Source organism: Dreissena polymorpha, chromosome 3, assembly GCF_020536995.1.
Source record: "Dreissena polymorpha isolate Duluth1 chromosome 3, UMN_Dpol_1.0, whole genome shotgun sequence".
Taxonomy (NCBI): domain Eukaryota; kingdom Metazoa; phylum Mollusca; class Bivalvia; order Myida; family Dreissenidae; genus Dreissena; species Dreissena polymorpha.
In genome coordinates this window covers 113209247-113281335 of record NC_068357.1, presented here as the reverse complement: position 1 = coordinate 113281335, position 72089 = coordinate 113209247, and the positions used below count along the sequence as shown (strand labels likewise).

At 36.4% G+C, this 72089-nt stretch overlaps 2 protein-coding genes across 5 annotated transcripts in view; both read left to right on the top strand.

Moving 5' to 3' along the window:
- LOC127871077 (solute carrier family 22 member 6-A-like) overlaps positions 1–6224 on the top strand; it is a 6958-nt gene extending 734 nt beyond the window's left edge. The window contains exons 2-8 of the mRNA XM_052413728.1: positions 412–833; positions 1176–1397; positions 2193–2327; positions 2698–2780; positions 3243–3360; positions 3840–3912; positions 5493–6224. Coding sequence (XP_052269688.1) covers positions 412–833; positions 1176–1397; positions 2193–2327; positions 2698–2780; positions 3243–3360; positions 3840–3912; positions 5493–5657 — 1218 coding nt within the window. The 3' untranslated portion in view covers positions 5658–6224. The remainder of the gene's footprint in view (positions 1–411; positions 834–1175; positions 1398–2192; positions 2328–2697; positions 2781–3242; positions 3361–3839; positions 3913–5492) is intronic.
- Positions 6225–14176: 7952 nt separating this feature from the next.
- LOC127871076 (lipase maturation factor 1-like) lies at positions 14177–34173 on the top strand. 4 transcript variants are annotated; one of them, XR_008045094.1, is made up of 11 exons: positions 15494–15726; positions 17265–17585; positions 18598–18746; positions 19479–19544; positions 21313–21486; positions 24193–24364; positions 25760–25913; positions 27471–27651; positions 29003–29115; positions 32055–32945; positions 33250–34173. XR_008045094.1 is itself a non-coding variant. In XM_052413726.1 (10 exons), the coding sequence occupies exons 1-10, from the start codon at positions 14237–14239 to the stop codon at positions 32251–32253; spliced, it is 1575 nt and encodes a 524-aa protein (XP_052269686.1). In that variant the 5' UTR covers positions 14177–14236; the 3' UTR covers positions 32254–34173. The 4 variants fall into 4 exon arrangements, 3 of the variants coding, with proteins under 3 accessions (XP_052269686.1, XP_052269685.1, XP_052269687.1); XM_052413726.1 differs by lacking the exon at positions 15494–15726 and adding an exon at positions 14177–14282 and having other exon boundaries at positions 32055–34173; XM_052413725.1 differs by having other exon boundaries at positions 32055–34173.
- The last annotated feature ends 37916 nt before the right edge of the window (positions 34174–72089 follow it).

The window sequence follows — 72089 nt, the reverse complement described above, 5'->3', positions numbered from 1 at the left end:
AAAATTATCAATTTAAATGACAGCTTTCATCCCGTATTGATATTGAATAAATGAACATTTAATGGATTAATTAAAGCCTTACAAATCCTATTACGATTTTTATATAATTTTTTATTTTTTAAACATGTTGCTGAAATGTGTTTAACATTCTGATATTTCGATTTTTATGAAAATGATCATGCTACCCGAACGGAATTCATATGTAATAATATTTGATAGTGTCTTACGAAATACTATGTTGTAGGTTATGAAATCACATACGTTAATATGTACTAATGTTGCTAGTGACCGTTTGTACTTACCGCACTTATTTGATATGTTTACATAATTCAAATGCACATACAAAAAGTGGATGTAAAGATGTACATATGTATATGCAAAATTATCAATATAATTGGATCCATGTTCTAGTTCGACCTTCTCTGTGACTTGAGCTGGGTACCCAGCACTATCATGTCCATCCAGCTTGGCGGCGTTCTGCTCGGGAATTTCGTCGGCGGTCTATTTGCCGACATGTTTGGAAGGAAACCCGTGCTGTTCGCGTCCATGTTCATACTGACCATATCCAACCTCGTAGGTTACTTGGCGGGGAGTTGGGTACTGATGGCGGCCTCCCGGATGTTCGTTGGTCTAGGCTGTGGTCTCTTCCTGAATACGCAGAATTCCTATCTCTGTGAGTTCACGCTAGCTCAGTACCGCCCTTTGGCCATTGGGTTTCCGTCTTGGCCCATCCAAAACTGCCTGTTCGCGCTGCTAGCCTGGCTTCTGAAAGACTGGCGTTACATTCAGCTCATGGTATCGCTTGCCTGTCTCCCGACGTTCCTTGCTTGGTGGTGAGTGCATTTGCATTTGCACATGGTATCGAAATCACAAAGTATTCATGCGTACGTATAAAAGGCGTAATTTTCTAGTACGTTCTATAGATACTTTGTCCGGCCCATATACCTTAACATTTTGTTTAAATGTCGGAATAAATCTATAACTAAGCCAGGGCTTTGATTGCAAAATGAAAAACAGAAAAAAACGAGGGATGATCCAAATGTTCACTTAACATTTTCCGAATAACTTGGGAGAAATGTACCAACTTTGTATCATCCCTCGTACGCTCGTAGACATGATAATTATGTTATGGCCTAATAGTGATCAACAGTTAAAGAAGTTATTGTGTGGTTTAGGTGGATACCAGAAAGCTTCCGGTGGTACATCGCTCACGACAAACAGCACCAAGCCATGGCTGTCGTGAAGCAGGTGTCAAAATTCAACAAGACGGCACCACGTGACCTGGATCTTCTCCTGACAGCGAGCAAGCAACTCAAACCACCGAATAAGAGCGCATTCTTAGATCTGTTTCGGTCCACGCAACTGCTTAGATTGACTGTTTTGCTGGCAAGTAACTGGTATGTTTTTACGATACTTGGCGGTTCGTGTTCTTCTTTTCATGTGATATAGATAAGAGAATATGATATAAGAGTCTTTGTGTTCTTAGCTTTATTCGAAGAGTTTCGGAATGGTTTCAACTGCGATGATCGCCGAGCCGTGTAGGCCTTTATTAAAACGATCGAAATTATATCTTTAAACTTGCATTAAATATCCAAGATAAGACAATCAAATAGCGTTAAAACTTTGTTGTTAAAAACCAATAGCCGAAACAGATTAAATTAACCCATTTATGCATATCGTCTAGAAAAAAAGCCTTGGCAAACAGCGTAGACCCAGATGAGACGCCGCATGATGCGGCGTCTCACCATGGTCTGCACTGTTTGCTTAAAGGAATTTCCGTAAGAAATATTTTAAATATATAAATAAATTTACTAGACATCCCTAGTTTTGGAAATAAATTGATCCATTTAGAAGGATGAGAGAGTCCACTAAGCATACATGGGTTAAGTGTATCTTAAGTGAATTGAGACATACATGAGGCACGTATAGAACATTTTAAAGTGTTTGTAAGTTTATTTCTGGAAACACATTATACTAGTGATCGTATGTAGTGTACGGGACAAACACTTCATGCAATCAATTTAGAGTTTGCATATAGTATATACATCTAATTACATTACACTACCACATATATCGTCTGTGTACTTGTAAAACAAGCCCATATAGTGTATCTCGTGTATCAACCATCTTGATTGCAACAACAATTTGATTGGATAGACGTGTCATTGTTTATATTGTGATTCTCTGTAAAGGTTCGCCCTAGGCCTGATACAGTATGGCATTAACTACGGTATCCAAGGCCTGTCTGGAAGCATCTACTTGAACATATTCCTCTTTAACCTCGCAACGGTCCCTACTAAATTTGTGACAGTTTGGCTCACCAACAGGTAGGCGTTTGACACTGTCTCATGTACGTACTTGTAGACAGTTATTCTTTCTACATATTTGTATTTTTCGAGTGGAGAAAATCTTTCACATTTAGTTTTGATGTTCTATGTTTATTGTAGTAAGGTAAATAGGTGCAGAATTACTTTGCAGTTTAGGTTCAATCTTATATTTTAACGTCCGTTGCAATGAATTATTTGTAACATATTCGAACCAGGTTAAAAACAACAACACATTTTTATATCAAGTTGTAGCGCCTCGCTTTGGAATACGTGTTTTGAATGGATAACTATGTGATAACGACCATCAATCGCTTATTCGTACTTGCAAACGAAGAAAGTTCCCTTCCAACATTTCATATCGTTCTTTCAGGCTCGGCCGCCGGCTGTCCACCATCGTCATCTTTGTGCTGATCTTCATAGCAGGCCTTGCCTGTGGTATCATACAGAGTATAGGTATTAACCCATTTATACCTAGTGGACTGTCCCATCCTTCTAAATTGGATCATTTTTTTTCAAAAAATTAGGGATGTCTAGTATATTCATTTGTATATTTAGAATATTTCTAACACAAATTCCTTTAAGCAAACAGCGCAGACCCTGATGAGACGCCGCACAATGCGGCGTTTCATCTGGGTCTTAGCTGTTTGCCAAGGTCTTTTTTCAAGACGCTAGGCATAAATGGGTTAACTAGAGGATCAGAAACGGTATTCAAACAGTTCACTATAATTTTTATGATAACAGATTAATATGGCGTTGAGTTCAGAGATAGGATTGCAAACGTGCAAATATAAAATATCTATTATCCAACCTTAGTGAATCACTTGAATATGCCCATACAACTATCTACATTATAATTGCTACAGAATATGTTTTCTTTTTCAGAAGCTCAATAATAGTAATAAAGTTTTTTTTCAGAAACGCCATATAAAGGCGGGTTGACCAACGGTTTTTCAATGGCCGTCTACTTCTGTATCGGGGCCGCATGGGGACCAATTCAAACAATGACCATTGAACTGTATCCCACTGTCATCAGGTGGGTAGAGCTACGCAAAATGGTCTTATATTAATTTGGAATACTTGGCATTTTACATTTACAATTTCTCATGATATCGAGAATTCCGCACGACTGTACACATGACCAGCCCGAGGATGATAACAATATTCATATGAGCCTTGTTCTGAGGAAACAGGGCGTAATGCATGTGTGTAAAGTGTTGTCTAAGGTAAGCCTGTGCAGTCCGCACAGGCTAATCAGGGACGACACTTTCCGCTTTTATGGTATTTTTAGTTTCAAGTAAGTCCCTCCATACCGGTAATCACGTTAAGGCGGAAAGTGTCGTCCCTGATTGGCCTGTGCGGACTGCACAGGCTTACCTGGGACAACACTTTACACACATGAATTAAGCCCTGTTTCTGAGAACAAGACTCATATTCATATGAACATCTTAGTACAAATTACTTTTTATTTAACTAATAACCGACATGCCATCAACATTGTATTATGTTTACTAGGACCAGTGGGTTTGGCTGTCTAAACGTGTTGTCCAGGGTTGGGGCGATGATTGGACCGCAGCTTGTGTTCTTGGTGAGGTCATAGATTGCTTCTTTAGTATACATTCATCTCCATGGTCAAGCCATAGTAATCCTTCGTGTCAGTGGATGTTTCATTAACGATCTATTGATCATGTTTGGATGCATTGCAGAATGCCATTTTATAATTTTAAAATTCATCCTCCAATTTGACATTTAGACTAACCATTAAATGTTAAAACGTCGATTTTCTGCAGAGCCTAATAGATTGGATATACATGTAGTTCGCTTGTCGTGTTTTTTTTCAACATCACGTCATCAAGTCAATACTGAATAATGAAGCTTGACAAAATATATTTTCTGTCTCTTTTTGTCCAATGTACTTTAAATGATACAATAAGATTAACATGAATTACTTTTGTCATCTGACATAATCTCCAGACTTCTTTATTATCTCCATGCTTCGACTCATAAATCTCTTTATATAAAAAGAGGTGTGTAAGTATTGATTATACAAGGGACTTCATGAGACTTCGTTAAAAAGTTTTGCATTTTTACGTTCATCAAACAATGCTCTAAATTGATAAATTTAAAAATCTAATGAGCTACAGTATAATACATAAACATATATATAGAATTTAAGAAAGAAAACAAAATACCAAAAGTTTCCGCCACTAGCGCTCGATCCACTGACTTTTTGATTAAAAGAGACACGCCTACAACCACTTGGCCATCTGGACTGTCACTTTACTATAAACATTGTATACCTTATGTATACGTATTGTCTTAAAATGTAACGAAAATAACAGAAGCACTCCAATTGATTAAATGTAACGCTGTATAATTAAATCAATTAATGAGCCGTTCTCTGTGAAAAGGGGATTTAATGCATGTGCGTAAAGTGTCGTCACAGATTAGCCTGTGCAGTCCGCAAAGGCAAAGCATAGACGACTCTTTCTCGACTAATTTCTAATAACGATTACTCTTAAACGAATATGTATTTTCATGACGAGTCTATTTCATTAGTCTTATTAGGCTCTCTCATATAAAGTGTCTTATTTTTTCAATATGTGACAATATTATATTATTTTGATTAATATATATAGAAGTCCATTAAACAGCAAAGCATGTGAAATTTAACTAAATGATGTTATATTAATTTTTAAGTTCATGATTGAGGATTGGCATCAAATAATACAAATAGCAGACATTACACTGTTACTTTCAACTTATATCTTTATCAGACTTTTCGTTTCCAGTTAATTGAATCGGCGTATGTATTTGTTTAAAGCTGTTTGAGAACTTATACCTGCATAGGTATAAACAATTTGCAATAAAAAGGAACTAAAACGTTTAAATGCGCATGTCATGATTATTGTACATCTTGTAGTTAATACACAATTAATAATAAATATGGTTAGAATGCACTCAATGTCTAAAATCGAATCTAACAAAAACTGATTTTGATACATAAATTTTGACAAACTCAATACAAAGTGCATACGAGGTCTTTGGAACTATACTTGATTTGTGTTAAATCTAGTTAAAAAAATCACTCACACAAAATATATTTTTTACAATTCATTACAATCTGGTGACCGTTTTTGCAAGAGCGTTTATGTGCTCTATATTCAGGATAAGTTTGCTCCGGGACTACTTTATTACTGGTGCGCAGGAATATCGGTCGTATGTGTGATATGTCAGCTATTCCTACCCGAGACTAAGAACGCTGCGTTAAACGACAACATGGACTATCTAAAGGAGAAGGGTGCTGGTAAAGCGAAGAACAATCCTATTTGAAGTTGGTGAAATGCGCATTTTCGAATGTCATACCAAATAAGTTCGTTGGTTGTGTTTGGATTATATTTTTATAAAACTATGTATATAATATACATTAAATATATTCCCTTTCTTATTGCTTCTACCCATCAAGAAATACTTTTGTTAATAATTGTTGTTTCGATGTCTCATGTAGTTACTGTTGAAACGTCAAATAAGTATATAAAAAAAACACACAATCCTGACTTCAGTATGCAACACCCAGATGGCACTGTGCCAGACAGGATTTTATGAAAATTTTATTTGGATTTACTTTCTAGCGTTTTAATATAATGGTTTTCGTTTTTAAGACATGTTCCTTGTTGTATTCGCTTTGTATTCATAGCATTGTTCATGCATTCTTTATGGATTGTTTTAAGTGTAATAATTGTTTGGTGTATACGGGTCCGGGTCAAGCAAAAATCAACCCGATTCAAGTTTTTGTTTCGGGGATAATTTGTATTGGAAGTATTATATCTAGACCAAACATGAAATTATGAACACTTGGTGTAGACTTGATCACATAAATCTACAAATGCGAGCATGTTTTTTTAGGCCAGCATTTTTTTTAATTTGTTTTACGGGAAATTTTTCAAAATAATTGAGTCGGGGGGGGGGGATAAATAAAAATTAAAATTAAAGCATGAAAAGTGAGCAGTCTACCAAAAAAAAACTGTCTGAACCAATTATTTATTTTATTTTAGAAAATTTAAAATTCAGCCAATTTAACCTTATGTATACTTGCATTAACCTTTAAAGGGATCTTTTCACGCTTTGGTAAATTGACAAAATTGAAAAAAGTTGTTTCAGATTCGTAAGTTTTCGTTTTAGTTATCATATTTGTGAGGAAACAGTAATATTGAACATTAACCATGCTCTAATATAGCCATTATATGCATCTTTTGACGATTTTAAAACCTAAAAATTATAAAGCGTTGCAACGCGAAACGATTGAATAATTTGGAGAGTTCTGTTTTTGTCGTTAAATTTTGTGAAACTACGAAGATTGCTTATATAAGGTATAAAATACGTCAAGAATGTGTACTTGGCGGAATAGCTCAGTAGGCTAAAGCGTTTTTACTTCAGGACTCTGGCAGGACTCCAGGGGTCACTGGTTCGAAACCTGCTCCGGGCAATGTTCTTTTCCTTTTTTTAAATTTTTTCTTGATTTTTTACTGGAGCTTTTACGATCCAATGTTTACATTTATCAATATAAAGCATTTAATGAATAAGTTAAAAAAAATGCCAAAATCTGTGAAAAGGCCCCTTTAAGTGTTTTATATATCTCATTACACTGTTGCAGAAGCTTTTTATAATAATAGTAAACATATTTTCATATATATTTATAGGTAAAAACACCTTTCGCATGTATTATACTTTATTGCCTCAATAGAGACTAATAAACACGCCAGGTGTGTAGTGTATTATAGTGATCGTTAAACTTTTGTTGAGTGTATATCATATGTATGTTTATAACAAATATAGCATGCATTTGACTTAAATAAAAAAGACTTGAAAACTCTTTACATTGTTTAATAGCTTTAACAACCAACTTTGTAACTTTCATCCATGGGCGGAATATGCACACTAAACAAACACTCTTTAATATATACAACAGACTTGCTTTATATCATGATAATTTGTATCAATCATGAGAAACAAATGAGCCACGTAACAGGAAAATGGACCTTAGGGCAATCGCAACAATTTTGGCTCCAAAAGAGCAGTCTGATCAGGATCCAAACTGTTCAACATTCAGTCAGTATTTATAAAGATGTTAAGCGAACACTTTGGATCCTGATCAGACTGCGCTTAAATTGATCTTGATCCAAACTTTGTGTAGTGAAAGTTCTAGTACATAAAATGTGAATATTTCATTTAAGAAACCGAGAGTTATAGACTTAAAAAACATGTGCTGCATTTCATTTTATATCCAGATAGAGTTATAGTGTTTATATATGTAAAGTGAACACAAGGGGCATGACTACAATATTTTGTGTGCAACATCGCTATGAGATTCTCTTTGAAGTTTGTTCAAATCATGCAGAAAATTTGCCCTCCCTAGGGGTTACTGTTTTGCTTATTCTCTGAAACCGCAAGGCCCATTGGTTTGTTACGTTGCATGCACAATCTTATTCTCTCATATCTTACAAAATGAAATTAATCATTTTCAAACAAATGGTAAAGTTTTTTTAGCCGGTGATTTGAACGCTCGAGTAGGAAATAAGCGAGACTTTATTGTATGTGATCGCACAGTTAATCTGTTAAATGACCAATCTTACATAAGTGATTCTCAACTTCCACGAAATTCAATGGATTCGCAAAGTAACTGTTTTGGTACGAAGCTTCTTGACATGTGCAAATCGCTCTCATTGAGAATAGCTAACGGTAGACTTAGCCATGATAGTTTCGGCGCTTTTACGTTCATGAATTCACGTGGTTCAAGTGTTATTGATTACTTGTTACTACGCGAAGAAAATTTTAAGCTTATAAAATATTTTAATGTTGAATCTCACTCAGAATGGTCAGATCATTGCCCGTTGGCATTCAATATCATGTGTAATACTTTAATATCGAGAGGTAATAATGAATCGACTACAACACGTCTTATCTGGTTAGATCAGCATCGAGACGAATTTCGACAAAAATTAATCGCAAATGCACATGCATTTAACAGTATTAGCGATGATCTTGATTGTAATAACGTTGACCGTATTGATAATTGCGTGGACAGATTTTCGAAAATATTAAGCGAAGCTGGTGAGGCTTTATTTTCTAAGACTTTAAAAAGTGAGAAATCTTACTCTAAAAATACATTATTTAAGAAAGCAGAGTGGTTCGATAACGACTGCCGTCTAGCAAAATCTGCATATTTCAAAGCTCTAATGGAATACAATAAAAGCAGATCAGATATCGATAGAGCGCTTATGATAAATAACAAATCATTGTACAAACGTACTGTTAAATCGAAACGTCAGCAACATAAAAGCAAAAAATTAAAAGAAATCGTTAGTCTTAGACACTCAAAGCCTAGAGATTTTTGGAAGCTTTTTAGTAAAAATAAAACTAGCATAAGTGATTCTTTGTCCATTGATGATTTTTATAATTATTTTTACTCTCTCCAGAACGATTTAAAACACGTAGTTCATATCGAAGCAGAACAATTTTGCAGTTCTTATAATTTTAACATTAATAGCGGCAGATTTGAAGAATTAGATGGTCCAATTACCACTGACGAAATCGATAAGGCAGTTAATCGGCTTAAACGTAATAAATCGTGTGGCTGTGACTATTTGTTAAACGAATATTTCATCGAAAGTTTAGATATATTATCACCACATCTATTAAAGATATTTAATGCTATACTGAATTCAGGTCATTTTCCTTCAGAATGGTCAAAGGGGTTCATTGTGCCTGTTTTTAAAAAGAATGACCATGACGATGTACGTAATTATAGGGGGATTACTCTGGTAAGCTGCATGTCCAAACTTTTTACGAGCATTCTAAACAGTCGTTTAAATAACTGGATTGAAAATAACAACATTTTAAGTGACGCTCAATTCGGCTTCCGAAAGGGCCGCTCGACTACTGACGCTATTTTTGTACTTAATGCTATTATTCAAAATGTCGTGAATTCTAACGGACGTTTGTACTGTTGTTTTATCGACATGAAACGTGCATTTGATTCGGTCTATTTAAATGGACTATGGTATAAGCTTTACAACGCAGGTATTAACGGTAAATTACTAACGCTCATCAAAGACATGTATCATCAAGTTAAATGCTGTGTAAAAAAGTGTAATTCATACTCGGATTTCTTTAATTGTGCGATTGGACTCAAACAGGGAGAGGTACTCTCGCCGGTGCTGTTTTCTCTATTCTTAGATGACATTGAACTATTTTTAGAAAAAGACGTCAATTCTGGACTTTCATATGATGACTTGATATTTATACTTATGCTTTTTGCTGATGATATGGTAATATTCGGCAAGTCTGTAACTGACCTCCAACAAAGTATTAACAACCTTAGCGAATATTGCGATCTTTGGGGTCTAGAAGTTAATATTAGCAAAACTAAGGTAATGGTATTTAGAAAAAGAGGACCGACTTTTAACAATGAAAAATGGTCATTTAAAAGTGAAAAGTTAGATATAGTTGATGACTTCAATTACTTAGGAACAGTTTTTAATTACACGGGTTCGTTTTTACTAAATGCTGAATCTCTTTCTGGGAAAGGACTTAAAGCCCTAAATGTTTTAATGATTAATTTAAAAAACCTTGATATCAAACCTAGTATTGCTTTTCAACTTTTTGACGCATTCGTGGGTGCGACTTTAAATTGGGGTTGCGAGATATGGGGATTTGATAAGTTTATCGAAATAGAACGTATACATCTTAAGTTTTGTAAAAGGCTCCTAGGTATCAAAGCATCTAGCAGCAGCATGGGAGTATATGGGGAACTAGGAAGGTATCCACTTTGCATTAACAGAAATGTTCGTATAATAAAATACTGGTGTAAACTTATCCATTCAAATAACATAATCATATCAAAATTGTATGAACGCTTCAAAAGTATGAAACTATGTAAAGGCAATTGGGCTTTAAATGTGAAGAAGTTATTGGATACCTACGGATTTTCATACGTATGGGACAATCCCTCTTCGGTCAATCTCGATACCTTCCATATTGTATTTAAGTCAACTGTTTTAGACGTTTTTAAGCAATCCTGGTACAATTCGATTAATAATAGCAACTCATTAATGACATATAAATTATTTAAATGCACCTTTGAGTTTGAACCATATCTTGATTATTTGCCAAACAAATTGCGTATATGTGTTTCCAAATTACGATTATCGTCGCTCAAACTAGCAATTGAAACAGGTAGACATAACAATATAGAGAGATCACAGCGAGTATGCGCAAAATGTCAAGTCAGAGATATTGAAGACGAGTACCATTTTATCATGATATGCCCAGCCTTCAATTCACTTAGAAAAGAACTAATCAAAGCCTACTATTATAAAAGACCAAGTATGTTTAAATTTGTTGAATTAATGGGTACTTCAAACAAAACACAAGTAAGGAACCTGAGCAAGTTCATATGTAAAGCCATAATGCAGCCCCACCCAGCTAACTAACCCTGGATATTCAAATATTAACTAATAAATTTCCCTTCATCTAGTAGTTGGGTAAATAAACTCGTCTTTTTAATGTTTGATGGTCGTACTATGTTCATCCTCAACATTCGTCTGTAAAAGTTCTTAGTACATTCACCTTATTCATCATCTGAATATGTTAGCCTAGCACAACTTAAATATTATTGTTGCATATTTTGTAAAATGTACAAAATTAATCAAATTTTGTACAATTACCTTTTGTTTTTAAATTATATATGTTGTACAGTTTAGTATATTTCAAATACTTCACTTATAGCCTTAACGCATGATCAAATTTTACTTATCTTGAACAAATTAGTTAAAATATTAACTAACTATTTTTTCTTCATTTTTTTCCGTATCAAGTTGTCTTGTATAACGTTTAAATAATTGAACTATATTTATGGTTTTCATCCTCCAATATTTCTATGAAAGTTAATAACAAATAATTGTTTTCATCATCTGTATATGTTAATCTAGAGAAACACGAATACTATTTTATTGTTTTTTTGTTTTTTTTTGTTTCTTATTAGTATTTAAAACAAATCTTTATTATATACAACTTATTAATTAAAATCATGTATGTATGAATATGCTCTTTACGCGATCAATATGATATTTAAATATTCTTATTTGTTATCACGTTGACATAATGCTTTGTATACATGTAACTATTTTGTAAATGACAAAAAACTGTAAAGTTTACGTCAATAAAACATTCTGTCTGTCTGTCTGTCTCAAAACGCATGGGTCAGGTGATAATTATTTTGTATGTGAGAAGGAGAAAATATAAAGCTATAGAGCTATATAAATATGAAGATAATAATAACCCTTGGAACAAATACATAGAGGCTATTGAGCACATTTATCAACAGAGCCTGAGGTGTGATAAATTTACTTGCATTCCTTGCAGTACAAATCCTGCAGAATGAAAACATTATGTACAGTTTATAGAACATCATATTTCGGCTAAATAATAACTCATTTTTGAAAAATACATTAAGATGTATTTCTGATTTACAAAACTGAAAAAAAAAATTAAGAAATAAATTCTATTTACTTTTTTATGACATTTTGAAAGTCAAAACTTTGGTTTCGTCTGTAGAAATTCAATAAAATGAACTGATCCAAACAGAGGACATAACTTGGTCAAAAGGTACCGGAAAAAATGGTTAAAATGTCGATATAAAAATAGTTATCCAGTTAAATATATGGAAAAAATGTTTTGTTTTAAGTTAATGAAGAATAATAAGCATGTTAATTTGCTACTGTGTCAAGAAAAATAATTAAAACTTTCTTGTGACTTTGACGGACATACAAACATCCGGACCCAATGTTATTTTCTTCAGAAGCTGTGTTGCATACTTTTTTTTCTAAATAAAGAATATATATGGGTGGGGAATGGGATTATTGATGTAAATACCCGTGGTTCAGTCCTCATGTTCATTATAAAGAAACGTAAAGTAGTACTTCTTGGACATTTTCGGGATGTTTATTTTTTGTCTATAATAATATTACAGGATCTACATTTTAATAAATACGCATATTTATTAAACCTACCCAAAACTTTTTAACGCATCGAAAGTTATCGATGGTGACACAGCTGCATCATCTGCAAAAGCTCTAATTATTTTTAATTTCGTATCCCATAATATGGGAATGATGTCAACAATGGTGTTCTGAAGATTAACTTTTCTTATTGAAATTGTTTCTGCTCCGTTTTTAATTAATTTGATTTTAAAGTATTCTACATTTGTCTCGTTGTTGTTTATGTCCGCCATTTCGGAAATGCAATATGAAAATCATTTGTTAAATACTCACCGATTGGCTAAAAGCGTGTGGTATTGGCTGCAATAGCCAATAACAATCGCTGACGCTTTACAAGTCGACTTGGCACAACGAAACAACCCGTATTATAAACAAAGTTTGAACAACACTTTCGGCAATCTGCGCATTTTTTTTTTCTAGTTTTGGATAAAATACCAGGTCGGCGGGTGAAATGTAAATAAAAAAAACGAAAGTGACTTTTATTTGTATTTGTATTTGTCGAAAAATAGGGTCGGGCGCTCCCGTGCAACAAATAATAAAAAATGCTGGCCTTATGTGTCCAGAACTTCGTTTGTAACGTGTTGACGTGTCCTAAGACATCCGGGGTACCGGTAGTTTTGAACAGCAACAGCATATTAATGACGACGCGCAATACAATATTGAAATCGGTTTTAAGGTGCACCCGTTCGTAGAGTTAATGCTAACAAAAAAAAACATTGAAATAATGATTGCCAGAGACCGGGTAATACAAATATACGATATTACTGACATATATTTACACAGGTCTGCAAATAAACGCGATATCTGTTTCCTCTGAATAACTTTAACTGATCCTTACTATAGCCCACAAGTTTGACTATAATTATTTTTTCTTGAATTAAATTAAGCATCGTTTGACTGTTTAGTAAAAGAGTTTGGGATAAGCTTTTGCGTTCTAAACAAGCATAATGATAATTATATAATTCATATAATTGCAGATCAAAATGATAATATCTTATTATATGATATTTTAGTGTAAGTGTTATAAATTTTATATGTAACAAGCTCAAAATTTTCATCTGACTTTAGTGTTTTCATTTAATTTAGACCGACTCGTAACGTTCAAATTTTTGAAATAATTATTTAACGATTGCTGTTGTGTTCATGTAAATATGTTACCACAACTGTATCTGCACAAATGAAAAATCATCAATGGCTACGATTAACACAAATATGTATAATGTTCACGTGCGTTACGACAAAAAAATGGGTTCTTTGAATACCAACATGATACTGGTTAAGAAATATGTAATTTGTTTTTTAAATTATTTTACCACAAACGATACTCCGCTTGTTTAAACTTGTTTTAATATGCATGCTTTTATTGTTTGGAAGTCCGACTTCGTCCAAACATTAATGATTCGGAATTGTGTAATTTGTTTTTAAATTATTTTACCACAAACGCTACTCCGCTTGTTTAAACGTGTTTAAATATGCATGCTTTTATTGTTTGGACAGTCCGACTTCGTCCAAACATTAATGATTCGGATCATTAAAATGTAATGATCATCTACAAATTGTGATTTTTTGTGGTTGAAGGGTCTGTATTTACGGCAGCGTTAATGATGCGGTGTTTAAAGCATGCGAATGTCGCGCAGGTATTAACTAATAATCTGATAGTAAGCTTGGACGAATAGCTCATTATGATTTTCTTTGGCTTGAAAAATTTAACAGACAAATATATGACTTCTTGGCCATTGGTGTTAGTTTTCTGTATTGTAATTTTGTTTTGAATCATTAAGGCGTATCAACAGTACTCGGCGCCCGTGGACGAGGTGTTCACTTGGTGCCCCCTCCCTCGAGTCACTGAAACATATGGAGAACAGTATTTGGTACCATTCAAATACAATAGCACATACCGGTAAGTCAACCCTCGATATAGCATAAAAGCGCCAAAAAGACCCCATAGAAAGACAATTCGGAGACACATACATTTATAAATCTACAGCGACCTCAAATTTATTATTTACAGATATTATATATCAACCCCAACCTAATGCGCACATTACAAAATAGTCGTTTAAAAGAAATTTAATAATAAGTGGCTTATCGGGTGAAAATATCCCTACTCACGAAAAACACGATAACGACGTCATCTTAGTTAGTTTGTTAGTTAATTTCCAACTAACCTCACGTAAACACAGTAAGCTCCAGTATACGCATGAGCCCACCCCCCCCCCCCCCCCCCCCCCTTGAATAGCTCATGACACTTCCTTTGGGTTGAACTATTTATCTGACAATATAATATGACCTTTTGGCTATTGTTGTTCGCTTTCTTTATCGTAATTTTGTTTTGACTCGTTAAGTTTTTTTTCGGATAAAACTTATTACAGACTAAGCAAATAAAGTGCTGAATCCGATAAGATGAAATGCGTATCAACAATACTCAGCGCCCGGGTTACGAGGTATGCATTGTGTGTCCCCTCCCTGTATCCATAAAACATAGGAGAACAGTATTTGGTAACTTTGAAAAATAATAGCACAGAAGTAAACCCTCTATGTGACATTATAACACACTCACAAAAAAGACACAGTACATAGGAAGTCAATATGGAGATACATACATGTTAAAATCTACCGCGACCTCAAATATATTATTAACAGATATACATGTATTATGCGCTCATTCCAAACAATCATCGTACTTACTACTAAATTGTTTTTTATGGCCGTTATGTCCGCAAATTTGTCAATGTAAGCATAAACAATCAAATTGTTTCCTTCTCCACGCTGAGAAGGACAAGATCACAGAGAGGAGTTTGCCCTATCGCTTCATAGAACTACACGTGCTCTTATTTTTTTTATATTTGAAACAAATGAATGTTTTTTATTGCCCATAAGTCTATATGCTCCGATTTGTAAATGTAATTTATGAAAAAACTAATTAAAAACGTGTTTAAACACAGCTGTTTAAAGCGATTATTATTGTAAAACGATTTTAGATAAAAGTTTGTATCTTGTATCTAGCTGTGTGGAGTAACCAATACTGCGATCTTAGTGTAGTGAAACCAAATCTTTAGTCGATTAAACGTCGCCTTCCAAACCGGTTTAATAATGGATCTGACAAACAAATTAACCATGTGTAAACATGGCAAACATGTCAAAAGAAGACGAATCTCTTGGTTTAAGAAAAAGACATGTGAATTCGGACGAAAACAAAAGCAAAGCGACTTCTAAACAGTCCAAAAATGAAATTGTTAAAAAATGTATTGGCACCGGACATATCTCTTCGCCTTGCCAGCTTGAGACTGGGTCTTACTGGCTTACAAGAATTGTTCTCATTAGATATGTTGGTTTTATTTACTGTAAGGAATCTAATATATACGATTGTTACTTCACTTTATGTAAAGAAAAAAACATTTTCTTGAAACTTGAGACTTAAATACATAATTATAGTTATTTTATCAGTGCAACAGATAAGATTTCATGTCAATTAGTTTTCACTGCAAGCTTTTTGAAATAATTAGTTTTTTCCCTCGAATCAATTCGTCAAAAAGTTTTTTTCCAGTTAATAAAAACTTACCTCTATTTCTGGATGAGATGAGCTCTTTAATATACGGCGGTGACAATTTGCAGCAATTTTTTATTGCAATAAATTAACTTAAGTCATTATGTATTTATATTGTCAATGTTTGCTTGCTTATATTAATAAATTCATTTAATTGTCTATTGACCAAGGAAATATGATAATGAGTCTGTTTTTACCCACTCCTGTGTTTCAGTCTCAGAGCACACCTTTTTTAGATTTAAAACAATCTTTACAACCTCTTTACCCGATGAATTGTTTCGCGTTACAAATTGAAACATATTAGGCATTCACACTGCTTATGAAATTTTCTTAGCATGTCCGCGTTTAGAACAAGATGCCGACATTTTTGCATATTTTTTTGACGAAAGAAAATTGTTATGTAGACACTATTCTGAACCTGTGTTCATATAAACTTTTCACTAATATTACAACCACACTGAAAGTTACAATATACTAATTCAAATCAAACACAGTATGGAGGGAATCGATTCGGTAAAATGAAACGACAAAGAATCGATTGCAATTCGTTTTCCAATTTTGTAATCGTTTATTGTATGATCGATTTTGTATTTCAATTCGTTTTCTGTACACTACAAATCGTAAAAACGATAAAACGATAAAACGATCCTTATCTGTTGCCCTGTTTTATATGTGGTCCTTATAATGTAGTCAAAAGGACTACAGAGCCTTTTAATGCCATTTTGGGAACATGATATTTACCTGTAAAATCTCTTTGAAGATTGAATTACACCAAAAAGGTGGACATCTCCACAATATCAGCCCCAGACAAATATTAAACAAAACACACACAATCAGATGCAACACAACATATAATGCATCAAAACACACTAACATTTTCAGCTCTCAAATTACTTTATAAAATTAAAGGCTGTTCCCGAGTAAAAAACTATTTCATGGCTCCTTTATCTTTTGACATCTGATGAGCAACAGATCATATTACATATCCAAGCACTTTAATGTCTTATTGGCCACCATGTATTGGCCTACTTCTCGAGATTATACCTTTGACTCAAAAGTAAAATTATCCCCTAAAAGGTCATAGGGGAAGGTCTACCAATGTTTGCAAGGGACCTGTCGATAAGCTATGAAATATAGATACATGTATTTTTTGCCTCATCAAGGTACATATATGTTTTTACTCACAGTCCCTATGCACATGTTTAAACTGCAGTCTTTTACTAATGCAGATCTTTGTTTTGAAAGACATTGTGCTGTTTATGTTTAGTTCTGTAACATTAATTAAATTGTACTTTTTATGACTCATGCAACAAAGACATGTTCTAATTATTATAGTTATCGCCTTCCTGGTGGCTCTGCAGCAGAACAAGGAGCTGCTCGGGTTGGCAGGACTTCTCCCAGCAAATCATTACCTTGACAACATCAAACAGCACTCTGGCGGGATCAACTGGTCCGCTTTCCTGTCAGCACCCTCCCTTGTATGGTTGATAGACTACCACGTGTACTTGGACTATTTCCTGGATTACGTTGCATATGCTGGACTGGGACTCTCTGGCTTTCTGATTATCAATGGTGGAGCTAATTGGATCATCATGTTTACACTATGGGTCCTCTACCACTCCCTTGTAAACATTGGTCAGCGCTGGTATGGCTTTGGTAATGCTCATGTTTAGTTTGTCTTGGTATTTAATATCTTGTAATTGTGTAATTGTGTAATTCTCCCTGAACCAAATTAAATTGTATTTTTTGTTCAGCCATCTAACGTGAAGATCGTTATAACAGTCGCAATGTTTGAGTGTATGTGACTGCATCTGGATTTAACTTGTCTTCTGTAGCTTTGTCAACCATAGTTCAATTTCACAATGATAATTAAGTTACCAAAAAATGTTCACTATCATAAGAAAACGTGTAACATTCGTCTCCCAACCTCTCTACCTATAAGGTAAAGGTCGCACTTGGAGGTCAAATATCAAATTTTGTCATAAAACAGCTTGTCTAGACTGGAACTTTGTTACTAAATATGAAATTATAACACAAATATCCACCAGCATGTTGTATGTAACCCTGTCTCTCTAGCGTAAAGTTAAAGGTAAAAGTTTAAATTTTGCCATAAACATGTCATTGTTTAGAGTGTAACTTCATTCATATTGCATTTAGAATTTTTTTTACAATTGTTGACCATGTGATGACTACCGTCTCCCTACACAAAGGTATAGGTTCACCATGTGGGATCAGCATCTTTCTTGCTCAAATTTTAAGGTTACATTTATTGGTAAAAGCTTAAATTTGAGTATCATACAGCCTGTTCAGACATGAACTTCGTAAATCATCTTGCAATTATTAAATAACTTACCACAAATATTCAAGTCGTGTTCTGAGAAAACTGAGCAAAATGCATGTGCGTAAAGTGTCGTCCCAGATTAGCCTGTGCAGTCCGCACAGGCTAATCAGGGACAAATTTTCCGCTTTTATGACACTTTTTGTTTAAATGAAGTCTCTTCTTAGCAAAAATCCAATTAAGGCGGAAAGTGTCGTCCCTGATTAGCCTGTAAGGACTGCACAGGCTAATCTGGGAAAACACTTTACGCACATTCATTAAGCCCAGATTTCTCAGAACAGGACTCATGTATGCAATGTGGAAGTACTGACGTGATGCTTTAAATGGCAGGTTGGGAGTCCCAGTTGTTGGAGACTGGTTTTCTTGCGGTGTTCCTTTGTCCGATGTTGAGTGTCTCTGCTGTGCCTAAGTCAACTCCTACGTCCCAGATTGTTATTTGGGCTAACAGATGGCTTATTTTCAGAATAATGCTTGGTGCAGTAAGTGGTTGTTTTTGTATTTTGCTGAATCTTAAATTTTTAAAATCTTAAGTTTTTATGCCCCCGGATCGAAAGATCGGGGGCATATTGTTTTTGGCCTGTCTGCCTGTCATTCATTCATTCATTGTGTGTGTCCCAAAACTTTAACCTTGGTTAAAGGCTTGCAATAACTTTTGCAATATTGAAGATAGCAACTTGATATTTGGCATGCATGTGTATCTCATGGAGCTGCTTATTTTGAGTGGTGAAAGGTCAAGGTCATCCTTCAAGGTCAAAGGTCAAATATATGGCTTCAAAGTGGCGCAATAGGGGGCATTGTGTTTCTGACAAACACATTTTTTGTTTTTAAATTCTTTCTCAGAAGTAGATTGTTATTTTTATTTTTTTAGTCTGGTTGTTTCTTCTGGAGAGGTCAAGACTTTGAAAATTAAAACAAATGTATGACATCATTGTTTTAATGCCAAAGTGCTGAAAAAATGGAGCATGCACACTCCTATGTTGCTTTACATACCGTCTGAGCCTTGTGTCTTGTAGTATGGTAGTCCGTGTTAAATGAAAGGTGCTACATGTATACTTGATATAAAAGGAAAGGTGCTACATGTATACTTGATACAAAAGGAAAGGTGCTACATGTATACTTGATATAAAAGGAAAGGTGCTACATGTATACTTGATACAAAAGGAAAGGTGCTACATGTATACTTGATACAAAAGTTATGTATATTTTTTCAGGGATTGATAAAGATTCGAGGAGACCAATGTTGGAGGGATCTTACCTGCATGAACTACCATTATGAGGTGAAATGTTTATAAATGAACTACAGGCTAGTTAAATGAGGTGCACTATGAATTATTTTCCCCACACTTTTCGGAGAAAAAGTGGGGATTATATGGTTATCTCCGCCATCTGTCCATCCATCCGTCCTGGCCACTATCTCCTCCTGCACTATTAGCACTAGAACCTGAAACTCACACACATGGTAGCAAAGAGCATATATGTGACGGCAACGGAATTTTGATCTGACCCCTGGGTCAAAAGTTATGGGGGTGGGGGTGGGGCCGGGTCAGAGATTTTCCTGCGACCGCAATTCGAAAAAGGCTCATAACTACTGTGTCCCTTCAGATATTGCTTTCATATTTGGTATCTGGACAACACCTTTCCATGATCATGAAATTTTTTATCTTGGGTTTCGCCTTCAGGTTTCCAAATCTGCGACCGCAATTCAAAAATAGCTCATAAAATCTGTGTCTGATATTGCTTTCATATTTGGTACGCATGTGTATCTGGACAAGACCTTTCCATGGGCATACATTTTTTTACCCCTGGGACCTTGAACTTGGGGTCCACATTTAGATTTTGAAATATATTGTGTGATTTTTTCCGCCATCTGTCCGTCTGTCAGTCCTGGCCACTATCTCCTCATACACTACACTACAGTGCACTATTAGGAATTTTCATTTGACCCCTGGGTCAAAACGTATAGGGGTTGGGGTGGGGCTCGGTCAGATATGTTCGCTCATTTTGTTTTGTTTATTTTACATTAACTTCTTCATTTCTACACCGATTGACTTCAAATTGAAACTAAACATCTTTTATGACAATACGGCCAATCTCAACTATGCATGGCCCCATTACCAACCCTGTGGTGCCCCCTGGGTCAAACATGCGGTGTGGGGATATGCGTCAGCCTCTGCTGCGCCATTTCTAGTTTCTTTTTGAAAAGGCAGAGGTCAAATTTTGGTCAATTTTGTCTATCTTGCATGTTAACCCGGATAACAAATATGCATGTATGTTTGTCTGAAGACAAAAATTGTTAAGGCCAAGGACTTTATTGTGTAACTACATTTTACAGAGTCCATAATTGGGACTCGCATGCACTTTCCCAATTATCTGATATGAAGACGATCATGTGTGAATTTAATTATCCTACAAAAAAATCTGCAACTGTTCAGTATCATGCCATTGTATCAATGTATATTAAGCTCATATTTGAATGCACATGCTAATTTTCAATAAAAATGACACTTGCCTTTTAATGATTGCCTTTGGGCGTTATAAATGTATTTTCAAAGATTAGCTTTATAAACAGATTGTTTGCATAATGACTGACATTTAAGAAAATGTTTAATTATTTTCTACAAACTATAAACGATTTGTATTTTTGTACAAAGGACAAAATTTATTTATGGGAATATTACACATTGTTAATGCTAACAATAATCAAAACGCAAACCAATTAAATTGACATTTTTAGATCACTATAGATAACTACATACATAAGTTTTTCCTGCAAGAAACAGTTTGATGTTAATGTTTTCTGCTTAAATGGTCAGGCCTGAAGAAAAATATGGGATGTGTCCCAGGGCCGTTTTTCACAATATTTAGAGGCTCATATTTAGAGGATAAAAAAAATCACATTTTAAAAACTTTGCAACTAATTTTTTTTGCTAATTTAAATAAGTTGGCAACTCATCATTTCTCAATCTTGAAAAGTTGTCTACTCATTATTTCACAAATTAAGAGGAAAAGAGCCCTCTGGTGTCCAAAAGTTGTGTTCCATTTCAGACTCAGCCAGTGCCCAACCCGATGTCGTACTTCATGCACCAGTCTCCAGAATGGTTCCACAAGTTTGAGACCCTCAGCAACCACTTTGTTGAGCTCATGGCACCTGCATTGCTGCTGCTGCCAGCACCGCGTAGGCTACGCTTCGTAGGGGGCGTCATTCAGATCCTCTTTCAGGTTATTACTTTGTATATATTATTTAGACTTATTTTGGGAAAACTGGGCTTTTTGCACTTGGATTAAGGATCCTCCCAGATTAGCCTGTGCAGTCTGCACAGTCTAATCAGGGACAACACTGGAGTTTTTCATTTAAATGAAGTTTCCTCTTAGCAAAGATCCACTTGAGACTGAAATTGATGTAACTGATTAGCCCGTGTACACTTATATGGGAGGATACTTTACCCTGTTTCCCAGAGATATTAATTTATATCCCCGCACAACAAATTTGCAGATGGGTATACTGGAATCAGGTTGTCTTTCTGGCTGTTCAGCTAACTGGTTTTGGGTCCAGGGTACCGTTTTACTAAGCTACTTACGCAATTCGTAGACTTACGCACATATTTTAGTTTAGCATAGTTCCTTCAAATTCTTGCTACATTGACATATGGTTTGTTTTAATGAAATTCATAATATAATGTTACATTGCAAGTAAAAATGAATTTGCATCAATCTGAAAAAAATGAAATTCAATTATTATCCCCCGCCAGAGGCGGAGGGATATTGTTTTGGGTTTGTTTGTCCGTCCGGCTGTCCGTTCGTCCGTCCGGCACTTTTGTGTCCGGAGCCATATCTTGGAAGTTCTTTGGTGGATTTTATTTAAACTTGGTATGATTATATATATGCATTAGAGGATGATGAACGTCAAATGGCATTGTACACCATCTGTTAAAAACAGACTTATGGCCCTTTGTATCTTGAAAAAATGCTTTTTAGTGTCCGGAGCCATATCTTGGAAGTTCTTTAGCGGATTTCATTGAAACTTGGTATGAGTATATATATGCATAAGAGGATGATGCACGCCAAATGGCATTGTACACCATCTGTTAAAAACAGACTTATGGCCCTTTGTATCTTGAAAAAATGCTTTTACTATAGGCACTTTTGTGTCTGGAGCCATATCTTGGAAGTGCTTTGGCGGATTTCATTTAAACTTGGTATGAGTATATATATGCATAAGAGGATGATGCACGCCAAATGGCATTGTACACCATCTGTTAAAAGCAGACTTATGGCCCTTTGTATCTTGAAAAAAAGCTTTTTACTATAGGCATTTTTGTGTCCGGAGCCATATCTTGGAAGCGCTTTGGCGGATTTCTTTGAAACTTGGTATGAATATATTCCTGCGCCAGAGGCGGAGGGATATTGTTTTGGCGTTGTCCGTCCGTCCGGCTGTCCGTCCGGCACTTTTGTGCTTAAGAACCTTCCTTTGTCTTAGTTTTGTGTTATTGTCCTCCGTCCGTCCATCTATCATTATGTTCATCCGTCCAATTTGCACCCTTCCTCAAACAAAGCATATGTTGCGGGGGATACCTTGGGCCTTTCAGGCCCTCTTGTTTGAAATATGTACGTAATTCTAGAACTTGGGTAAGTTGCTTAATAAAACGGTACCCTGGACATTACCCAGAAAATGATATAAACAACTGTATTAATAAACATAAAACAGGCCATAAGATAAGTAATATGGCAACATAAAACAGGCCATAAGATAAGTAATATGGCAACGCTTAAACAGGCCATAAGATAAGTAATATGGCAACATAAAACAGGCCATAAGATAAGTAATATGGCAACGCTTAAACAGGCCATAAGATAAGTAATATGGCAACATAAAACAGGCCATAAGATAAGTAATATGGCAAAGCTTAAACAGGCCATAAGATAAGTAATATGGCAACATAAAACAGGCCATAAGATAAGTAATATGGCAACGCTTAAACAGGCCATAAGATAAGTAATATGGCAACGCTTAAACAGGCCATAAGATAAGTAATATGGCAACGCTTAAACAGGCCATAAGATAAGTAATATGGCAACGCTTAAACAGGCCATAAGATAAGTAATATGGCAACGCTTAAACAGGCCATAAGATAAGTAATATGGCAACGCTTAAACAGGCCATAAGATAAGTAATATGGCAACGCTTAAACAGGCCATAAGATAAGTAATATGGCAACGCTTAAACAGGCCATAAGATAAGTAATATGGCAACGCTTAAACAGGCCATAAGATAAGTAATATGGCAACAACAGGCCATAAGATAAGTAATATGGCAACAACAGGCCATAAGATAAGTAATATGGCAACAACAGGCCATAAGATAAGTAATATGGCAACAACAGGCCATAAGATAAGTAATATGGCAACATAAAACAGGCCATAAGATAAGTAATATGGCAACAACAGGCCATAAGATAAGTAATATGGCAACAACAGGCCATAAGATAAGTAATATGGCAACAACAGGCCATAAGATAAGTAATATGGCAACATAAAACAGGCCATAAGATAAGTAATATGGCAACAACAGGCCATAAGATAAGTAATATGGCAACAACAGGCCATAAGATAAGTAATATGGCAACATAAAACAGGCCATAAGATAAGTAATATGGCAACAACAGGCCATAAGATAAGTAATATGGCAACGCTTTTGGAACAATACCTCACTTTATTTAGCCCAAATATGAATGTGTGAATGCAGTTACATTTGAAAACAGTAGTTTATTACAGATACTGATAAAACGTGAACAACACAAAGCAGTCTCTCCTGTAATCCTGCAATAAAGTGCTATATGTAGACAAAAATGACAATTTCAAGGTTAAGGAAAAGATGTCCATTAAGATATTTTCTGGCCTCTGACCCCAGGAGCTGACTGGTTACAGGTGGTACTGATCATCAGCGGCAACCTGAGTTTTCTCAACTGGCTCACGATAGTGCCCAGTCTGGCGTGTTTTGATGATCGTGGCTATGCGTGGATGTTCTCCAGATCTCGTATACAGCAGGTGGCTGCAGTTCAGGCAGAAGGGCGTGATGGAAAGACGTTGCTTACACCAAGTAAACATTTAAATTCTTGTTTGTTTGTTTGATCCACTCAGACTAAGTATTTAAACAAGTAGAACTTTGCTGATTTTTTTTGTGTATAAAGAAGTAAGACAATACAGATATGTACTATTACTGGCCAATTAAGGTCTATAGGCTAGCTGAAATCAATAGTCATAAGAAACGTGTGCTTTCATTCCTTTAAAAACATCATTCTATTAGAAATTCTAATTATATATTTATCAATACCAAAATAACAAATAGGGTAGCTGGCCCTTGAGTCAATTTCGCCCTTGAGTCGGACATTTTTATCTATGAAATTTTCAAAGATCAGTTTTGTTTAGCATGATTTGAGACATAATAACGAATATTTTACCCTTCATACTCAAAATAAATAAAATTTCGAAATAAAATGTTATCAAATATTATCTCACGATGACTTTGGATTTGTTACAGTATGAATAACTTCTTGTGACGAAAAATTCAGAATTTTCAATTATCGATTATCTTCATACCATTGGCATTTTGGTAAGATACGCTTCACATCATTCACAAATGACTTTATATTGAAAACATAACCTTATTTTATAAAAATGAAAGGTAATTGTCAGTTGTTCGCTCAGTTGTATAGGTTTTATAGTAAAAAATGAATTACAACTCAATTACAACTCAATTAGCACTTGAGGCTAACGCTATTCGCCCTTATGGCGAACATGCATTTATGTACTGGAAGAGGCATACGGATGAGAAATGAACCACAAATTCATTCAAATTACCATGACTCAATCTATAAAAAATCCCATGGCTCACAAACTACAAGGATCGCATAATGTTTGATCTTTGTATTCCTGTACTTTTCGCTGTAACCCCCAGTGCTACAAATGGTTCCGCTGTTGTAAAGGTCGGATAGACACTACAGTGACCATGTCGTTTTTAATCTTTTATAACTTATTTTCATCAACATGTTGACAAAAGAATAAACTTAAACAATCAACACAGGACTGTTACTGTGCAATTTACATTTTAATAAGTATATGGAATTGATAACCAAATAAATGCTTAATACAAATCTGTGTCCGTGTTAAGGGCGAATGTTTCCGACTCATGGGCGAATTCAGTGGGTATTGTTATTCAACTATTTTTCAATGAAAATAAGCTGGGAATCAAATAATTATTTATAAAATAGACTCCTATGATATTATAGTTAAAGCCTGCACAAGCTGAGTCCCGGCTTTGTTCACAAAGCTTTGTATTATAGACTTATACCGTTAACCCGTCCGACTCAAGGGCGAGTTACCCTATGACAATTCTTCTTTGTTGCAAGATAATTAAATATCATATTTCATGTTAATTTATTTGCTTTCATTCATTTTATGACTTGCTAAATCTCTGTCTTACTTTCTTTTGCAGGTAACTACATACGGCGTGTTTTCAACATTTCTCTAGGACTATTGATAGCATACTTGAGTGTTCCTGTTATCCAAAACTTAATGTCATCCAGGCAACAAATGAACACATCCTTTGACTCATTTCGTCTTGTCAATACGTATGGAGCTTTCGGAAGGTGTGTGGAAAAGTGGGCGTCTATGATATATTACTATACATCTATGTTGGGTAATGTTTATACGAAATTGAATTCCTGTTAAAGCTGGTGTATCTATAAGATATTTTGTCTCAACATTAACAAGTCAATGTGCAATAAATGTGCCCAGTTTTGTTTGTTAGTTTGTCAGCAAACAGTTTTAAGTGCAGGGCTGTGTATTGAAGCAGAATTATGACTGGATTCATCTAGTTTCACAAACAACTACAAATGCTGAACCTTGTGTCTTTTGAGCAAAATAGGTCATCAATCATGGTGTATCAATATGTATTGATTAAATAAGGCTTAAAAAGTATGTTTATGCCCCCCTTCGAAGAAGAGGAGGTATATTGTTTTTGGCCTGTCTGTCTGTCATAGTGTGTGTATGTCCCTAAACTTTAACCTTGGTCATAACTTTTTTTGCAATATTGAAGATAGCAACTTAATATTTGGCATGCATGTGTATCTCATGGAGCTGCACTTTTTGAGTGGTGAAAGGTCAAGGTCATCCTTCAAGGTCAAAGGTCAAATATATGAGTGGGGGGCATAGTGTTTCACAAACACATAACTTCAATTTGAAGAACCTGTCCCCAGAAGGGGTAATCATGTGATAGTCAAGATGGCGACGTCCGTACCGAGACGTTTTTTGCCGTTTTATACCCTTTATTACTTATGTTTATTAATGTCACTCACTTTCCAGCCATATTGGTAAAAAGGTAATAAGCGTTTATTTCATATTTGAATTCGCTTTATATCTAGACTTTACTCCCCGCAAATTTTCTAAGTGGAGCTCTAATTAGGTCATCACGCTAAGAAATTTCGCACTGAGTAAAGTCGAGATATAGAGCGAATATTACTATGGAATAAAAGCCAGTAACTTTCTTCTTAATATGGCTGGAAAGTGAGCGGTATACAAAGAAATAATACAAGTAATACAGGGTATAAAACGACGAAAAATACCTGCCTTGGCATGGATGTCACCACCTTGTTTGTCATGTGATAACCCCCTCTGGTCCCAACCCCACCAGTCAGTCAATGCTAAAAATTTTACTGCAAAGCAAAATGTCGAGCATGTGAACATTATATGTCGCCATCAATACATGTGTCTCTATGATATGTCGCCATCAATACATGTGTCTCTATGATATGTCGCCATCAATACATGTGTCTACTGAATTTCACACATCAAGGATGGGAAAGGCTTCCTTTTTCAACCCTTGAGATACTGATGAGCAGCAAACAACATATAACCTGAACAGATTGCGAGATACTGCCAGGCTGTTCTGGTTATATGCTGTTTGCACGTAGCCATTTTCACTTTGCTTTTGAATGGGAAAGGGTGAATGGCATTTTTGACACTGGCTTTGACATGTAAACAGTAGGCATCTAGTCAACAAGAAGCAAGCATATTTTTCACACCTTTATATTATTGTTAATAACATAAACATTTCTGTCTGTTTATATTTTTAACTATTAGCAAAAATGGGTTAATAGTATCCAGTTGATTTATTTTTAAATGCAACACATTATTTAAAATTTTAGCGTGACAAAGGAGCGCACAGAGGTGATTTACCAAGGCACGTATGGACATCCAAACCAGAAAGAAACAATATGGGAGGAGTATGAGTTTAAATGCAAACCTGGTAAAATAACACGCCGTCCCTGCATTATCTCACCGTATCATTATCGTCTAGACTGGTTACTGTGGTTTGCAGCTTTCCAGGTGAGATGCTGTAATGGCATTTAAGAGACACAGTCAAAATAAATTTTACAGTTATTTTTATTTTTTTTAAAGAAAGAGAACTGTTAAAGTTTAATATAAGTGCTCAGTTTTGCTTTCATCTCTAACAGACATGGGTTTTATACAGAAATTGGACACCGGTGTATAAGACTTCAATGTCAACATTTTATTTTCTCAAACTCAAATCGTAAATTTGAAAGATTTAAGTTAAATAAAATATATATATCTATTAATAATACTGTAGATGTTATTAAGTTTAATTACATTAATAACCACCCAGTTACTCTCACTGTTATTATTTTGTATTTTTGTGTGTCTGTCTGGTATATACAGATTTCCATATAATACCTAGTGGGGATTTGATACTGACCTGTTACAAATCAAATAATTGCCTATGTCTAAAATTGGAATATCTTTGATCTTTAAGTTCCATAGTTGATAATCTTTTACTCTGCATGTCATAACAAATGCTGCTTAATCATTTATATTCTTGATACAAAGTTAATTGAGAAATGTAAAAGTTAACAATATAAATGTTAAACTACGACACTCTAAATTTGTGGACACCACCATTTTTGGCCAAAATAATAATAAGTATTATTTTTCGGACATATCTCACTGTTTTGTGACTCAAACAGTTACACACACTTTACACTTAATTACCTCTAACGTGAGCAACTTGTGTATTAAGGTCGCTGTTAATCTGAATTTAATTGATCCAATTGCGTGTTATTGTAAAATTGAAGCGAATGCTAGAAAGCCCAGTTATAGAATGCTCCTAAAATGTTATTTTTATACAAAGTACAAATAAGTCATAAATCATTTTATTAGGGATAATATTTAAAATTTGTTGCATACTCTGATATAATTTGTGTTAAAGATTTCCCCAGTATTATCTCATTATAGCTACCCTCAACACACTATAATAATTTTTTTTAACAGTGGACAGCAATAATTATATCAGAGGCAATCATAATTTAACTCTTTCATTGCTGGAACCGAATTTTGAAGGCCTTTGGAAACAGTTTGGATCCAAATGAGACACCACAGAACATGGCGTCTCATCAGGATCCAAACTGTTTGCTATTCTGATAGTATTCTTTGAAAAAAAAAATGAAGAAAATGCTTATTTTAGAAATTCAGCAGACAACATTTTAGCAGACAACAAATTTCCCAGCATGCAAAGTGTTAAGGGAACCCTTGATTACCAGTAGTTCGCAATCGTTTGGCAATTGTGGGAATATGCAGCCAGTCAGCCTTTTCTGAGAAGTGACAGAATTTTCAATTAAACAAAATGTAAGTAAGAGTTACTATCGATATGCATGTGCTTCAGAACTATCAGCACAACCCCTGGATAGTTACCATGGCAGCCAAGTTGTTAACTAACGACAACAGCACACTCTCCCTGATTGCTCATAACCCTTTCGAGGGCAAGGATCCTCCGACGTAAGTCATATTGTTATTATTTTAGTGTTTGTTTTATTTGTGTCAATTTCATATTTAAATATGTTGGTAATCTTAATAAATAATTTAGCATTTTGTTGATGTTTTTGCACTAAGTTTAAATAAAATATATGATGAGTTATGAAAATTTGTGAATAACACGCAATAATAAGTTTCACTAAAATTATATACACCTTGATGTGCCCGATGCCCTATATACATATATCTTTGGTTATTTTTAACACATTCACGCATTAGTTTTGTGCAAAATGTTGCCCCTTGACTCTGACCTGGTCACTGTATCTGAGTGAACATGTTTAATTAGGGCATGAAGAAAATTATGAACAAGTGATCAATAATGGAAACCTAGAAAGTATTTCAGAACTAATCTATAAATGAGCTGTGTTGTGGGAAAATTGGGTTTTATGCATGTGCAAAAAGTGCAGTCCAGATTAGCCTGTGCTGTCCGCACAGACAATTCTGGAACATCACTTTCAGCTTTTATGGAATTTTGTGTTTAAAGGAAGTCTCTTAATCAAAATCATGTAAAGGCAGAAGTAAGTGTCCCTGATTAGCCTGCGCTGATTGTACAGGCTTATTTAAGACAACACTTAATGCAAAATAGTCAAGACCAGTTTTCCCAGAATGGACTCAGCTAGTCCTGCTCTTTCACTAGGTATGTCCGTGTGCAGCACTACAGCTAGTCCTGCTCTTTCACTAGGTATGTCCGTGTGCAGCACTACAGCTAGTCCTGCTGTTTCACTAGGTATATCCGTGTGCAGCACTAAGCTAGTCCTGCTCTTTCACTAGGTAAGTCCGTGTGCAGCACTACTAGTCCTGCTCTTTCACTAGGTATGTCCTTGTGCAGCACTACAGCTAGTCCTGCTCTTTCACTAGGTATGTCCGTGTGCAGCACTACAGCTAGTCCTGCTCTTTCACTAGGTAAGTCCGTGTGCAGCACTACTAGTCCTGCTCTTTCACTAGGTATGTCCGTGTGCAGCACTACAGCTAGTCCTGCTCTTTCACTAGGTATGTCCGTGTGCAGCACTACAGCTAGTCCTGCTCTTTCACTAGGTATGTCCGTGTGCAGCACTACAGCTAGTCCTGCTCTTTCACTAGGTATGTCCTTGTGCAGCACTACTACTCCTGCTCTTTCACTAGGTATGTCCGTGTGCAGCACTACAGCTAGTCCTGCTCTTTCACTAGGTATGTCCGTGTGCAGCACTACAGCTAGTCCTGCTCTTTCACTAGGTATGTCCGTGTGCAGCACTACAGCTAGTCCTGCTCTTTCACTAGGTATGTCCGTGTGCAGCACAACAGCTAGTCCTGCTCTTTCACTAGGTATGTCCGTGTGCAGCACTACAGCTAGTCCTGCTCTTTCACTAGGTATGTCCGTGTGCTGCTCTAAGCTAGTCCTGCTCTTTCACTAGGTATGTCCGTGTGCAGCACTACTAGTCCTGCTCTTTCACTAGGTATGTCCGTGTGCAGCACTACAGCTAGTCCTGCTCTTTCACTAGGTATGTCCGTGTGCAGCACTACAGCTAGTCCTGCTCTTTCACTAGGTATGTCCGTGTGCAGCACTGCAGCTAGTCCTGCTCTTTCACTAGGTATGTCCGTGTGCAGCACTACAGCTAGTCCTGCTCTTTCACTAGGTATGTCCGTGTGCAGCACTACTAGTCCTGCTCTTTCACTAGGTATGTCCGTGTGCAGCACTACAGCTGGTCCTGCTCTTTCACTAGGTATGTCCGTGTTCAGCACTACAGCTAGTCCTGCTCTTTCACTAGGTATGTCCGTGTGCAGCACTACTAGTCCTGCTCTTTCACTAGGTATGTCCGTGTGCAGCACTACAGCTAGTCCTGCTCTTTCACTAGGTATGTCCTTGTGCAGCACTACAGCTAGTCCTGCTCTTTCACTAGGTATGTCCGTGTGCAGCAATAAGCTAGTCCTGCTCTTTCACTAGGTATGTCTGTGTGCAGCACTACTAGTCCTGCTCTTTCACTAGGTATGTCCGTGTGCAGCACTACAGCTATTCCTGCCCTTTCACTAGGTATGTCCGTGTGCAGCACTACGGGCTCAGCTAGTCCTGCTCTTTCACCAGGTATGTCCGTGTGCAGCACTACGGGCTCAGCTAGTCCTGCTCTGTCACTAGGTATGTCCGTGTGCAGCACTACAGGCTCAGCTAGTCCTGCTCTGTCACTAGGTATGTCTGTGTGCAGCACTACAGGCTCAGCTAGACCTGCTCTTTCACTAGGTATGTCCGTGTGCAACACTACAGGCTCAGCTAGTCCTGCTCTTTCACTAGGTATGTCCGTGTGCAGCACTACAGCTAGTCCTGCTCTTTCACTAGGTATGTCCATGTGCAGCACTACTAGTCCTGCTCTTTCACTAGGTATGTCCGTGTGCAGCACTACAGCTAGTCCTGCTCTTTCACTAGGTATGTCCGTGTGCAGCACTAAGCTAGTCCTGCTCTTTCACTAGGTATGTCCGTGTGCAGCACTACAGGCTCAGCTAGACCTGCTCTTTCACTAGGTATGTCCGTGTGCAACACTACAGGCTCAGCTAGTCCTGCTCTTTCACTAGGTATGTCCTTGTGCAGCACTACAGCTAGTCCTGCTCTTTTACTAGGTATGTCCGTGTGCAGCAATAAGCTAGTCCTGCTCTTTCACTAGGTATGTCTGTGTGCAGCACTACTAGTCCTGCTCTTTCACTAGGTATGTCCGTGTGCAGCACTACAGGCTCAGCTAGTCCTGCTCTTTCACTAGGTATGTCAGTGTGCAGCACTACAGCTAGTCCTGCTCTTTCACTAGGTATGTCCGTGTGCAGCACTACAGCTAGTCCTGCTCTTTCACTAGGTATGTCTGTGTGCAGCAATACAGCAAGTCCTGCTCTTTCACTAGGTATGTCCATGTGCAGCACTACAGCTAGTCCTGCTCTTTCACTAGGTATGTCCGTGTGCAGCTCTACAGCTACAAGTACACTAAGGTAGGCAGCAACGATGCCATTGCAGGGCGCTGGTGGAAAAGACGATACATCAGGGAATATCTTCAACCTGTCAACCTGCAATCTCTCAAACCCTACCTGGATAGCATTAAATTTAATGTGGCCACAAAGCAGACAAAAAAGGCAAAGAAAAAACAGTGATGAATAATTTGTTTTAGTGCCAACTTTTATTGATGATTGTTAATGATTTTTATGCCTTCAAAGGATAACTTATTGTTCATGAATTATCCGTTTTAGGTAGAAGGATGGTTTTGCTTGCCACAATTCTGTTTGTTTTTTATGTTTGAGAGAATTTTATTTTTGCTGGGGATTATTGTCCCTAATGAACTGACAATTTGTCAGGTGCGACTCCCTTGTCCCTCATTGAGAGCTCAAGGTCACAAATCAAGGTCAAAGGTCACAAAGTGTCATTTCCACTCAATTTTCAATTAATTCTAGAGAGGATTCTAATCTTACAGATTCAAGGATTTTTTAACAAGTTCCTTGTGCAGTTTATATATTGACTTCGTGAGAATCTCATGGTTTGGGGGTTTATATCACATCCAGGGATAAGCCTTGTTTGTGTAATTTGTTTCTTGGTTAAAACATGCTTTTTATGTCCCCCACTATAGTAGTGGGGTACATATTTTGTTTTTGCCCTGTCTGTTGGTTGGTCTGTTTGTTGGTCTGTTGGTTGGTTGGTCTGTTGGTTGGTTGGTTTGCGCCAACTTTAACATGTTGCAATAACTTTTGCTATATTGAATATAGCAACTTGATATTTGGCATGCATGTGTATCTCATGGAGCTGCACATTTTGAGTGGTGAAAGGTCAAGGTCATCCTTCAAGGTCAGAGGTCAAATATATGTGGCCAAAATCCCTCATATTATGAATACTTTTGCAATATTGAAGATAGCAACTTGATATTTGGCATGCATGTGTATCTCATTGAGCTGCACATTTTGAGTGGTAAAAGGTCAAGGTCAAGGTCGTCCTTCAAGGTCAGAGGTCAAATATATGTGGCCCTAATCGCTTATTTTATGAATACTTTTGAAATATTGAAGATAGCAACTTGATATTTGGCATGCATGTGTATCTCATGGAGCTGCACAATTTGAGTGGTGAAAGGTCAAGGTCAAGGTCATCCTTCAAGGTCAGAGATCAAATATATGTGGCCCAAATTGCTTATTTTATGAATACTTTTGCAATATTGAAGATAGAAACTTGATATTTGGCATGCATGTGTATCTCATGAAGCTGCACATTTTGAGTGGTGAAAGGTCAAGGTCATCCTTCAAGGTCAAATATATGGGTCAAATTTGCTCATGTAATGTCACTTCTGCAATATTGAAGCTAGCAATTTTATATTTGAAATGCATGTGTATCTCATGGAGCTGCACATTTTGAGTGGTGAAGGGTCAAGGTCAAGGTCATCCTTCAAGGTCAAACGTCATATAGGGGGACATTGTGTTTCACAAACGCATCTTGTTAATATTAGGAATAAATGTGACTTATTAATGATTTAAGGCAATTCCTGATGATTGCCTATGAGCATTAAATTTAAAAACGAGCTTAAAACCGTTGAAAATTCATATTTTACATTGTATGCACAGCGATTTTGTTGTATTTCTTTATTGCTTGAATATATCATACCATTCCTGCATAGGCATTGTTTTATAAGCTTACCCTAGAACAGCATGAGCTTGGATGATAACCTTTTGTTCGCCGTTAACATATACCCCTCTCACACTTTAGAGGTCATATTTATTGCTCATTCTTACTGAAACTTTGTCACATTAATTGTCCCAACAATGGCCAGTCCAAAACTGGGCCATTTGAAGTTCAACAATTATTCAAATTGAGTGAAGAAAGAAAAAGATTCTCACTTTCGTTGCACAGTCCTCATGCAACAAGGGTAGGGCTTTAGTACCCTTGATATCCATGAATTTCCAGTGCAATTATTTTATATTGTGTTAATATGGTGTTGTTTTGTGATCTTTACTCGAATATTGTTAGCAATTTTTTTGCTTTATTTTGCAGAAGACTTTCATTTTTTATTGTAGAATAAATCAGTAGAAAGGAAATTAATGTGCATTTGATTGCTTTTTATAATATGGTTAATATAATTAAGCGTGATTAATCATTTATAATAGTTATTTATATGTGAGCAATTATCAGAATTTTCTTTGTTATTTTAAATGTTTTCTTAACAAAATTTCTTTTTCTTTTTTCCATTTTGGTTTATTCAGCAGTTTTTAACCAGGTTTTCCAAAGGAAAAAACTGGTTATTAGATTGGAGAATGTTGGCGGGCGGGCGGCTGGCGGGCGGAACAAGCTTGTCCGGGCCATAACTTTGTCGTTCATTGTGAGATTTTAAAATCATTTGGCACATTTGTTCACCATCATTAGACAGTGTGTCGCGCGAAAGAATTATGTCGATATATCCCATAGTCAAGGTCACAATTTGAGTTCAAAAGTCAAAAATGGCTATAAATGAGCTTGTCCGGGCTTCATTGTCAGATTTTAAAAACATTTGGCACATTTGTTCACCATCATTAGACGGTGTGTTGCGCGAAAGAATTACGTCGATATCTCCAAGGTCAAGGTCACACATTGAGTTCAAAGGTAAAAAATGGCCATAAATGAGCTTGTTCGGGCCATATCTATGTCATTCATTGTGAGATTTTAAAATCATTTGGCACATTTGTTCACCATCAATGTGCAATTATTATTGTCAGTATTTTTAGCAAACAATAGATCTTGCATGTTTATTTGTAAGAAGTAGAGACACGAACGTACGTTATGTTCCCAGACATTATCTTAAAAAAAAATGCAAACACCTGTTTCAATGAAACCAATTTTGAGTCTTATATTTTTCAGGATCTGTATAAACACGCAGGTAAGCATTATAATACGTCGATACATGACAACGACTTATAAGCACATTAGTGATACACAATTATTTCATACGGCTCATGTATTCTTATAAATGGAATACGTTGGCCTACTTTGTATTGCCAATATAGCTCCACGCCATCGTTAATCAGCAGATAAACGTAATGCACGTCATTGAAAACATGTAAGTCTTGCACTGGGAAAACAGGGCTTAAATAATGTTTTTCAATGTTCAGTTCTCACAGGTTAATTAGGGACGACACTTTCCGCTTTTATGTTGTATTTCGTTTGGAGGAAATATATTGTGAGCGAGAAACAAACTCATGCGGAAAGTGACGTCTCTGATTAGCCTGTGCGGACTGCCAGGTGAAAAAAATAATTAAGCCCCGTTTTTCCAGACCAAGACCAAAATTGTTGTTTTTTGCATTTTCCGAGAGCGGTTGTCTTGATCTGCTTATTTCTGTGAGTGTGACTTATTGTGTTTCATCTTGTGTGCACTTGAAGGTCAATGAGTTATCGTTATGGTTACGTCATCCTTTGTGCGGGATAACCAGTCAATTATCATCGGCAACCTGCAAAGCTAATCACGTTTATGGGCAACCTTACTCAGCCCTTGTCCTTTGTTATCTGGCAGTTATCTTTATATGAAATGAGATATTGCATTACTGGTAAGGAATGCTATTGTGCATTTCCTTCGGCATTTAATGCGGACAACATGATGATAAATGCGTTCTTCTTAATTTATACTTATTATTGGACTTGCTCATACAAACGAAAGACACACATGGATAATTCAGTATGGCGCACACACATTTTATTGGCCGAAGCACTTGTGGAAATTATGTCTAAATGTCTTTATTTATAACCTGGGAACATGTAAATGTTGCCTTTGGAATTTGGTTTTGTCATCAAATAAATACATATGTAGTGTCAAATCAAATAATAAATAAATATAATGCTATTATCAATGATTGCAAAACTTTGTTGATAATCTTGTGAATAATTCAGGAAACTAAGTTAACATGTCGTCTGCGTTTTGCGTCGCTGTCGACTCCGTGACCTCAATGTCCTTTTATTTCTTAAGGCGCATTATTCCGAAACAGTCGTACAAATCATAACTAACTTATATTTTATCATCATACCGTACGCAATATGCAGCGTGAGTAGATTGTATATGCTGTTTCAACATATTTTGCATAAGTTTAACAATCGAGTACGATTCAGCAAAGAATAATGCACACGCAAATGTACAGAAACATAAAATCTAGTTTGAAACGTGAGGACTTTTATTAGTTGTGACATTGTGGAGTTGTTTTGTTTTTTTAAGTATATCGAGGTTTTATGCCTGTCTTGGTCATATTTTCTATGTAAACTCAATTCAATTCAATTCAAATTTATTCAGGTACAAGATCAAGGTACAAAATAACAATAATACAGATAAGAACCTATAATAAAACAAAAATGGTAAAGAAATAACAGTGCACAAATGAATATTGATCTTGCAGACCTGGGATAACCCAATAAAGTACAAGTACTTATTTCCATTTGGGTCCCTTATCTTAAGCAAACAAGAAGTACAATGTTACAATATACAGAAGTGAAAAAAAAACACAAAACTTGTGTGAACAAGTTTTTAAGACACCATCTCAAAAAAATACAAATTTGGAAACGCAAGGCAGATAAAGGACGGTCTCACACGCGCACCCATATTATACCTTGCTGTCAATAATATTTAAGCACATAACACTCTTTATTAAAAATAGATCATTGTATAAAAATTAATATAATATAAGAACTAGACGATATAGTAATCCTGCACCTGAATATTTATCACAGAAAAACGAACTAAAAATAGCAATAAATACATACTATACAACATTCAATAATAAATAGAATCAGAGTTTTCTCTATCACATGTTTAAGTACCGTTTAACCTTAAGTTGGAACCCCTGCTTAGATTTGATCGCTTTGATGTTATTTGGCAAGGCATTCCAGTTATACATGGCCGTGGAATAAAAAGTTCCAGATTCAGAGCTAGACGATAGTGGGACTTTCAAGTTATATGTACTAAATCTTGTTCTGGAGTGAAAAGATGATACTCTTACAAATCCATTTTCAAGATATTTGGGTGCCTTACCATTGTAGATATTAAAAACATGATTTTACCTGAGCTGGCGAGCTCTATCATTGACCTTGAGCATCTGAACTGACTCGAGCTCGTTACAAGTAACGCTAGTTCTTGACGGAAGGTCTAATAAAAATCTAATGACCTTGTTTTGCGCCACTTGTAATTTGCCCTGAAATTTCTTTGTTAGTCCAGCATACCAAGATGAACAAGTGTAATCGAAGTGACATTGTACCAATGCATTTGTAAGTGTTTGTTTGGTCTGGAGACTGAGGTTTTTACAGTGTCTATATAAAAATTTCACTCTAGAGTTGACCCTTTTGACTATATTGTCTATAATTGCTTCACACTTTAAAGTGCAATCAATATTTAGGCCTAGGTATTTTACTTGGTCCTGAGATGGTATCGTGTGACCATTACAGCTTACATGGAAATTTCGAATTTTCTTTAATTTCCTTGCAGACCCAAAAAGCATACATTCGGTCTTGCCTAAATGTAGGGATAACTTATTATCGATTAACCAAGTGGAACAATTTTCCATAACCCGAGAAAGTTTATTTGAGATGGTCGCAGGATCTTTATGTGCAAACAAGCTGTCGTCTGCGTACAAGATGAGTTTGCAGTCAGTGTCTATACATGTGGGCATGTCATTCACGTAGCATAGGAAGAGCAAGGGGCCAAGAATGCTTCCTTGAGGAACTCCACATGTAACTTTAAGGCTGTTTGAAGACACCTTGTTAGTGTGTACTAGTTGTGTACGGTCAGTCAGATAGGACTTAAACCAATCAATAGATTCCACTCCTAACGCTTGTAGTTTATTATACAGTATTGAATGGTCTACCGTATCAAATGCTTTCTGTAGATCGAGAAGTACCATCCCAGTATAAAGACCCATAGCATTATTACCTTTTATAAAGTCAAGAAGATGAATTAAACATGTGTCTGTTGAATATTTTGACCTAAATCCTGACTGGAATTCATACAGAAGGGAATGTACGGTTAAGAATTCTGATAGCTGGTTGTATATAGATCTTTCTAGTATCTTTGAGATTACACTAAGAATACTAACCTTCCTATAGTTGCCGACTTCGAAAGGACTTGACTTTTTGTATATTGGAGTAACACGAGCTGCTTTCATATCATCAGGAACCACGCCTGAGTCAATGGACATGTTAACAATGAAAGTGACTGGGATTTGAGTACAGAAGCACCATCTTTCACAAATCTAGCAGGGATTCCATCTAACCCTGTACTCTTTGACGCATTTAACTTGCACAACTCCTTATATACAAATTCTTCTGAAACATGCTTTATTCTAAAAATAGTATTTTCAGATTTCTTTTTACAATAATTACTTTTAAAAATATCATTTCCTGTAGTAAAAATATTTTTGGCACTAGGTAGTTTGTCAACTAGACTTGAGGCTACTGTCGTGAAAAACGTATTGAAATGATTGGCAACTGTAGACATGGCATATTTCATCGTTAATATTGAGAACAATATTAGAACTGGATTTGGTTTTAGTTATTTAACCCAGTCCCTTTGAGTCATGTTTATGTTCCTCAACTTTATTTGAGAAGTACTCAGCTTTGGTTGATTTTACTAAATACTGGAGTCTATTTCTATACATAGTGAAAATCGCAAAGTTATCGTTAGTGCGAGTGTTCTTGAAATTATATAATGCAGTATCCCGGAGTTTAATGAGCTCAATAATTTCAGACGTCATCCAAGGTTCACTACGCTGTTTAAGCCAAATCTCTTTTACCGGAGCCACAGTGTCAAGTATAGACATAAAAATAGTTTGAAATGCTGCCCATGCAGTGTTTACACATGACGCGTTAAAACATTTGCTCCAATCTGCCGCGGTGAGACGCTGAATAAAGTCGTCTTTGTTATACGACTTGGTTGATCGAATTTTTACGGTTTTGTGTTTATTAAAGACGCCTCTTACCGATCTACGTGTACAGAAAGTCATGAAATGGTCGCTTACACCTATTAGAATAATACCGGATTGAGATATATTATCTTTATTGCTGCATACAATATGATCGATCAAACTTTTTGATGTCTGTGATACACGCGTAGGTTCTGTAATAATCTGATCAAGATTAAAAATTCGCAAAATATTTACATATGCGCGAAAGAGTAAACTTTTCTTATTTAGATAGCAAATATTAAAGTCACCCAAGAGTATAGTTTCACAATCAGATCGAAGAAGACTACGTCGGTTTTGTTATTATCTCTGCCCAATCCTCGTCCAATAAAAGTCTTCGATTTGTTAACTACGTAGCCATTGTCAATTTGTCACAATCCATCTGTCATGACATCATCAACGTCGTCTCTATGTCATCTGCATTGGCATTTTCTATATCTCTTTGTCACTTCATCATTAACACCGTCTCTATATCAACTGCATCGGCATTGTCTAGATCTATCTGTCATAAACATTTATGAAAACGTCTCTATTTAAAATGCCTCACAATTGTCTTAAACCCTTCGATATTACATCATTAACTCCGTCTCTATGTACACTATGTCAACATCGTCTAAACCACTTGATCGTGGCATCATTAAAGGCACTTATGTAAACTGCGTCGCAGAGGTCTCAATCCCTCTGTCATTACATCTGTTTTTGTCTCTACAGAGGCTGCTTCGCATCGTCTCATTCATTATATGGTAATAGTAAAACCTTATGAACGCTCTAGAAGTGATGATAAATGCTAAGCACATTTGCCACAATAATACATCGGCTGAGTTTGAAACTAGGTCTCATGGTCAATCTTATAATATAAGGTAATTTGGGTCAAACTGGAAAGCTTGTTAACACTCTCAATCTCACATCTACATGTATTTCACAATTATAAAACTTGGTCAGAATAATACGGATAATCCCAAAACTGGGCAACAATGGGTCAAATACTAGGAAACAAATTCAAATTAAAGAAAAAGCTTGTGAACTATCAAGATTCCACATGTACAGCCAAATTTATCTTTATGAAACTTGGTTTTAAAAAAGTGATATTTAGAGTTCCAAACTGGGTCACTGGGGGTTAAAAATCGACTTTGTTACTGATTCATTTGGTGGCAGAAACCATGTCACTAGGACTAATAAAAGAAAACGCCTGTGAGGCCACACTTATTGCCAATTCTTCGTGAAACTTGAAGTTAACATTTGAGTCGTGTTTTGAGAAAACTGGGCTTAATGCATGTGCGAACAGGCTAACCAGGGACGTCACTTTCCGCCTAAAAGATTTTTGCTAAGAAGAGACTTTCTTTAAACAGAAAATATCATAAAAGCGGACAGTGTTGTCCGTGATTAGCCTGTCCGGACTGCACAGACTAATCTGGGACGACACCTTACGCACATGCATTAAGCCCAGTTTTATCGGAACAAGGCTCATTTGGTCTAATTATTTCATCGCAGAGTTAGATCTGATTCCAGTCCATTTAAATAACATGGCTGCCATTGCGCTTCCTTATCTGGCTGTAGTACTAACATTATGGCACTATAGAAATCGCATTTGTAACAAACTCATCGCGAAGGATGCTTAGAATATTTACAAAATGTGTTGTTAATTATGATATATGGAATGAGTTTTAAAATGATTGTGATTTGTTCTAAAACATGGTTGCCTGGTGTTGAGGAAGTTTCATTGCAAAACCTAGTAAACACTACTTGCTCAATATCTTGGGGTCACATGTGAGTACCTAAGGGCTTTGGGCCCTCTTGCGAGTTTATTATTAGGAAGGGGTACACTTGGGGCTGTCGAGGTCAATGCGTAGTCCGTTTCGCTACGACGTCGGGTATATGTTTTACTACGAAAACATTGTTTAAATACACATGACATCGAGAACCGATTAGACAAAAATTGTGTATAAACAGGTAAGATTATGCTTTTCTAATAACAAAACTCTGAATTTAAGCACAATGACATTTCATAGGTCTGTTACATCAAATTATAATCCAAGATGTGTCTGGTTTATGCGGTTAAACATGAAATATACCGCTGATTGATCAAACCGAAGTCAAGTTTCACTTAAAATGCAATTAAATGTTTGCAATTGTGTTTTTATTTGACATAATTTTACAATTTCCTTATTGATCTATGTATCGTTAAGGCACTGGTGTGTTAAGAAATGTGTAGGGTGACCCAGTTATCAGAAATAAAGGCTAAATATTATTATCATAAGCATGATCATGTCTCTGACAGTATACGTATATGCCTCGCTACGACAACGCTTTAGCGTGTATGCGTTTCTCACAGAAGACGCATTGGTGATCTCTCGAAGGCAAAATAAAGAAAAGTTTGTTTTTTAATACAGAGTCATGGAGTGGCTGGATGTTTCCTTTCAGGAAGAGGTAGTAACAACGGCAGAACATGACCCGAAGCGCACAATCGACATGGTTACATTATTATTATATAATTAAATTCACGACTAGGCAAAATGAAACGATTAAAATCGAAAATCCACATATAAGATGACAGTTGAGAGTCGAGAACCTAATGTCGTCGGTCTCAATAAAAATGACGCATCTTCACCTTGTGACAATCCCTTATACGTTCATTTTGATAGAGACCGACGATAGGTTTTCAGCATACGGTACTCTTTATCAAATAACATTCGATTCTCGTTATCCCCAACTCGCTTATCTCGAAACTCTGCTTATGTCAAAGTGAATCCCATGTCCCAACTTCCCATGTCCCAACTTCCCATGTCCCAACGTCGAACATTATTGATCTCATACGGATTTGATTTTTACATTGTATTTATCAAAGCGATTTTCTTGAAAATCGGTTATCGTCAACTAATTTTGAGATGAATTTCATGTTTGTATACATAGTTTTACCTGTAAAATCGACACCTGTAACAGAAATCTGCAATTGCCTAATCAATATATTGTTGTAAAGGTGTGGCAGTGGGTTTCTGTCACAGGTTATTGTTTACTGCGTACATGACGGTCGGTAAATTTACCTCGTGTTACAATGCGGTTAAGGCCCAGTCTCACTGTGATGCCGGTGGAGCCCCAGTGCGTGATCAGGCATCTACCGGGATGTAGTATTAAAATGTTTAATACCTCCGGGATGAACCGGGAGTCACCAGGTAGGACCGGCAACGACCGGCGTGGCACCGGGAACAACCGGGACTGCACCGGGAACAACACACCCCGGCAGAGCTATGGCAACGCCCCGGTGGAGCCCCGGTGAATGCCGGCATAGTCTCTTTATAGCTACGTTACATAAGTAAACCGGTGCTCTGACGGTGCCGTCCCGGTTGTTCCCGGTGCAGTCCCGATTGTTTCCAGTGCCAAGCCGGTCATTGCCGGTAACTCCTGGTTCATCCCGGAGGTATTAAACATTTGAATACTTTCCCGGTGGAGCCCCGGTTGTCCCCGGTTAAACCAGGGCGTTGCCGCAGCTCTGCCGGGGTTGTCAACCTTTTCGTTTGGATGTTCATGCGCACAGTGAAGCACGGCATATTTTGCACTGGGAAATGGCAGTCTGCAGTAACTGCAAACTGCATGTGATATGTCCTGAAATGGATACAGAAACTTCGTTGAGCAACCTATACATTATATTTGTAATTCGTTGTGCAAACAATACATACTCTGTGCGAAACCTATACATAAAGCGACTTGTAATTTCCTTCGAAATAAAGCATTTGAATAATTAAAATACATGATCGTAACCTGTTTTGTACTTTAAAATGTGTAATGTACACTGAATCAAAGTAACATGTAGTTGTATTTAATTTAAGTTAATTGGCTATTTTAACAGAATAACCACCTTATGCATTGCTTCAAATCAAAATATTTCGATTTTAGCTCAAAATAAACTTAAAGGTTGCAACTACGCGCATTTTTTATTAGTTTGTTATTGAAAATAAGTACCTACCATTACTGGATGTTCCGTGCTCTAATCCATAAACACCAGAAAAGATGAAACTCACCTGATTAAGGATGTTCGATCGTTTTGTGAAAATTTTCAAAATATCCGGAATGCTATAATTTTTTGTATAGTGATTAAAGAATCTGTATCTGAAATTAATATAAAATAAAAAAGAGAGGTCACCGTGAATAATTTTGAGATAACGAAGGTTTTTAAATGCCATGTGCGTTTGAAAAAAGGTCATTTTTGCGGGGCATAAATTTGGGGGTACGGTAAAATGTTTTTGTGTAATACATTTAAAATGGCATAATAGTATTGAGATTGCATTAGATTAGCAACTGTAACATGTGTATTATCATAGTGAACAGTTTTAAAACCAAAAATTATGGAAATCGTAAAAAATAATGAGAAACAAGTATGACTAGTTTTTTGTTTGTTTTGAATTTTTTATTGCACAGTTCAAAATAGATAACATGCAACACAGATACATATTTCTGTTGAAGTAATATTCATATTCATTTGAAGTTCTCAATAATTAAAGTAAACTAGCTAAGCATTAAAATGAAGTAAAGAAATTGATAGGTCACCGTGGATTTTTTTTTTGCTATAGACATTTTAATATGGACGTAATTTCAAAAATACAATGACTAACATTGTAATAGTAATTAAAACATATCTATATAATAACTGCTCCATAAGACATTATCTTAAAAAAAATGCAAACACCTGTTTCAATGAAACCAATTTTGAGTCTTATATTTTTCAGGATCTGTATAAACACGCAGGTAAGCATTATAATACGTCGATACATGACAACGACTTATAAGCACATTAGTGATACACAATTATTTCATACGGCTCATGTATTCTTATAAATGGAATACGTTGGCCTACTTTGTATTGCCAATATAGCTCCACGCCATCGTTAATCAGCAGATAAACGTAATGCACGTCATTGAAAACATGTAAGTCTTGCACTGGGAAAACAGGGCTTAAATAATGTTTTTCAATGTTCAGTTCTCACAGGTTAATTAGGGACGACACTTTCCGCTTTTATGTTGTATTTCGTTTGGAGGAAATATATTGTGAGCGAGAAACAAACTCATGCGGAAAGTGACGTCTCTGATTAGCCTGTGCGGACTGCCAGGTGAAAAAAATAATTAAGCCCCGTTTTTCCAGACCAAGACCAAAATTGTTGTTTTTTGCATTTTCCGAGAGCGGTTGTCTTGATCTGCTTATTTCTGTGAGTGTGACTTATTGTGTTTCATCTTGTGTGCACTTGAAGGTCAATGAGTTATCGTTATGGTTACGTCATCCTTTGTGCGGGATAACCAGTCAATTATCATCGGCAACCTGCAAAGCTAATCACGTTTATGGGCAACCTTACTCAGCCCTTGTCCTTTGTTATCTGGCAGTTATCTTTATATGAAATGAGATATTGCATTACTGGTAAGGAATGCTATTGTGCATTTCCTTCGGCATTTAATGCGGACAACATGATGATAAATGCGTTCTTCTTAATTTATACTTATTATTGGACTTGCTCATACAAACGAAAGACACACATGGATAATTCAGTATGGCGCACACACATTTTATTGGCCGAAGCACTTGTGGAAATTATGTCTAAATGTCTTTATTTATAACCTGGGAACATGTAAATGTTGCCTTTGGAATTTGGTTTTGTCATCAAATAAATACATATGTAGTGTCAAATCAAATAATAAATAAATATAATGCTATTATCAATGATTGCAAAACTTTGTTGATAATCTTGTGAATAATTCAGGAAACTAAGTTAACATGTCGTCTGCGTTTTGCGTCGCTGTCGACTCCGTGACCTCAATGTCCTTTATTTCTTAAGGCGCATTATTCCGAAACAGTCGTACAAATCATAACTAACTTATATTTTATCATCATACCGTACGCAATATGCAGCGTGAGTAGATTGTATATGCTGTTTCAACATATTTTGCATAAGTTTAACAATCGAGTACGATTCAGCAAAGAATAATGCACACGCAAATGTACAGAAACATAAAATCTAGTTTGAAACGTGAGGACTTTTATTAGTTGTGACATTGTGGAGTTGTTTTGTTTTTTTTAAGTATATCGAGGTTTTATGCCTGTCTTGGTCATATTTTCTATGTAAACTCAATTCAATTCAATTCAAATTTATTCAGGTACAAGATCAAGGTACAAAATAACAATAATACAGATAAGAACCTATAATAAAACAAAAATGGTAAAGAAATAACAGTGCACAAATGAATATTGATCTTGCAGACCTGGGATAACCCAATAAAGTACAAGTACTTATTTCCATTTGGGTCCCTTATCTTAAGCAAACAAGAAGTACAATGTTACAATATACAGAAGTGAAAAAAAACACAAAACTTGTGTGAACAAGTTTTTAAGACACCATCTCAAAGAAATACAAATTTGGAAACGCAAGGCAGATAAAGGACGGTCTCACACGCGCACCCATATTATACCTTGCTGTCAATAATATTTAAGCACATAACACTCTTTATTAAAAATAGATCATTGTATAAAAATTAATATAATATAAGAACTAGACGATATAGTAATCCTGCACCTGAATATTTATCACAGAAAAACGAACTAAAAATAGCAATAAATACATACTATACAACATTCAATAATAAATAGAATCAGAGTTTTCTCTATCACATGTTTAAGTACCGTTTAACCTTAAGTTGGAACCCCTGCTTAGATTTGATCGCTTTGATGTTATTTGGCAAGGCATTCCAGTTATACATGGCCGTGGAATAAAAAGTTCCAGATTCAGAGCTAGACGATAGTGGGACTTTCAAGTTATATGTACTAAATCTTGTTCTGGAGTGAAAAGATGATACTCTTACAAATCCATTTTCAAGATATTTGGGTGCCTTACCATTGTAGATATTAAAAACATGATTTTACCTGAGCTGGCGAGCTCTATCATTGACCTTGAGCATCTGAACTGACTCGAGCTCGTTACAAGTAACGCTAGTTCTTGACGGAAGGTCTAATAAAAATCTAATGACCTTGTTTTGCGCCACTTGTAATTTGCCCTGAAATTTCTTTGTTAGTCCAGCATACCAAGATGAACAAGTGTAATCGAAGTGACATTGTACCAATGCATTTGTAAGTGTTTGTTTGGTCTGGAGACTGAGGTTTTTACAGTGTCTATATAAAAATTTCACTCTAGAGTTGACCCTTTTGACTATATTGTCTATAATTGCTTCACACTTTAAAGTGCAATCAATATTTAGGCCTAGGTATTTTACTTGGTCCTGAGATGGTATCGTGTGACCATTACAGCTTACATGGAAATTTCGAATTTTCTTTAATTTCCTTGCAGACCCAAAAAGCATACATTCGGTCTTGCCTAAATGTAGGGATAACTTATTATCGATTAACCAAGTGGAACAATTTTCCATAACCCGAGAAAGTTTATTTGAGATGGTCGCAGGATCTTTATGTGCAAACAAGCTGTCGTCTGCGTACAAGATGAGTTTGCAGTCAGTGTCTATACATGTGGGCATGTCATTCACGTAGCATAGGAAGAGCAAGGGGCCAAGAATGCTTCCTTGAGGAACTCCACATGTAACTTTAAGGCTGTTTGAAGACACCTTGTTAGTGTGTACTAGTTGTGTACGGTCAGTCAGATAGGACTTAAACCAATCAATAGATTCCACTCCTAACGCTTGTAGTTTATTATACAGTATTGAATGGTCTACCGTATCAAATGCTTTCTGTAGATCGAGAAGTACCATCCCAGTATAAAGACCCATAGCATTATTACCTTTTATAAAGTCAAGAAGATGAATTAAACATGTGTCTGTTGAATATTTTGACCTAAATCCTGACTGGAATTCATACAGAAGGGAATGTACGGTTAAGAATTCTGATAGCTGGTTGTATATAGATCTTTCTAGTATCTTTGAGATTACACTAAGAATACTAACCTTCCTATAGTTGCCGACTTCGAAAGGACTTGACTTTTTGTATATTGGAGTAACACGAGCTGCTTTCATATCATCAGGAACCACGCCTGAGTCAATGGACATGTTAACAATGAAAGTGACTGGGATTTGAGTACAGAAGCACCATCTTTCACAAATCTAGCAGGGATTCCATCTAACCCTGTACTCTTTGACGCATTTAACTTGCACAACTCCTTATATACAAATTCTTCTGAAACATGCTTTATTCTAAAAATAGTATTTTCAGATTTCTTTTTACAATAATTACTTTTAAAAATATCATTTCCTGTAGTAAAAATATTTTTGGCACTAGGTAGTTTGTCAACTAGACTTGAGGCTACTGTCGTGAAAAACGTATTGAAATGATTGGCAACTGTAGACATGGCATATTTCATCGTTAATATTGAGAACAATATTAGAACTGGATTTGGTTTTAGTTATTTAACCCAGTCCCTTTGAGTCATGTTTATGTTCCTCAACTTTATTTGAGAAGTACTCAGCTTTGGTTGATTTTACTAAATACTGGAGTCTATTTCTATACATAGTGAAAATCGCAAAGTTATCGTTAGTGCGAGTGTTCTTGAAATTATATAATGCAGTATCCCGGAGTTTAATGAGCTCAATAATTTCAGACGTCATCCAAGGTTCACTACGCTGTTTAAGCCAAATCTCTTTTACCGGAGCCGCAGTGTCAAGTATAGACATAAAAATAGTTTGAAATGCTGCCCATGCAGTGTTTACACATGACGCGTTAAAACATTTGCTCCAATCTGCCGCGGTGAGACGCTGAATAAAGTCGTCTTTGTTATACGACTTGGTTGATCGAATTTTTACGGTTTTGTGTTTATTAAAGACGCCTCTTACCGATCTACGTGTACAGAAAGTCATGAAATGGTCGCTTACACCTATTAGAATAATACCGGATTGAGATATATTATCTTTATTGCTGCATACAATATGATCGATCAAACTTTTTGATGTCTGTGATACACGCGTAGGTTCTGTAATAATCTGATCAAGATTAAAAATTCGCAAAATATTTACATATGCGCGAAAGAGTAAACTTTTCTTATTTAGATAGCAAATATTAAAGTCACCCAAGAGTATAGTTTCACAATCAGATCGAAGAAGACTACGTCGGTTTTGTTATTATCTCTGCCCAATCCTCGTCCAATAAAAGTCTTCGATTTGTTAACTACGTAGCCATTGTCAATTTGTCACAATCCATCTGTCATGACATCATCAACGTCGTCTCTATGTCATCTGCATTGGCATTTTCTATATCTCTTTGTCACTTCATCATTAACACCGTCTCTATATCAACTGCATCGGCATTGTCTAGATCTATCTGTCATAAACATTTATGAAAACGTCTCTATTTAAAATGCCTCACAATTGTCTTAAACCCTTCGATATTACATCATTAACTCCGTCTCTATGTACACTATGTCAACATCGTCTAAACCACTTGATCGTGGCATCATTAAAGGCACTTATGTAAACTGCGTCGCAGAGGTCTCAATCCCTCTGTCATTACATCTGTTTTTGTCTCTACAGAGGCTGCTTCGCATCGTCTCATTCATTATATGGTAATAGTAAAACCTTATGAACGCTCTAGAAGTGATGATAAATGCTTAGCACATTTGCCACAATAATACATCGGCTGAGTTTGAAACTAGGTCTCATGGTCAATCTTATAATATAAGGTAATTTGGGTCAAACTGGAAAGCTTGTTAACACTCTCAATCTCACATCTACATGTATTTCACAATTATAAAACTTGGTCAGAATAATACGGATAATCCCAAAACTGGGCAACAATGGGTCAAATACTAGGAAACAAATTCAAATTAAAGAAAAAGCTTGTGAACTATCAAGATTCCACATGTACAGCCAAATTTATCTTTATGAAACTTGGTTTTAAAAAAGTGATATTTAGAGTTCCAAACTGGGTCACTGGGGGTTAAAAATCGACTTTGTTACTGATTCATTTGGTGGCAGAAACCATGTCACTAGGACTAATAAAAGAAAACGCCTGTGAGGCCACACTTATTGCCAATTCTTCGTGAAACTTGAAGTTAACATTTGAGTCGTGTTTTGAGAAAACTGGGCTTAATGCATGTGCGAACAGGCTAACCAGGGACGACACTTTCCGCCTAAAAGATTTTTGCTAAGAAGAGACTTTCTTTAAACAGAAAATATCATAAAAGCGGACAGTGTTGTCCGTGATTAGCCTGTCCGGACTGCACAGACTAATCTGGGACGACACCTTACGCACATGCATTAAGCCCAGTTTTATCGGAACAAGGCTCATTTGGTCTAATTATTTCATCGCAGAGTTAGATCTGATTCCAGTCCATTTAAATAACATGGCTGCCATTGCGCTTCCTTATCTGGCTGTAGTACTAACATTATGGCACTATAGAAATCGCATTTGTAACAAACTCATCGCGAAGGATGCTTAGAATATTTACAAAATGTGTTGTTAATTATGATATATGGAATGAGTTTTAAAATGATTGTGATTTGTTCTAAAACATGGTTGCCTGGTGTTGAGGAAGTTTCATTGCAAAACCTAGTAAACACTACTTGCTCAATATCTTGGGGTCACATGTGAGTACCTAAGGGCTTTGGGCCCTCTTGCGAGTTTATTATTAGGAAGGGGTACACTTGGGGCTGTCGAGGTCAATGCGTAGTCCGTTTCGCTACGACGTCGGGTATATGTTTTACTACGAAAACATTGTTTAAATACACATGACATCGAGAACCGATTAGACAAAAATTGTGTATAAACAGGTAAGATTATGCTTTTCTAATAACAAAACTCTGAATTTAAGCACAATGACATTTCATAGGTCTGTTACATCAAATTATAATCCAAGATGTGTCTGGTTTATGCGGTTAAACATGAAATATACCGCTGATTGATCAAACCGAAGTCAAGTTTCACTTAAAATGCAATTAAATGTTTGCAATTGTGTTTTTATTTGACATAATTTTACAATTTCCTTATTGATCTATGTATCGTTAAGGCACTGGTGTGTTAAGAAATGTGTAGGGTGACCCAGTTATCAGAAATAAAGGCTAAATATTATTATCATAAGCATGATCATGTCTCTGACAGTATACGTATATGCCTCGCTACGACAACGCTTTAGCGTGTATGCGTTTCTCACAGAAGACGCATTGGTGATCTCTCGAAGGCAAAATAAAGAAAAGTTTGTTTTTTAATACAGAGTCATGGAGTGGCTGGATGTTTCCTTTCAGGAAGAGGTAGTAACAACGGCAGAACATGACCCGAAGCGCACAATCGACATGGTTACATTATTATTATATAATTAAATTCACGACTAGGCAAAATGAAACGATTAAAATCGAAAATCCACATATAAGATGACAGTTGAGAGTCGAGAACCTAATGTCGTCGGTCTCAATAAAAATGACGCATCTTCACCTTGTGACAATCCCTTATACGTTCATTTTGATAGAGACCGACGATAGGTTTTCAGCATACGGTACTCTTTATCAAATAACATTCGATTCTCGTTATCCCCAACTCGCTTATCTCGAAACTCTGCTTATGTCAAAGTGAATCCCATGTCCCAACTTCCCATGTCCCAACTTCCCATGTCCCAACGTCGAACATTATTGATCTCATACGGATTTGATTTTTACATTGTATTTATCAAAGCGATTTTCTTGAAAATCGGTTATCGTCAACTAATTTTGAGATGAATTTCATGTTTGTATACATAGTTTTACCTGTAAAATCGACACCTGTAACAGAAATCTGCAATTGCCTAATCAATATATTGTTGTAAAGGTGTGGCAGTGGGTTTCTGTCACAGGTTATTGTTTACTGCGTACATGACGGTCGGTAAATTTACCTCGTGTTACAATGCGGTTAAGGCCCAGTCTCACTGTGATGCCGGTGGAGCCCCAGTGCGTGATCAGGCATCTACCGGGATGTAGTATTAAAATGTTTAATACCTCCGGGATGAACCGGGAGTCACCGGGTAGGACCGGCAACGACCGGCGTGGCACCGGGAACAACCGGGACTGCACCGGGAACAACACACCCCGGCAGAGCTATGGCAACGCCCCGGTGGAGCCCCGGTGAATGCCGGCATAGTCTCTTTATAGCTACGTTACATAAGTAAACCGGTGCTCTGACGGTGCCGTCCCGGTTGTTCCCGGTGCAGTCCCGATTGTTTCCAGTGCCAAGCCGGTCATTGCCGGTAACTCCTGGTTCATCCCGGAGGTATTAAACATTTGAATACTTTCCCGGTGGAGCCCCGGTTGTCCCCGGTTAAACCAGGGCGTTGCCGCAGCTCTGCCGGGGTTGTCAACCTTTTCGTTTGGATGTTCATGCGCACAGTGAAGCACGGCATATTTTGCACTGGGAAATGGCAGTCTGCAGTAACTGCAAACTGCATGTGATATGTCCTGAAATGGATACAGAAACTTCGTTGAGCAACCTATACATTATATTTGTAATTCGTTGTGCAAACAATACATACTCTGTGCGAAACCTATACATAAAGCGACTTGTAATTTCCTTCGAAATAAAGCATTTGAATAATTAAAATACATGATCGTAACCTGTTTTGTACTTTAAAATGTGTAATGTACACTGAATCAAAGTAACATGTAGTTGTATTTAATTTAAGTTAATTGGCTATTTTAACAGAATAACCACCTTATGCATTGCTTCAAATCAAAATATTTCGATTTTAGCTCAAAATAAACTTAAAGGTTGCAACTACGCGCATTTTTTATTAGTTTGTTATTGAAAATAAGTACCTACCATTACTGGATGTTCCGTGCTCTAATCCATAAACACCAGAAAAGATGAAACTCACCTGATTAAGGATGTTCGATCGTTTTGTGAAAATTTTCAAAATATCCGGAATGCTATAATTTTTTGTATAGTGATTAAAGAATCTGTATCTGAAATTAATATAAAATAAAAAAGAGAGGTCACCGTGAATAATTTTGAGATAACGAAGGTTTTTAAATGCCATGTGCGTTTGAAAAAAGGCCATTTTTGCGGGGCATAAATTTGGGGGTACGGTAAAATGTTTTTGTGTAATACATTTAAAATGGCATAATAGTATTGAGATTGCATTAGATTAGCAACTGTAACATGTGTATTATCATAGTGAACAGTTTTAAAACCAAAAATTATGGAAATCGTAAAAAATAATGAGAAATAAGTATGACTAGTTTTTTGTTTGTTTTGAATTTTTTATTGCACAGTTCAAAATAGATAACATGCAACACAGATACATATTTCTGTTGAAGTAATATTCATATTCATTTGAAGTTCTCAATAATTAAAGTAAACTAGCTAAGCATTAAAATGAAGTAAAGAAATTGATAGGTCACCGTGGATTTTTTTTTTGCTATAGACATTTTAATATGGACGTAATTTCAAAAATACAATGACTAACATTGTAATAGTAATTAAAACATATCTATATAATAACTGCTCCATAACAATCAAATTATCAACTGAAATGTGATACACGTAGAAATATTTATAATGTATATTGTTATGAAAATATTTCAGATGTAACAACTGTAAAAACAATGTTGATGTTCAAATAAACATCTTAAATTACCCCACCCACCTGTTACCCATGTTGTTGGTTGTAAATTGAACATATGTATTAGGTATTTTAAAATTATTTTTAGAACTGTGTGATGTGTATTTAAAGACAAGAGGCCATGATGGCCCTGTATCGCTCCACTGCTGAAAAAAAGACTGAAACAAATATTCTCCGCATGTGCAGATACGTAAATATAGGCCCTATTTAAGCACATGTACAATTTTGTGACCACCTGGGCTGGGTCAAATTTAACCCCAGGGGCATAATTTGAGCAAACTTTGTAGAGGACTACTATATCTCACTCCATACAAAATGTGGTGGCCCTAAGTCTTAGATGTAGAGTTAAGGACAAGAATATTTTTAAAGTTTTCATAAAATAAGCAAGATACAAGCGTATATAATGTTCAATTTTGTGACCCGCGGGTCAGGGTCAAATTTGACCCAAAGTAACAAACTTGGTAGATGACTATAAGATGTTCCTGCATACCAAATTTGGTAGCCATAGTCAGAACGGTTTTCGACAAGATTTTTAAAGATTTCACAAAATAGGCGCTTTATAAGCGTTTATTAAAGTAGTGTATTTACACAGTGTTTTCGTAGTAAAACATATACTAGTACCCGACGTCGTAGCGAAACGGACTACGCTTTGACCTCGTCAGCCCCCAGTGGGGTTTACACAATAAAATCACGTGATGTAATTCTGATCAATACACATTTAAATAATAAACATTTCATGTACAATCCGAATCAAGTAGTGTTTTCTATCTTCATTTCCTAATCTTGGAGACATGCGCGTGCTTTCATACTTTTAACCCATTTATGCTTAGTGGACTCTCCCCTCCTTCTAATTGAATCAATTTATTTCCAAAATTAGGGATGCCTAGTATACTAATTTCTATATTTAGAATATTCCTACAGAAATCCCTTCAAGCAAACAGCACAGACCCCGATGAGACGCCGCATCATATGGCGTCTCATTAGGGTCTACGCTGTATGCCAAGGCCTTTTTTTCTAGACGCTAGGCATAAATGGGTTAATACTGCTACATTATTATTGTTAACATAATGTCCCGAGACAATGTCTGGTTGTTGTCCAAAACATGTATCTGTTAAACCGAGTCTTATATTTTGTTTCATCTGCATTGACAACGACTTACAAGTACATCCTTCATACAAAATTATCTTTTGCAGACTCAAGTGTTCTTAGCTATGGATTACGTTGGCTTACGAAGTATTGCCTATGTAGGCGGATTACGCGTTGTGGTAAGAAATAATATAAGGAGCGAAATCCAGGTTCAACCTTTGCTTGCAATGCATAATATCAACAAAATATAACGGGCGTGACGTCATGACGGGAAAGCGTGCGTGAACGTCACGTAACAAATGGCGCGTTATATGCCAACGTTACGAAATCCCAACATTCTGGGGGCCGCGAAATGCAATACTCCATTATAGAATTAATACAAATAATTAAATACATGCTCATAACAAAATATAAACACTACTCAATTTGCAACATACTTAACACAATGAAAACGTTCAGTCTATGAAATCAATCACAAGTCTTATCAATCACAAGTCTTATCAATGTTTCATTTTTTTTTTCACTTCACTTCCAGGGGATAAAGTTTCGTAATTGGTCTGCTTGTCAATTTATTTCCAACACAATTTTTGCTGATCGCACCAGTCCATCGTTTCGCTTGACAACCCCCTCGGGGTGTATTTAAGGCGCCGCAGTTTGGATTGTTCAATGTGCGACCAGGCGCACATATCTTCAAAGATGGCGCCACTGACGCTCGCTTCCGGTCGAACGCGGTAGCCCTGTGGGGGATACACTTTAGTTTCATTAGTGTACAAAGAGCCGTCTGCTATAAGTCGAAATTTATCGTATTTGACGCGTAGAGCGTCTGTCGATGAAGAAGACGAACTAGCGTCGTTATTGCCGCTCGATGGGTCCACGTCACCATCGTCGCCGGAAACGAGATTAGTGGACGATTCCTTTTCCCGGCTTCGGCGATTGCGCGTGCGCGGCGTATCGCTGGATCCGTTCGGGGTATGCAGAACGGGTCCGTGGATTTGTTTATTCATGGTGTCAATGATTCGTTCTATAACAGAGTTTCTTTCGTCATTTTCGTCAGAGCTACCGCTGCCAGGAACGACGACCGACTTTCGGTGCTCAGAGTTCTTTTTCCGTCGGCGTCGTTTCCAGCGGTTGTAACGTTTATTCACTACTGCCTCGAAGCAAAACTCATGACCCGACGGCATACACGAATCAGTTGGAATCTGGAGTTTGGAGCGCTGCAGGCGCTTGAGAAATGTGTCGCCGCTCTCATCCACTGCCGGCGCACTGTTGAAAACCGGCTGGTTGTCGCCTTTGAATGACACCCACTGGCTGCAGGGAATCGTGCGGTCCGGTATAATCAACGTGGAGATCATCGTGCTCTCTTCCTGACTGTTACCACCTAAAGTGAACGTCACTTCCTTTCTACCCGAGTCGTCTGAACCATTCTCTTGTACCGCCTCCATCAGATTGTCTTCTTGGTTTCCGGCGTGAGATCCCTTTTGTACTAGAAATGCACGCCGGGGAGTCAATGCATCCTTTTTGTAATTTGAACGATTAACCGCTTCCGTTTGTGTCTTCTTTCCCGAGTGTGTGTTTCGGGTTCTGCTATGTGTGCACATCTCGATCGTAGCTTTACCCACTCCCAGAAGCACATCCGGTCTGGGCAGGATTATCGCTGAATTACCCATCGCACGCTTCTCCATGGCGTGGTATTTGTAGCGCGGTAGCTTGTAGGTTAACGGAGCGGCCGGTGTCGCCTGAGTCAGCAGTTGTTGTGCAAGGTAGGAGGCGTTGTTCACGACCGGAATGCTGTGCACGGTGTAGCCGGGCTGCTTCATGTTTTGATCAGCTCCCGGGGAGAGGAAAGCGTTGTTAACGGGTCGCGGGAGAATAATAGGCAGTTTTATGCTGTTCGATGAATTTTAGTTTCTGGACTGCTTATCCTGTGTCTGTGCTTCACATCTCTGTGTTGGTACAACTTGAGCATCTTTGCTGGAAGATATTTGGAGTAGATATTGCCGGAATTTGCGCAGTTTTACTTCTAGGTCGAATGTGTACTCTTCGGATTCCAGCATCTCGTCCGGTGTAGATTTGGCGTCGGTAAGCGAAAGAATCTTCTCGTTAAGACTCTGAAGACTACATACTTTGTTTTGTAGAGCTTCGATGGTAGTCTCGTATCGTAACATGTCATCTTCTTTCGCTTCTGCCAATTTTTCAATAAATCGCTCAATGATTTTCTTTAAACCGAGACGCTGGCTCAGCTGCTTTTCTAGATCGTTGATTTCCGTCATGGTTTTCGTCACGGCACCAAAATATGTAGGCGGAATACGCGTTGTGGTAAGAAATAATATAAGGAACGAAATCCAGGTTCAACCTTTACTTGCAATGTATAATATCAACAAAATATAACGGGCGTGACGTCACGACGGGAAAGCGTGCGTGAACGTCACGTAACAAATGGCGCGTTATATGCCAACGTTACGAACTCCCATTATTGCCAATCTCCGTTCACGTCACGTCAATGTCAACCAAGAGATAAACGCAATAAACTTCAATGAACTAATTGATGAGCCATGCTGTGGGAAAATTCATGTGCGTTTAGTCTTGTGCAAAATTAGTCTTAGTAGCTTACTGGCTTATCAAAAGGCGGTACTTTCAACTTTCATGGCGGTTTGCGTTAAAAAGAAGTCACCCTTTAGGAGGCCATCCTGTCCTTTGTTATCTTGCGGTTATCTTTATATCTTTGGGATATTGCATAACCAGTAATACATGCTATTGTGCATGTGTTCGGCAACTAATTTATTATTATGATAAATTTTCTCATTATATTTATAATTGGAATTTCTTCCATACCAACAAAAAAACGCAGATGTATACTGCAGTATGGTCTTCATTTTTTTCTATTCGCCGAAGCCGTTCGAGATCATGCCAAGGATTATCAATACATAACTGGGGAACTGGTAAATGCTTAGGAATTTATTGTTTCGTCATCAAATAATGAGCAAAATGTCAAACCGCGAAAAAACTCATATTAATATATATCATTTCAAAGCCTTGTTGATAATATTGGCGTCGCTGATATTTTTGGCGTGATTCATTCAGAAAATTCAGTTAAATGTCGTCTGCGTTAGGCGCCTTCGTCCATACAGTGACTCCAACTTCCTATTTTCGGCGTTCTGTGTCTAATGACATACGATCGTCCACTTTTTTATTCTGACGCATTGTTCCGAAACAGTCGTACAAATCATTACTAACGTATATTGCATCATCACACCGTTGCCTCAGCATAGTTATAAGATCATCATTTTCTCGTCCGACTGAAAGGCACAAGTGTAGCACGTGATACCATAGAAACACAAAGAGCACTATTATGAAGGCTGTAACAGCAGCACAAGTTACCAACCTGTAACTTTGCCTGGACTCCGAATATTCTAACATGACGAGGAATCGTCACTTCCGCTTTTCAAATGAAAGAACTATGTGCCAAGTTAACTTTTCTTATACAAATTATTCCCAACACTACAATATGCAAATACAATCTGTTAAACGAATTTTGCACGTTAATCCTGATTCTTTCAAATAGCGGTAACAGTCGTCGTTTCAATCCACTTCCGTTGACGATTACACGCAATTAATGCGATTGGTTTCGTTGCAAGTCCATGTGCTCTCTATATTGTCAATTAATTCTTGGTGTATATTGGATGAAAAAAAAACAACCGACGTTGCAATGACGTATTTTACAACTGATTCCATATAAATGCAACACACAGCGTATGCAATCAACTTTTCTCATGAAATGTCGCTTCCAAATTTCCTACATTAGGTTGTATTAGTCCACATCTGATCAACACACATTTGCGTCTTTTCCGCAAACGTTGCAAAAATTCTGTATATAATAACCCTCCTCATTAATGGGACGTCTTGTTGTGATGTAGTTAAGTAACACACAGATGCCGGCCTAGTTATCTGATCTATCGCATTTTTTTTACTGTTTGTCTTATCTCTTAGGGTTGAGATAAATGACGTATGAGGCTATCTTGCGGTTTCACGCGACATTAGAAAGGTTCCAGTTACCAAGATAATGTTGATAAGCAGTGCATTGCATTCACTTACAAACATAAAGATAGTGATATAAATCTCCCTGTAGACTGTAGAGATACACATTATACTATGCGGTCTAAAGTCATTGAGTCTTCGGCAAGCCCACGTAAACGCACGTTTTTTTTAGAGATTGTTTAAACCCTTGTAACATGCAAAATGACGCATCTTAATCGTATTATTTAAAGTTGTCAAAGCAGGTACTTGTAGTGAATGCTGGAAAAAGACTCTATTATACGATTGCGACCAAATAATGGTATCTTGATCATCGAGTAAGAATGCAATCGTGAAAAATATGTATTAACGGTACTGAACAGATTAATAAAATAATTGCTTGAGACAGACATTTATTGACAACGCTGGTCGCTATCAATATTGACATAAAACATGGCAGCTATAGACACTCTGTGAATACCAAAATGAGTTTGTTTGGGTTTTGGGCGTTGTGCACTTTACAGAGCTCATTAATTGAATTCAATACAGCCCATTTAAGCACCTTTTAAAGGACAAAGTAAACTAAAAAAACTATTGACAGTACAGATTTCAATAAAAAATAAAGCAATACCGGTAACACTAGTCATAAGTGTTATTGAGGTTATTTGGAGTTCATTGCATGAAATAACATTGAATTACTATGACAGAAACAGCCTTAAGGGCTTGCAAACAGTATGCTGAGAGGTACGTGGTCAGTGAATGACAAATTCCTACGTGAGATATTTGACCGGGCCGCAATCGTACATGGAAATTTCGGACTTGTGGATCAGCGTTCCTCCAATTGAGTTAGCTGACTTTAATTTTGAAGGACTGCTTGTTTACGATTTTCATTTTACATCCTGAAGTTTGTTAAGAACATTTGTTGTAATGATACATCGACCAATTTCGACAATATTTCCAGTCTGTTGAAAAATATGACCGCCAGAGGGCGGGGAGGTTTTCGTTGTATGCATACAGCGAATAATAAATTAATACTCAAGAGTTAAAATTTATTGCCCGATCTTCATGAAATTACCATCAAATTTGTCGCAATGATATCTAGGCTGAGTAAGAAAATATGTCGTAAGGGCTCAAAGTCAAGGTTACTTTATAAAATTTAATAAAAATATCAAATAATTGTGAGCACTTTGGAGGTCACATAAATTATTTGATCTTTCTTCATGAAACCTTGTCAGAGTATTTGTCCGAATGAAATCTCGATCGAGTTTCAAACTGGGTCACAATAGATGAAAACTAGGTCTCACGTTTAAATTGATGGTGACAAAGAAGAGGCTACATTTATTGCTTAATCTTCATGAAACGTGGTCGGAACATTTGTTCCAATAAGAGTTTAAAACTGGGTCATGTAAAGGAAGAAACTGGGTTGGATTAAACAAACATTCTTAAGGCCATATATGTTTTGCCCAATTTTTATGAAACTTGGTGTTCTAATGATTTCCCCGCTGAGTAACATATGATTCCAGTCCACTGAAAACATGGCTGCCATTAGACGGGTCAATTTTTCTTATCTGGCTATTGTAAAACCAGTAAGCAACTATAAAAATCACCTTTTTAACCCACTCATAACGACGCTTGATAAGAAATGTTTATGTGTTCTAATGATATCCGGGGTTAAAAAAAAAGATTGTGGCTTGTTCAAACATGACTACAAGGTGGTAGGGCAGCTTCACTGCGAGACCAATGGACACTGCGATGCCTAATGGACACTGCGAGGTCTAGTGAACACCGCGAGACTCATTGAACACTGCGAAACCTAGTGAACACTGCGAGTTCCAGTGAACACTGCGAGAACTAGTGAACACTGCAAGACCTAGTGAACACTGCAACACCTAGTGAACACTGTGAGGACTAGTGAACACTGTGAGACCTTGTGAACACTGCGAGAACTAGTGAACACTGTGAGACCTAGCGAACACTGCGAGGCATGGTGAACACTGCGAGACCTAGTGAACACTGTGAGGCCTAGTGAACACTGCGAGACACAGTGAACAATGCGAGGCCTAGTGAACATTGCGAGCCCTAGTGAACACTGCGAGACATAATGAATACTGCGAGACCTAGTGAAAACTGCGAGAACTAATGAACACTGTGAGGCCTAGTGAACACTGCGAGACCTAGTGAACGCTGCGAGACCTAGTGAACACTGCGAGACCTAGTGAACACTGTGAGGCCTAGTGAACACTGCGAGGCCAAGTGAACACTGCGAGACCTAGTAAACACTGTGAGGCCTAGTGAACACTGCGAGACCTAGTGAACACTGCAAGACCTAGTGAACACTGCGAGACCTAACGAACACTGCGAGACCTAGTGAACACTGTGAGATCTAGTGAACATTGCGAGACCTAGTGAACACTGCGAGATCTAGTGAACATTGCGAGACCTAAGGGACACTGCGAGACCTAGTGAACACTGCGAGACATGGTGAACACTGCGAGACCTAGTGAACACTGCGAGACCTAGTGAACACTGCGAGACCTAGTGAACACTGCGAGACCTAGTGAACACTGTGAGGCATAGTGAACACTGCGAGCACTGCGAGACCTAGTGAACACTATTTGCTCAGAACAGTTAAATTCCCTGGGGTTTCAGCTTATTCGCCCAGCTGAGCGCATGAGGGCGTAAAAATAAGGATCAACAGATATTTTAATAATAAATAAATAATGTACAAATCATTGAGTGACTTTACATGTTCCTTTCTAAATAATGTAGACATGCAAGTCAGTCAAAACCCGATGGCTCGAACGGGACCGGCAACAATAGTTCGAGCCATCAGGAATTCGAGCCATCCGATTTCTTATGAACTTTTCTTTACGAACAAGTCTGCAGTACATTTTCACCTCCAGTTGAAGAGTATCTATATTGCTTTTAATTTATAATTGATAAGCCCTTTAAAATATCGTATTATCGATTGCGAAGTTGCGAACCGGGAAGTACCTATGCACGATCCGATTGGGTATTGATAACATTTCCAATCGAATGCATTTATCTACTTGTTTAAGTCAATAGTTATATATAGGCATTGAAATGTGGATTAAAAAGGCCGCGTTTGTTGACGATACAGGGCACTTTAGAGTTATTTATGAGATACATCTATCGCAGACGTCATTCAGAGGAACTCTCAAAAGCGTCTAAATGTTAATCAGCGTGTTTGTTTCAAGAGTAATCAAAATGACATCTCTGAAAATCAAAACAAGCGTTGATTTAATACCCTGTACTTTATTATCAAAGCAGAGTAGATGAAATAGTTCAAGATGCTCGCTTGTCTTAAGTGTTTTATCGGTACATGTTTTAACATATCGGATGTGTCACGTGTAATCAGATCATTTACCGGGTGCAACAAAACCTGGGCCCATATCTTAGAAAGCTTATAAGGAAAACTGAAGTTTTCCTCAAGATTTCCTCAAGCTCATAAATTTTACAAAATATTTGGCGGTGTCATGTTCCGGTATCTTTTTTCGGCGTAAGCTGTATTAAGCCAGCTTTTCACCCTGACTTGACCTTTGTAAGTGTCCAATAATATTCAAATAAAATTTCCCGCGGCTAGGTACGAATGAATACACTTCATTTATTCCATTGGCTGATTTGAGTATAACACCACAACATTGGAAACATATCCGTGTCTTTGTAACACTTTTTTACTGCATGAAACAATTTTATCTCTAATGAAAAGGCTCAATAGATAGAACAGTTTTACAATCAATTTTCGGCATAAATACAGTTTGTGCGTTCACCTTTTATTTTCAGAGAATTACCAGCGCAAAAGCGTTTATATTAAAGGCTATATTCTCATATTTAGTACTTACTTGCATTGCATTTCAACCCGCGAGGTTTCGGGTCAATTCGCGGCCAGTGTGTGAAGTCAGATTTTATATACAGTTCATCACCGGAGTTCGCAGAAGGGGTTGCGATCTTTTCATTGAAGGAAAAAAATGGAATCTATGCTATTTTTGTCTGATGGAGTAAATAGTTCGTTTAGTCGCTTTGTCGATATATCAATATTTTAGGCACAGCTGTTGCCTTGGTCGTGTACAGTTGGCGTAAACAAGCCGTCGTTTCAGCAGCAGAATTGTTACCTAACTTTAATGCATTGCATTCCAATCCGCAAGGAATCAAGGTCAGTTTGCGGTCAGTTGTAGAAATCTTTATATAAACGCCGTCTCGTAAACTTTGTGCACTTGAAGTCTGTTTTGATCAGAAAGATACTAAATAAAGATATTCGGCGATATTATTGTGGTATGTCAATCATCGATTTTTAATATGTTTTCAACATTTGCATGATAAGGACCAATTTTGATAACATTAATTAGAAATATTTATCCATTTAGACCAGTTTATTAAGCATGAGCACAATAATTCACTATACTATAATTATGCAATTAAATAAGATTCGAGTATTGCCGGCTGACCTATATGCACTCGTTTATTTTCATGTTTCTTGTGTTTTTCTATTCTGTAAATATAGATATCTGAGTAATAATATCACATAAAGCAAAATAAGCCACGAAATCTGGCGCAACACCCTGTAATTGATTTGCTTGTGATGTAGCTAAGAACTGCGCAGAAAAAAGGCATCCGCTACTTTTTATCTCATATATAAATTTTGATCGTTCATAAACATCGACCACAATCAACGCCGTATATCTTTTTTAAAGATATTTCTTGGTTTACCTATTGAGAAACATGATTGTCATATATTCATAAAAAATACATAAAAAGTTTCCTTACTTACGTCAATATTATCTTATTACATCTAATATTAAGATTTAAAACTTTTCAGAAAACTGACATATAAATTATTATGACTCTTATCACCTGATGTAACTTTACTTAGGATTTCCCTTCTGAAAAGAATGTACTCAAGACTTCCTACACTCGATACAACTAACGTTGAGATTTCTGTCGCTTGAATCAACCTGATTTAAAATGACTGAAAAAGTTGCGATTAAAACTCGTTCTTGGATAACGGGGCTTAATGCAAATAAGGTCAAACGTCGTCCCTGATTACCCTATAAAGTCCGTTCAGGCTAATCAGGAACGACACTTTCCGCATAAAATAGATTTACGCCAAGAAGAGGCTTCCTTTCAACAAAAATACAAATAAAGTGAAATGTGTTTTCCCTGACTAGCCTGCGCTGACTGCACATGCTTATCTTGGACGACACGTTATCTAAAAGCATTTTGTCTAGATTTTCCAGGCGAGGCCTAAATTGAGGACTAGTCCAAATCTAAATATTTTTTTGTGGGGGGGGGGGGGTTGGGTGGAATTGCATGTGAGTTTATATTTAACAATATTAAAGTATTGAATATTTTAGATTTAGTCATGAAATGCTTTTTGTTTTGCACCCCACGTTGATATTAGAAAGAAATGTAAAACTATGTTATTTGCGTTACATAGTGTCTTAAACGATGAAATTGTTTAATGTTTTGTATTTTAGTGGCAGACAACCCGTTGAAGTGGGATCTAAATAACAGGTAAAGTTACTTCCCTTATTTAGATTTTAGTCAGACCTTCTACTGTTACATCTTCCCCCTAAACTGATTTTTTCTTGAGTTCCACAGCTACTTACACTACGTGTAATATTACCCACCTACCCCATCAACAACAAAAATGAATCTTAATACTATTACCCAAAATGTTTCTACTGCTTGTTCTTCTACTACAAGATGTTACTTTTGTTTCTACAACTGCTGCCATAGATGCTGATACCACCACCACCACCACCACCACCAGCACCACCACCACCACCAGCAGCACCACCACCACCACCAGCACCACCACCACCAGCACCACCACCACCAGCACCACCACCACCAGCACCACCACCACCACCACCACCACCACCACCACCACCACCACCACCACCACCACCACCACCACCACCACCACCACCACACCACCACCACCACCACCACCACCACCACCACCACCACCACCACCACCACCACCACCACCACCACCACCACCATCACCACCACCACCACCACAAACACCACCACCACCACCACCACCACCACCACCACCACCACCACCACCTATTTTAAATTAATTTTTTCGTCTGCTGACACACACGTAAAGGACATTTTGCTGGTATGAATTTTATTTTTAATGCATTGAACCAAATCTTTTACCTCTGTTTATTTTACGCAACTCTGCACAATTAACCAAATTTTCGTCAAATACTAATATCAATATATGAAAATAAGACACCGATATCAATAGATGAGTACTTTTCTATCAAAATTGCTTTGTCAGATAGCAGATTTGGCAACATGGTCTTTTCTCAACACGAACAGTTTCAACAACAGTGAGCTCCATTTGAAAGACTCAAAATTCTTGATCTGTCAAGAAATACGTTCCCTACATTACATGAAGGGATATTCACCAAAAATCGTCAACTAAAAAGCCTTTACTTGTCTGACAATTTCTTTCAGCATGTTTCCTCTGAGTTGGATGACTTGAGCAACTTAGAATAATAAGATTTAAGCGACAATTTACTGCTTGAAATAGATGTAATTGGTCTATCAACACAAATTTTCATTTCAAATAATACTCATATGGACTCAAGTGGACGCAGACTTCAGTGTTTAAAATGTGAACATTATGATACTGTCAAATTTCTGCTTGAGCCCAAAGAAAGTATCTTTTAAAATACAAGTTTAACGTGCATTGATTCAAAGACAGAAGTTGGTTTAATATCTTAAACATTAGAAGATAATCGAAAAAATATTTGATATAGAAAAAATTATATTCGGAGCAAAAGTATTATATCTGTTGTAACAGGAGTGTGTTAACTTGCTTTCTCATAGGAACCATTGCCGCATTAGACGCCGACGAAGGGTCTTCAGGCAGCACCAGAGACGTCAACAGACACTAACGAGATAAAAAAAGGATCAACTTCAATTTGCAGCGTTCATTTTGTACTCTACTAAAGACGAGGAGTTTGTAAGAACCTGCGCTTTTGCAAAACTGAAAGAACACCTCCATCTGGACGTGTATTGAGACAGGGAGTTGGTTGATTTTGGAGATAAGGATGTCAAGATTTCGACATTGTGTCTTCAACGAAGTCATTATCTGCACGAAAGTTTCAGCGGCAATCGTTGTGGTTCTTTCAGACAATTTTCGTAGAAGCGATTTTTGTCTGCAGGAGTTTGATGTTGCATTCCGCGTGAGGAAGCCAATCGTTCTTATGCTGAAAGATGAAGTCGATATGTCGCTGGCACCGGTCGCGATCAGAGACCTGTTTAATACGTATGTGAGGGTTTTGTGGCGATTAGATGACCACGGGGAAAACGAGCTGATGAGGAGCTGGGACAACGTGTGTTACTCCATACTGGAACTCGGTGGTGTCCTTGAATGTAAGACTGTTATATGCAATTACAGAGATTAATGTGTTACGTTTTTTTCATACTATTTTTTATCTAGAATTTAAACAGATTATACTCCAATGATTATTTAACTGTTATATAGCTGTCACTTTAAGTAGAACTCTTTGCAATACATTACAAAATAACTTTTACTTTGACTTTGAATATCTGTGAATAAAGTGACTACGTCACGTACGTGAAGGATTTGTTTATCAGTTTATAAGTAATTTGAGCGTTTTAGCAATTTTTGTTTAATATCAATGTGTTATTTTAATAAATGCATATGAAACAGTTTTTTTAAATGGTTATTGTGGCATCTTGTAAAAGGCCATTTTAATTATAATGTCCGCTTTTTTATAGTATAAAGCAATAAATGCCTTATGTATTAAATATTGTCGGAAGCCTTTCGTTGCAATAACTAACACATTCACAGGCAGTTGATATGAAACGTAATAAAAAATAGAACTCTACTCATTACCTGTACGAGTGTGTAATTAAACTGTGAATGCTGCTAAAATTTGAGTTGTGCATTTCGCAACCACATCAATCATAATTCATACAAGTTTTAGATTTAGAAGCTGCATAACCAAAAACAGATGGACAGGCTATCTGAATGTTTAGATGATAATTTGTTTTGTGGAATATTGTGACTTGAATTGAATAAAGAATGAACATTTGTGAAAAGGTACACCATGCATAATTGTTGCGTTTGACTTAAGCTTGTAATTTAGACAAATAGTGATATATGTTTTCGTGGTATGTAAATGGATTACTCATATGTAGTTTCAAACATTTATTTTATCCTGCAGTGCTAGTATTTTAAAGTTTATATTTTAAGTGCCCTTTGATTCATTCAACAGTAACTGTATTTTTTAAGGGATTTTCCTCTTTGGTAATATTATTGTCTGACTTGTTTGGATCGCATTCAACAAACCTTTCCAAGGCGGAAACACCAATTTTACTCATGTTGATATTTAGTGTCGTGTTGTTTGTTTCGATTGAAATGAGGTGCACATACAATTGTTTTGATTCACTATTTAAAGGACCAACGGATGTAACTAGAACATTTCGTTTGACGATGTATGTAGCCTTTCACTGTTCATATCGAACAACAGTGGCGGAAAACCTCCTGAGTAAGAACAACAGTGGCGGAAAACCTCCTGAGTAAGAAATTCGGGTATTCCCTTAAGCTGTCAATTGTATTTTTATTTTTAGCAATAAGTTTCCCATTTGGGATATATAATGACGGTTTAAAGAAGGTAGAAAGATGTGTAGTTGCGCAAATGGCTGTATGTGACAAAGATGCGATTTGTCGTCAAATGTTCAGTTAATATTGTTTAATTTATGATCCGTTCTGATTTGTTAATTTTCAAGAAAACTAGGTCTTTAATTGATGGTATACACACGCACAACAACACAGTGAATTGTTTCCTAAAATAGAAATAAATGGAACTATTCGGGAAATTTAATGGGCATTCCCTATATTTGTTACTTATACTAAGCCCGATGTCTGTAACTGACATATTTGTATGATGATAATTGACAATATAATAACTGGTAAATAGTTTCACTTTTATAGAAATTCTTCAAACATCCTGCAGAAAAATGAGTGAAACGAATGTTTTGACTATATCTGCACGATTTATTCATTATTCATTAAAATACGATTAACATGTCTAGCAACGACTAGAATTAGTCATTATTTAATTTTTTGAACAACAGGAGCGTTGAATCAATATCCATATTAAAATTTGCAGACGTTATCTGGTCCATATGTCAATAAAATTGTTCTATAATTATTTATTCACAAAGGAAGTATAAGTGTGTTATATGTGTGTCTTAATATGTATTGTTGACAATACAATATTGCCCAGTGAAGCAGCAATAAACTATAGTAAATGTTATTTTCCAAAGTGCATGTACGATGCTGATGCAAGTGTGACGGTTTATTTACAGTGACAAATGGGCCCATCATTTTCATTAGCTTTTTACATGTCAACCTCCAGAGCGAAAATAAAATCAGAACTCTTTTCCTCGAATGATTTAAACAGATGACACATATATGCGTATACTTTGATATTAGATTGTACTTCATTTACTTTTGTGCCGAACACAAATACACTGCCACTAGCAGATGCTTTTAATTTAGATGCAGAATGAAATAATGAATCGAAATAGTTGGTATATATTGTAAACAATTAAAACAAACAAATACTTTAATTATGTTGATCATTATTTACAATACATGAATTTATTCAACAGCAATAAGATACCAAATAAAAAATATATAATGTCTATATTATTTCTAGCAAACATGAACAATTATAAATAATAAACATTACGCTGTGGTAAACGAATATCTTCATGAAATGCAATTCAGTAAATACAAACATTATGCTCTGACATATAGAATGCAGAAAACAAATTAAAATAATATAAAAAGGAATATTGTAAAGACAGTATTACTAGAAAACCATAACTAGTGCGTCATTTGGGTAAAGGTGTCTGCAGTATGTTCCGGAATGATAAAGCAAGTCCCACGTATGTATGCTTGCATTTATGGGTACATAGTAAAAAATAAGCACAGCTTAGACATATTCACATAACACATGTAAAATTGGTTTTAATTTAGTCTTACTTCATAATAATGTTTTTGTTTAAGGCCCTTGGCGGTAGCCAACGCATATTGAGAGGAAATCAGAGAATAAACGATAGGCGCACATATTCTGTCGATTTCACAACACTTTATGAAAACTACAGCTTGGCCTTAACATAAACTTGAACTCAATTTTGAGGTTAATTTATATTGACGACGTTTTATCACCGGGCTATACATAAATCAGGTGAATTACATTTTCCAATCAGAACGCGTCGGCGTTACATCACAATGTTGAATGCTGAACGCGTAAATTTAAAAGACGTGTTTATAACGGAACGTTCAAATAATTCAGGACTGCATGTTTATTCATCAAAATATAGTTTACAAACATTACGGAAGAGATTATACTATACAATATTAAGTAATTGCAATGTTTAACGTCATCGTGATAACATAGATAAGTCAGTAAGATAGAAACTGTATTTATCTTAATCGTACATACAATAGTCAAGTACACTAAGTACATACAACAATACAAAATATATTGTAACTATTTCCTACCAATGTAAACATTCTGCGTTTTAGCTATAAATAGCATGTGATTTGATTAAGGAATAACATTTACTTGCGTTCACTTAATTTACGAATATATAATAGAACTATTAAAACTTTGTCAATTTATAATTGTATTTATATTCGGGAATGTTACTTTGTCCGAGTAACAATACAATTATTTTTTGATATGACTAATTGAGAAATTTAAATCCGAAAACATATCTGCTATTACAAAGTAAGTATGTAGGTCATTCGAATAGCATGGGGTATATATTTACTCAATGTTGACTCAAATGGAACATGAAAAATGGGTAAATCTTTCACCGTGACACGTGATAAATGGGGTGATTGTAATATTGTTTTTAATTTCTAACAATTTTCCACTACTTTTGTACTGGTTTAGCCAATACCAGCACAATTGATCGTATACAATTCAGCATTTAAATTGATAAATGCATAGAAAATGCATTTTCGTATTAGTTCTGAATATAGTAATCAGACAATCATGTACAAGAAAAACATATTTTTAACTGTTAAAAAATGTTTACAGAATCCGGTTAAATGATTACCAATAATTCCGTGTTTCAAAATTTGTTGTTTCTATAAGTATATTAAAAACTGAGGTGAATAATTTACCCACATAACTCAATAAAGTGATTGGTATGTCGTTGGAATGATCTTTTCAAAACCTTTATGTTTATAAATTGGATATATTAACCCCATTGTCGAATTACTAGGTACAATACCCTAGGTAAGTACTATACTGTTATAGACAATAGCTGGAACAATATTTGGCAACTATATTTCCAATGTCTGACAGTTTATAAAGTGTGTACTACTACATTATATCAAAAGTAAATATTAATATAACACAATAATTTTTATTCAAATCACTACTACTAAGAAGTTTTGTACACCAACTTATTAGAGATTCCCCAGGTTAAGTCATCAAAGTACGGAAGTAGCAGTTTCCGGCATGCGGCTCCAGTTCTGTGGAATTCCTTTCCAGAAAGCTTCAGAAAAGCGAGCAATTTTAATCAATTTAAGAGCTTAATTGTGCACTGGAATGGTAAAGAATGTAAATGCTCAGCATGCAATGTCACATAGGCTCGCATAGCTGGCACACAGATCTGGAGCGGCATGCCACACTGCTTCCTTTGTTTTGTTCTTCGGCTGCTTGTGCTGTCCTTTTTTCTGCTTTTGTATTTTATTTTTGCTTTTGTATTTTATGTTGCTTTAATATATATTAGTTTGCCTGTGCCTGCTCATAGTTGTGTTGCTCATAGCTGTGTTGCTTTTCGCTATGTTACTAGTTTTATTGTGAGAAAGCTGCTGATCAGTTCACCCCAAATCTGATTTGAGATGATATTCGTTCTTAGATAAGTTTTAACCGGTCGCACTTTTGTGTTTCTTTTTGTGTTCAGTTTTTTATTTCCTTTTCTCTTATTGCAGTTTTTAGTCCTATCCACAGGAATAGATCAGCAGCTTCCTACACAGCTTTTAAACTCTCATATTGTTTTATTTGTGGTTGCAAATGTACGTTTATTTTTGCTTTATATTGCTTTTGGTTTCCATCGATGCTTTATTACTACCTGGTCATTATAAATAAATTCTTGCACTGACTCTGCTGCTGGTCCAGCTAATCTACATCCTTACATTGATTTGTTTGTTTTAAACATATTTAACCCCGTGCGTGCCACGATGATGATAATATCATGCCTTAAATTGCCCCTCCTAGTGCAATACTAGCAGGAAAGTAAGGAATATGTCTACCGTAGTTTAATTTGTGTTGTATGCCTTAAATTGTATCGACTGTTTGTGTTTTTGTATTTCTTATGATTATGTACTTGTATTTTAATACCCAAGTAATTGTCTTTCTTTTAACTAGCTTCTTTACTCTTGTTTTACTGTTTACATTTGTTGTATAGTCGGTTCAAAAGCTTCACAGCTTATGTTTTTTGTTATTGTCTTGCCGACTCAAAATAAAATTTATTTGATTTGATTTGATTTGATTTGATCACACACAAAAGGAATCCATTAAAATCGAAATCATCTATTTACACATAGTTTCATTGATAATGTCTACACAAAAAACATATACAACTATTGCAAACAATAGATGTGTATATACATTACCTAAGTACAAGACAAACTACCACTAAAATCTTAGATATATGTTATGTAAAAAAATAGTGTGTTTTAATGGATTACAAAAAAACAATAGAATAATCTTTAATAAACTAAATTATAAGAGCGTGTAACGATTTTCGTCTGTAGTGTTGGCAAGTGAGAAATCTAATTCTCTCAAAAGTCTCAGAATGGTGTCTCGTAGAATGAGTGAATTGATGTCTCACATACAATTCTTGTATAAGATTATTTCATACAGTGAAGATGTGTAATGACCCTTGATATTTTAGATATCCAAACATAAAATATAACTATGTGAAAAAGTCATTTATATATTATTTGTTTTAATTCAACCTCATTCAAGCCAGCATTGCATATGCATACGATTTATATTTGTTCACCACAGAAATGTTTATATTCCACCGTTCAAGTTCAAAACATTAACAAGAACAAACTGGTTTAATTGTCCGAATATATGCAAAGTGAAACCTGTGTTATTTATACAACTTATTGAATATTTATACATGGTTAAGAACTTAAATTGAATTACTAACGATCTCCTTTTCTCAGTCGCTAAAGATCATCTTTACACACTTTCACATTCATTGCAAATAAGGTACCAGCGTGTTTGTCGTAAGTTTCACTCAATATTCGTATCACCAAGGACACCACCGAGTTCCAGTATGGAGTTACAGATGTTGTCCCAGCTCGTCGTCAGCTCGTATTCCCCGTGGTCATCTAACCGCCACAAAACCCTCACGTACGTATTAAACAGGTCTCTGATTGCGACTGGTGCCATCGACATATCAACTTCACCTTTCAGCATAAGTATAATTGGCTTCCCCACGCGGAATGCAACATCAAACTCATGCAGACAGAAATCGCTTCTACAAAAATTGTCTGAAAGAACCACGACAATTGCCGCTGAAACATTCGTGCATCTTATAACTTCGTTCAGGATACAGTGTCCAATCTTAAAATTCTGATCTCCAAAACCTACTAATTCTCTGTCGCTGTTAACTTTCAGATGAAGATGTTTTTCTAAATTTACATACACGCAAGTTCTCATAAATTCCTCGTCTTTGCTAGAGTACAAAATGAACGATGCAAACTGAAGTTCACCGTTTTCCAATCGTCTTTGTGTTTGTTGACGTCTCCTAATCTGTCTATAGACATTCCGTTGGCGTCTTTTGCGAATAATGACCACATTGACAATAGTACTAAAACACACAATTGCTACAACTGAAAATATAATGGTGTTTCGAATGTAAATGTTTCTGTAACAAATATAGTGTAAATTTTCCTCCGCTGTTTTAGAAATCAAATCAACGTCTGCCTTTGAATTAACACACGTTAAACTTGAATTTGCAATGATACTTGCTTTGTGCTCAAGCAGCCATTTAATCCTACCATAATCTATACATTTTGAACACTGGAGTGTACGCCCAGTTAAGTCCATATGAGTATCAATGGACATAGAATCGAGTTTGGAAAGACCAGATACATCTAATTCGAGGAGTAAATTGTCACTTAAATCTAAAAATTCCAGGTTGGTCAATTCACTCAACGTAAAAGTAACCTGCTCAAAAATATTGCCAGACAAGTAAAGACGTTTTAATTGACGATTGTATGTGAATGTCCCGTCAGGTAATGTAGCGAACTTATTTCGTGAAAGATCCAAGGTTTCT

Excerpts from the sequence above, each read along its gene's own strand:
- LOC127871076 (XM_052413725.1), top strand. The coding sequence starts at position 15,510 with ATGGCAAACATGTCAAAAGAAGACGAATCTCTTGGTTTAAGAAAAAGA. Across the intron at positions 17,586-18,597 it reads TCAGCGCTGGTATGGCTTTG|GTTGGGAGTCCCAGTTGTTG; the intron begins GTAATGCTCATG and ends TTTAAATGGCAG. Across the intron at positions 24,365-25,759 it reads AAAGACGTTGCTTACACCAA|GTAACTACATACGGCGTGTT; the intron begins GTAAACATTTAA and ends TTTCTTTTGCAG.